At 39.8% G+C, this 72089-nt stretch overlaps 3 protein-coding genes and 1 long non-coding RNA gene across 4 annotated transcripts; 2 read left to right on the top strand and 2 right to left on the bottom strand.

Moving 5' to 3' along the window:
• Nucleotides 1–17667: 17667 nt before the first annotated feature.
• LOC135092605 (uncharacterized) lies at nt 17668–18069 on the top strand. Its single transcript, XM_063991211.1, has one exon. The coding sequence runs from the start codon at nt 17668–17670 to the stop codon at nt 18067–18069; it is 402 nt and encodes a 133-aa protein (XP_063847281.1).
• A 579-nt stretch (nt 18070–18648) lies between these two features.
• LOC135092604 (uncharacterized) lies at nt 18649–22291 on the bottom strand. Its single transcript, XM_063991210.1, has 6 exons — nt 22240–22291; nt 21279–21469; nt 20021–20329; nt 19585–19874; nt 19313–19474; nt 18649–19192 (listed from the first exon to the last, which is right to left on the bottom strand). The coding sequence occupies exons 1-6, from the start codon at nt 22289–22291 to the stop codon at nt 18649–18651; spliced, it is 1548 nt and encodes a 515-aa protein (XP_063847280.1).
• Nucleotides 22292–26837: 4546 nt separating this feature from the next.
• Nucleotides 26838–31453, top strand: LOC135092592 (uncharacterized). Its single transcript, XR_010262936.1, has 3 exons — nt 26838–26908; nt 28417–28649; nt 29000–31453. It is a non-coding gene; the product is annotated as an uncharacterized LOC135092592 (long non-coding RNA).
• Nucleotides 31454–34430: 2977 nt separating this feature from the next.
• LOC135092603 (uncharacterized) lies at nt 34431–39733 on the bottom strand. Its single transcript, XM_063991209.1, has 4 exons — nt 39580–39733; nt 36657–36891; nt 35525–35753; nt 34431–35288 (listed from the first exon to the last, which is right to left on the bottom strand). The coding sequence occupies exons 1-4, from the start codon at nt 39731–39733 to the stop codon at nt 34431–34433; spliced, it is 1476 nt and encodes a 491-aa protein (XP_063847279.1).
• Between the last annotated feature and the right edge of the window lie 32356 nt (nt 39734–72089).

Raw genomic sequence — 72089 nt, 5'->3', positions numbered from 1 at the left:
CATGTAGTCGTAGTTTAAGTAACAAAATTAACAGGTAACAGTGTGAACATTACACCTAAATGATAACATAATAGCATAAGAGAATGTTGGAAACTGCAAAATGCCTACATGACTGAGGAATTGAAATGGTTCAAGAGTATCAATAAGAGCAATATAAGCAGTTTTGATAATTGGTAGATAGTCAAGACAGAACTAGAATCAACGGTTTTAAGTTGGATAAATTTCGTTTTAGAAGAGATATTGGTTAAAACTGGTTTGGTAAATAGAGTAGTGGACACCTGGAATAGTCTTCTTAATAGTGTAGTTAGTACGAATACTTTAAATAAAAAAAAAAAAAAAGCTAAACAGACTCTTTTGTGTGATCTTATGTTAATTCCCCAAGGGAACAACTGACCATTGCATATGCCAATATAAAGAGCATTACTACTTTCATTCAGTCGCTTGAGGGTGCTCCGTGGTCTAGTGATTATGACGCTCGGCTCATAACTGAGAGAGCTCGGGTTCGAATCCCGGTGGAGTGGAATTATTTTAGGCAATTTTTCCGTAAGCCCTAACCCTCTGTCCACCCAAGAAGTGAAATGAGTACCTGGTGTAATTTGGGGGGCTGTGACCCGTTTCCCGTTTGCCCTGTCCTCCTCAACTGTAATTTCTTCCACTTCTGTTTCTCTCTGGCATATGATCTTCGATGTTACGCCGGTCTTAACTAAACTTTCCAAATTTCTTTTTCTGGTCCATGAAACAAGGCATCGAAGATAAGAAAATGTACTTAATTTAGATTAAAATATCTATGTCAGATAAATTGCTGTAAATTCTACATTTAACTGAAATCTACATCTTCTCCGTTCTAGAACCAAAAATAAAGACCTTCACTTGCCGATCTATCCAACTGTGGTCAAGATCAAACACATTCATAACCACATGATCAACAGTGCAGATACGCTTAAGCATAGAGATGTTAGTGAGGATACCATAGAGATCTTCAAAAACCTGTATGCCAAAGGCCATTCTCCTGCATCTGCACTGAACACACATAAGTTAGACATGCAACTGCAACATGAGAAAGACTATGTTTACGAAGCTGCAGATCGTGCCAATTGTCCAGATATACAGTTCTGTCACAGGTAAGATTAAGAAATTCAGTTAATCTAAATTAAGTTAAGTTGTTTTATATCAAGTTTTATATCAAGTTTTATATCGAGTTTTAATTTGACGTAAAGTTATTTCAATTTTGGGGTGAAAACGTGATGTGAACAAGTGTTACTTAAATTTATTTGCTAATAAATATTCTCACTATTCTAGGCTGTACAGGAAGATATTTGACAAAACCTATGGTGCTGCAAGTGGTGAGCAGATGCTGCATGATTTGGAAGCAGCCATAAAAAGCTACAATAGTAAGCAAGGAGAGGTGTGTGGTAAAATAAAATACATAAATGGCAAGATTGTGATTGCTCTTTGTACACCACTAATGAAACGTGTGCATCAAAACCATGACTATAGTGGGGAACTTGTGTTTATTGATGCATCAGGAGGTATGGACAGATACGATTGTCGAATCTTCATGATGTTGCCCCACAGTGCAGCAGGCGGTTTGCCTCTTGGATACCTCATTGTCACATCTGAGTCGCGTGACTGCATAACTCAGGCTTTAAGGCTCTACCTAGAGATCTTACCGAAAGATGGATTCTTTGGTCGAAGTTCGAGTGGACCCTTGGTGTTTCTGTCTGATGACAGTGAGGCAGAAAGGCAGAGTCTTCACGAGGTCTTTCCTGAGGCTACGTTGATTCTCTGTGTTTTTCACTTGCTCCAAGCAGTTTGGAGATTCTTGTGGGAAGGGAAGAGCAATATCAGAAAGCATCATCGTCCTCAGTTGCTTTCAGCTGTGAAGAAAATGACATTTGCCGGGAGTGTTATAGCTCTTGAGAAGGCTTATCCTGAGGTACAGGCTAATGATATAGCAAGCCTGTACCCAAACTATTTGGCCCACTGTAAGAAGTTGTATGATCGTCGTCAGGCATGGGCTGTGTGCTACCGGCATGACCTGCTTGTCCGTGGGAATAACACAAACAATTATGCAGAAGCAGCCATGAGGATTCTCAAGGATCAAATTTTTGAACGTGTCCGTGCATATAACATTGCACAATTACTGGACTTCTTGGTGACACGACTGCCGTCTTATTATGAACGCCGTTTGATAGACCTTGCCAATGGGCATATGGATGTCACTGTTTCCAAGAGATTTCTCCCTGGAGCATCATCAATCCCCAAATATGACATAATCAAGATCGATGCCCATAACTATGAAGTGAGGAGCCAGTCAAAAGAAGATATAGTCTACCATGTTGATACATCAATTTGGACATGCACATGTATGGCTGGGATGAATGGTGCCCCATGTAAACACCAATATGCTGTTGTGAAAAATTTTGGGGAGTCATCACTGAATTTTATTCCCTTGAGGGATCCACACCAGCGTGAGCACCTGCTTTTCATTGCCACTGAGAAAAGAATGTGCGTCCAGGTTTACACCACTGCCCATTGCTGGAATGGCAACAGATGTGAATCCCGAGTGCATGGCCAACGGTGGTGATGTTGAGCCGATGCAAAGTACCAGTAATGGTACTGCTGAGATGTTACAGCAAAATAAAGTCAATATGAGGAGGAGGCAGTAGACACCTGCCGAAACGATAATTACTCCCAGTGAGGTCTAAAGGACTGTTCAGGGGGTGCTGTGAACTTATCATTAAACCCAGCTGTGACCTCACTGAACATTTCCCTTTGTGTCTCACAACACAAGGGGGCAGTCACAACCTGCCCTCTAAAGACAACTCTCTTGCTCCACACAAAACTACAAGCACCTAATAACACACACACCCTTCACTCAAAAATTTTTAAATCGTCATGGCGACTCCTACACCAGCCTCAGAGTCCCCATCTGGGGAGGGGACCATAAATGTCCCCAGGTCGGACTGCCTTTCTGTCGACGACCCTAAGTGTCTTGACACCCCCCTCGGCGAACTGCTGAACGCCACCATGGCCCGGCAAGTAGCAGAATTACGGAAATTACAAAGACATCAGCTTAAACAAATAAATAAGGATGACTTGATAGACAGCATTTTGTCATACAACGAAGAAGAACAACTCCATACCATCACTGGACAGTTTGCTTCATTAATGCAAGAAATAAATGAGCTGAAAGCTATGCTGTCATCTCCTGACAGTGTTGTGAACAAGAGACTCACTGAAATGGAGGCCAGAATTGAGAAGCAAGGACGAATTATAGCCGCACAGCAACAGTTTTTGGAAGCTGTGGACAAGAAGGAAAGAGAGAACAACATAGTCATCCTTGGCGTACCAGAGCAGAATGAGTCACTAGAAGGCGCTACAAACGACGAAGACAAGTTAGAAGTTCTATGGAACAAAATTGGTGTCGAGGACGTCCGAGGAACGCACCGGAGGTTGGGACGTGAAGCCAACAACGGAGAAAGCCGCAGGTCTCGCCCTATACTGCTGACCCTGACGGATAAGGATGTAAGGAGTCGCGTCTTGGAGAACAGCAATCGTCTGAAGAATGCAGGAGATAATGTCAAATCCATCTATATTAAGAAGGATGTTCACCCTAGCGTCAGGAGGGAGTGGAAGAGGTTGCGAGACGTTGAGAGAGAGGAGAAGGAGAAGCCAGAAAATGTTGGGTGCGTTATCCGCCTTGATCCAAGAGAACGTAAAGTGTACAAGGATGGTGAGATAATTGATAGTTGGAATCCTTTGTTTTTTTAGATAATCCACAGCAAGTAAGTCAGATAAAGATAATGTCTTGGAATATAAACAGTGTGCGTACTAAGATGGAGAAAATGAGTGTTAGACAAATGCTGGCCAACTATGATGTGATTGGTCTAAATGAAGTAAAAACTAATGAGCATGTGCATTTCCCCGGTTATGTAACCTTTAGAAGTAAGGCCACACAATCGAGTAACAGGGGAGGCACAGTGGTGCTGGTGAGAAACTGTATCGCCCCGTTTGTTTACGAGGTTGATACCAGTGTTAATGATCAGGTGTGGTTACAGTTTCGAAACATGTATGGTGTTTTGTTTGGTTTCATCTATGTACCACCAAGTGATTCCCAATATTATAGTCATGAGTCTTTTGCTGCTATTCAAGGAAAAATCAAGGCCAAGTACATGTGTAATGGTTACATCATGATGGGAGATATGAACGCAAGATTTGGCAAAAGAGTGAGGGAAATTTTACCATATGTACAAGAGCAAGAGAGTCACCCATATTCATACCCACATATAAATGATGATGTCAATGTTGCTAATGACAATGCAGAAGTGTTGTCTTCTATTTGTATGAATAACAAGCTTTTGGTGTTAAACAACCTGAAAACATGTAAGAATAATTTCGTGAGTGACAAAACGTACCGCAAGCGTGATGTATGGATTTCCGAGTTAGATGTATGTATTGTATCACCACAGTTGTTAGACTCTATTAATGATTTTTCAGTGATGCAACGTATCGACCTTCCATCTGACCACGCCCCAATAACTGCCACAGTGAATGTCACAGGGGTAGACCTAGATAACCTTAGTGTACGGGCGTCCACACTTGGTGGACACGCAGCTCTGTTAGGAACGGCAGGAAGATCAAGGTTGGTAAGAAAACCTGTAAGATTCTGTGAGATTGATAAGGAGAATTTTGTGAGACATATAGCACAACAAATGCCATGTATACAAGATGATGATGTGAATTCTTATGTTAACAACCTTTCGGACACTTTGTATACATATGCCAAGAGTAGTGTTGTACTGAATGAGGAAGTGTCGCCTGTCAGTAGAATGGAGTTAGGGAGATGGGAGAGGCTGATGGAGGATGATGACGATGCGAGGGTATGGAAGGCAATTGATTGGAAGGGTAACTATAGTACATCTACGCATAGTGATAGTAATCTACCAAGTGATGCAGAATTTAGAGACCATTTTGAGAAAGTACTGAATCCTGCACGAGAAACTCAAAATGATTTATCAGATCTGTCTACAGATATTAATATTCCTGTGGTTGACGAACCCATCTCTCCCCTAGAAGTACGAAATCAAATAAAAAGGATGAAGGTTAACAAGGCATGTGGGCCTGATGGTATCCCTCCTGGAGTTTTTTCACTTATGTCACCCCAGTGGCTTGTTACTATTGCCACATTATTTAGTTGTATTTTTTCATCTGCTATGTTCCCTTATGCATGGATTAGAGCAAAAGTATTTGTAATATTTAAGAAAGGTGACAAGACTAACACTGATAACTATCGTGGAATAAGCGTCATTAACTCTATAGCTAAACTGTATGAGATGGTACTTTGTGAACGCCTGAATCAGTGGTTCAAACCAGACAGGGAACAAGCAGGGGCGCAGAAGAAGCGCGGATGTATAGAGCATATAGTAACGCTCAGGCTGCTTACCAACACAGCCAGGTTAAAGAAGATTAAGATGTTTGTGGTATTTATAGATTTCTCGAAAGCGTATGACATCGTTCCAAGGAAAACTCTGTTTACTGTGATGAAGGGTTTGGGGTGCGGGGCCGTGATGCTGGCCGCTATGGTGGCCATGTATCGCACCACGGAAAGTGTTATCGGTGCCGCAGTATTGAGCGCCTCACAGGGAGTCAGACAAGGATCCCCTACCTCTTGCTTTTTGTTTGTAATGTTTGTCAATATGTTAATCAGATCTGTTAAAGAAAAGTGTAGACCAGAAGTATTTATAGAATGGTTAAAAATTTTAATGTTCATGGATGATACAGTATTATTATCAACGAGTAGGGAGAATATGTACATTAAGCTAAGGATATTACAGGAATATTGTAAAGAGTATGGTATGAGGATAAACAGTGCAAAGACGAAATTTTTTGTCATCAATGGTGGGCTAGGAGACAAGGAGCCGTTTAGTGTAGGTGGTACGAGTATGAAAGTGGAACACTGTGATAGTTATATGTATTTGGGTTCACCATTTACGTGTGACGGTTCTGTGTCTTCTGCCGTTAAGGTACATGCAAAGAACAAATTATGTCATGTGTTAAAGTTTATATCGTTTTTAAAGAAGAATAATGATATCCCCTTTATAGTAAAGCGACGTGTGTTTGACGCTGCCCTCCTGTCGTCACTAGTGTATGGTTGTGAGTCCTGGATTGATGCTGACGTTAAACCTGTAGTTAAGCTTTATAACTGGGCACTGAAACAACTGTTAGGGGTGAGAAAAACTACTCCTAACGTGGTGTGTTATGTCGAGTCGGGTTATCCATCGCTTCCTGACCTTGTGAAATATAGACAACATAAGTTTTTAAAGAAAATGTGGGATGAGAGGTCCAGTATGAATGATGATCCGCTATCTTTTGCAATGAGAAAAGTAATAAACGAGAACACGAATATGGGCAAGTGCGTGAAAGAAATGATAAGAGGGGAAGTACCTGACATGTCTGTGTTATTGGAGAAAGCGAAGTGTTGCATCAGAGATTCAGGTACATCAAGATGTATAGTGTATAAAGACATAAATCCCACATTATCCACACACGAGATTTACACTAAGAGGCAAATCTTAAATGAGTTTCATAGACTGGATTTTACAAGGTTTCGATTATCTGGCCACACTCTAGCTATAGAAACAGGGCGATGGAATAGGCGAGGACGGGGCCGCTTACCGCTGGAGGAGCGGCTGTGCAGTTGTGGTGAGATACAGACGGAGAGACACGTACTGGAGAACTGTACTCTCACCCAACATCTAAGGAATAACTATAGATACGAAACAATGGAAGATGTATTTACAAAATGTACAACTAGCGAGATGTGTAATGTAATTTTCGATGTACTTAAAGTATATAAATAAGGAAATTTAAATGAATGCGAATAATTTGTATGATATCTGGTAATGTCTATTTTTGGGTAGAGAAAAAATTTTTTTATTTTGTATTTTGGGAGTTCTTTTGCTGCATTGCAAGAATATTTATTTAATGATTTAGAATATTGTGGACTACAATTATTAATGGACTACTGCTGTGGATATTTTTTTGTATTTTAGTTTTTGTTTTAGTTTAGTTTGCTGTAATATGATTGTGTAGTCAATAAATCTATCTATCTATCTATCTATCTATCTCAACTTTTTCTTCGTTAACTTCTGCAACATTCGCGGTCTAAGATCTAATTTTCAATCTGTAGAACACCACCCCTTCTCTTCTAAACCTCATCTTCTTTTCCTCACTGAAACTCAGGTGTCTGAGACAACTGACAGTAACCCCTTTTCTATTCCCTCCTACTTTCTTTATCCTCATTTTCGATCCAAAGCTGGATGCTGCGTTTATGTGCGCAATGACTTAACCTGCTCTCGTGCCCATGCTCTTGAATCTTCCGAGTCTTCCACCATCTGGCTACGACTACAGAGTCACTCTCATACTAAATTTATCTGTGCTGTATACCTCTCACCTAACTCCTCTGATTATAACAAATTCTTTGACTACTTAACTTCCAAAGTGGAGCACATTCTGACCATCTTCCCTTTTGCAGAGATCTCCATTCTTGGAGACTTCAATGTTCACCACCAGCTTTGGCTTTCCTCTCCCTTCACTGACCATCCTGGTGAACTAGCCTACAACTTTGCTATCCTCCATGACCTAGAGCAATTGGTGCAACACCCTACTCGTATTCCTGACCGTCTTGGAGATACGCCCAACATTCTTGACCTTTTCCTGACCTCTAATCCTTCTGCTTATGCTGTCACCCTTTCTTCTCCGTTGGGCTCCTCCGATCACAATCTCATATCTTTATCTTGTCCTATCACTCCAATCCCTCCTCAGGATCCCCCTAAGCGAAGGTGCCTCTGGCGTTTTGCCTCTGCTAGTTGGCGGAACCTGAGGAGGTATTTTGCTGATTTTCCTTGGAATGACTACTGCTTCCGTGTCAGAGACCCGTCTTTGTGTGCTGAGCGCATAACAGAGGTGATAGTGTCTGGCATTGAGGCGTACATTCCTCACTCTTTTTCTCGTCCTAAACCTTCTAAACCTTGGTTTAACACAGCTTATTCTCGTGCTATACATGATAGAGAGGTGGCCCACAAAAGGTACTTAAGCCTTCCATCACCAGAATCTCATGCACTTTATATTTCTGCCCGGAACCATGCCAAGTCTGTTCTCCAACTAGCCAATAACTCCTTCATTAACAGAAAATGTCAAAACTTTTCAAGATCTAACTCCCCTCATGATTTCTGGCATCTAGCCAAAAATATCTCCAATAACTTTGCTTCTTTCAACCAGATAGCACCACTGCTATCACATATATTTCTAAAGCTGAACTTTTCGCTCAAACCTTTGTTAAAATTCTATTTTGGATGATTCTGGGCTTGTTCCTCCCTCTCCTCCACCCTCTGACTACTTCATGCCACGTATTAAAATTCTTCGCAATGATGTTTTCCATGCCCTCGCTGGCCTAAACCCTTGGAAGGCTTATGGACCTGATGGGGTCCCTCCTATTGTTCTCCGAAACTGTGCCTCCGTGCTTGCACCTTGCCTAGTCAAACTCTTTCAGCTCTGTCTGTCAACATCTACCTTTCCTTCTTGCTGGAAGTTTGCCTTCATTCAACCTGTTCCTAAAAAGGGTGACCGCTCTAATCCCTCAAACTACCGTCCTATTGCTTTAATTTCCTGCCTATCTAAAGTTTTTGAATCTATCCTTAACAGGAAGATTATTAAACATCTATCACTTCACAACCTTCTATCTGATCGCCAGTATGGGTTCCGTCAAGGCCGCTCTACTGGTGATCTTCTGGCTTTCCTTACTGAGTCTTGGTCATCTTCTTTTAGAGATTTTGGTGAAACTTTTGCTGTTGCCTTGGACATATCAAAAGCTTTTGATAGAGTCTGGCACAAAGCTTTGATTTCCAAACTACCCTCCTACGGTTTCTATCCTTCTCTCTGTAACTTCATCTCAAGTTTCCTTTCTGACCGTTCTATTGCTGCTGTGGTAGACGGTCACTGTTCTTCTCCTAAATCTATTAACAGTGGTGTTCCTCAGGGTTCTGTCCTGTCACCCACTCTCTTCTTATTATTCATTAATGATCTTCTAAACCAAACTTCTTGTCCTATCCACTCCTACGCTGATGATACCAACCTGCACTTTTCCACGTCTTTTCATAGACGTCCAACCCTTCAGGAGGCAAATATATCACGCAGGAACGCCACAGAACGCTTGACTTCTGATCTTTCTAAAATTTCTGATTGGGGCAGAGCAAACTTGGTATTGTTCAATGCCTCAAAAACTCAATTTCTCCATCTATCAACTCGACACAACCTTCCAGACAACTATCCCCTCTTCTTCAATGACACTCAACTGTCCCCCTCTTCTACATTGAACATCCTCGGTCTGTCCTTTACTTATAATCTGAACTGGAAACTTCACATCTCATCTCTAGCTAAAACAGTTTCTATGAAGTTAGGTGTTGTGAGACGTCTCCGCCAGTTTTTCTCACCCCCCAGCTGCTAACTCTGTACAAGGGCCTTATCCGTCCATGTATGGAGTATGTTTCACATGTCTGGGGGGTTTCACTCATACTGCTGTTCTAGACAGGGTGGAATCAAAAGCGTTTCGTCTCATCAACTCCTCTCCTCTAACTGACTGTCTTCAGCCTCTCTCTCACCGCCGCAATGTTGCATATCTAGCTGTCTTCTACCGCTATTTTCATGTTAACTGCTCTTCTGATCTTGCTAACTCCATGCCTGCTTCTGTATTTACACCTTCCTATGACTTGAATTTCTTTAAGAGGGAGGTTTCAAGACACCTATTCACCAATTTTTGACCACTGCTTTGACCCTTTTATGGAACTGGCATTTCAGTGGGCATATTTTTTTTAATTGGATTTTTGTTGCTCTTTGCCAGTGTTCTTCCTACATAAAAAAAAAAAAAAGTAGTGACAGTAGCAGTAGCAGCAGTGGTAATGGCAGTGATGTGAAGCAGTGAAGGAACTAATCACTGAAAAACTGTGATAAACAATGAGCACACAAATGATATGGATACTCACTGTGCTGCACTAGGGGTGAGGCAGTGAGGCACACAGACACACAGACACACATCACAGAGGAGGTGACAGAGACAAGGAGTGTGCATCAGCTGAAGGAAAGGAATACACTATGTAACAAAATTTCACTTTTGTCTTTTTGTTAGCCCGAAACCATAATTTTTAAGTTATTTCCACCTAAGTAAAATAGAAAAAGTTATTTTGATCGTAAAACTTTGTTTTTTGTGGTTAGAACAATGGATTTACATTTTTGCCTTATTTCATTATAGTATGGGTTACTATTGGTTTTTATGTCAGGTAAAGACATTTGCAAAATTGCAATTGCTTATCTAATTGCTTTTGAAATGTTGCAAATAACAATGAAACTATAAAGTGTTCTAAAGATTTTCAATTTTAATAAGATCATTCCTGAACTGACCAGATTTATCAAGAAATTTTTCATATTTAGAAGAATTTGCTTACATTTCAAAGATTTCAAATCTTCCAGAATATTCTACCAGACACTTTTGTAAGTTTTTAGAACATTTTAGAACATCCTATTCAATGTAAACATTTCCATAATATTCTAGAACTTTCTAGAATACTGTAGAAATATGTTGAAGTATCAAGGATTTTCTAGAATCTACAAGAATTTTCTAGAATGATTCAAAATATTGTAAAGTAGGTTCAAGAATATTTTAGAAAGATTGAGAACATTCTGGAACACATTCTAGAAACACTAAGAATATTCTAGAGTACTGTTTGACAATATAAAAGTAGGGGCTTGCATACCACCAATCAGTTCTGCTTTGGCTGCCTGAGAAGACACATCACAAGAAGTGAAATGGCATCAAGAGGCTGCAATCATTTTCCAGATACATTCTGCTATGTATGTGGTCAATTCATCAAGAGAAGAACAAATAATTTATCTTTGACAGTAACAGGAAAATGGTGAAATTTAGCTATTATGAGGCAAAAAATCATAAAAAAAAAACACAAAAGCAAAGTTTGAAAGGAATAATGGACATATCCTATTGTTTTGCAATGAAAAGAGTTGGAAAATAACACTTGCTTGTCGAGACAAAAACTGTTACATAGTGTTATTGTACCTAATATTACAATAAATAAATAAATAAACAGAATAATAGTAATCATGAAATAGAATCAGGTGGCTGTGTTACCTTGAGATATTCTTTTTAAACACTTTCATCTCTCACCAGGACTGCTTTCAAAGGGGTACTTGTTCTTGATGATGATAGAGTTGTTCTCAAACTATCATTGGTCATGGAAATATCTGAAAACCCCAGTAAATTTCACTAGAGCCTGTTATGATACCAGTAGAATTATGAAAACACCTTTGAAAACACAAGCAACTTCCACTCCAGCCTGTTAAACTGTCACCAGAATCCTGAAAACACCCTTGAAAAGCCCGGTACTTCCACTACAGCTTGTTAAACTGTCACTAGAATCATGAAAACACCTTTAAAACACCAATAACTTCCACCAAAGGAACAAGAAGATGAAACACTTTGTTATAGACATTTTTCTCTTTCCAGGGTGTAGGAGTGGAGATGGAGGAGAGGGAGGTGTGGCCGTCTTGTGCAGTGGTGGAGAAGGTGGTGGAGATGAGTGGTTTGGTGCCTGTGGTGATGAAACCTGTGTGGAGGAGGATCCTGGAAGGCAGGTGTGTGTGTGTGTGTGTGTGTGTGTGTGTGTGTGTGTGTGTGTAGGATGGAGGGGTTGATGAGGTGTTGCTGTATTTACTAGTTGTGTTTGCCTAGTTGTGTTTAACTAGTTGCGTTTACCTAGTTGTGTTTGTCTAGTTGTGCTTACCTAGTTGTGTTTGTCTATTTGTGTTTACCTAGTTGCGTTTACCTAGTTGTGTTTACCTAGTTGTGTTTGTTTAGTTGTGTTTGCCTGGTTGTGTTTGTCTAGTTGTGTTTGCCTGGTTGTGTTTGTCTAATTGTGTTTGCCTGGTTGTGTTTACCTAGTTGTGTTTGCCTGGTTGTTTGTCTAGTTGTGTTTGCCTGGTTGTGTTTGCCTGGTTGTGTTTGCCTGGTTGTGTTTACCTAGTTGTGTTTGCCTGGTTGTGTTTGCCTGGTTGTGTTTGCCTGGTTGTGTTTACCTAGTTGTGTTTGCCTGGTTGTGTTTGCCTGGTTGTGTTTGCCTGGTTGTGTTTGCCTGGTTGTGTTTGCCTGGTTGTGTTTGCCTGGTTGTGTTTGCCTGGTTGTCTTTACCTAGTTCTGGAATATGTTTTGATGCTTTCATTTCACTATTTTGCACTTATAGAGTATTGTCATCTAAGAGCAAACTAGCACAACATCGTAACCACATCTTCACTTAAGTCATTCCAGATGTCTGTAGTTCAGTGTGGGCAGCTGTGTTTCTTGATGTCACCAGAACACGCCATCCCTTTCCAGTCACTACCTCCTGTACTTACCCTTCATCCCTTTCTTTATACACCAGCACCACCACCACCTCCTTCTGCAGTTATTCCTTGATCCCTTTCTGATCAGCACCACCGTCACCCCTTCCTGCAGGCACTGGGTGGGTCTGGCGCTGCTCCTCCCCCAGCTGGAGTGTTCCCTGCGGTGCCTCTTTGCGTGGATCAATGAGGTGTCTTCGCGGGTGCTCACTGCCCAACACACAGCTCTCTACACCACCCTCGACTACGCCTTTGATGCTCGTGTGGCTGGAGGAGGAGCAGGAGGCGCAGAAGGAGGAGGAGGTGGAGGAAGGGTACAAATAGAAGAACGATGAGAAGAAAATGAAATGATTGAAGGTATGTTTCAAGTTATGGCTTTTCTGGTATTGTGGTGGTAATGGTAGTAGCAACAATAGTAGTAGTAGTAGTAGTAGTAGTAGTAGTAGTAGTAGTAGTAGTAGTAGCAGTAGCAGGAAGAGGAGGAGGAGGAGGAGAAGGTTGTGAGATTAAAAATAAACAGGAGATAGAGATGAAAAAGAAGGGGAACAAATAGTAATCTATGTATCCATATAGCAGGTCGCCAAATAATGATTAAATAATAATAATTATTATTATTATCATCATCATCATCATCATCATCATCATCATCATCATCACCATCATCATCATCATCATCATCATTATTATATGTTAATTCCAAAAAGGAACAAGAAAAGACGATGCTGATGAAACAGAAGAGGCAGAAATAAAGGACCATAAACACAAAAGAAGAGGAAAGAGAGAAGATGAATTGAAGCCTGAACAGGAAACAAAAGACTGGTACCAACCATCACCCATCACCACCACCGCCGCCACCACCATCACCAAGGAGGAGGAGGAAAACAGGGATGGTGAGTATAACAAGGAGGAAGAGCACAAGGATGGTGAATATAACAAGGTACTTCCAATACTAGGCAGGGAGATAACAGAGGCTTTATTCGATCTCCTGAACTTCTCCCAGGGGCTGAGAGTGAGACAGAGTGAGTCACGGCGAGGCAGACCCGGGGAGTGTGTCACCATCCGCTGCCATCTTTGTCTCTTTACTAATCCTAATACGTAAAAATGAAAACCATGATAGTGTGATACATAGAGACAGTAGTGGTAAGTGTAGTGGTAGAAACTGTTGTACCAACCCCGAGATAGCGTTTGAGAGTTCCAATAAGGGTATGGAAACTATAAAACATCCTATTCTTCCTCATCCACCTCTCATCTCATCTACTCTCCAATCGCAGGAGACAGAAAATGCATTGCAGGTTCTTAGAAAGTGGATAAGTGGATACAGGAGTCACTACCACCCTATCTCTCTCCTCCACGCGGCCCTCCTCTCCTCCCCCTCCTGGATGGGTGGAAGGAGTGGAAGAGAGTGGAGAGAAGTGAGATGGATTATGTGGAGTGGGAGAAACAGGTGGAGGTGTTGGTGGAAGAGATGGATAGACTGTATGAAAGAGCGGAAGAGGACAAAGGCAAGAGTAATGAGGAGTTAGAAGCGGGAGATAGGAAGGGAAATAAAGGAAGAACTGATAAAGAGGTGGATAGTGAGAATGGAGTAGAAAAGAAAGGAAATGAAGGAAGTGAAAGGACAGAAAACAAAGAAGACAAACCCAAAATAAGAGAAAATCTAAGTTACCACCTCTTTCACGCACACCATCATCCCATTAACAAAAACCACGGAATTGATAGCAAAAATACATAATTTAACCTTCCAAGTCCTTCACAGACACAAATCTGAGCTGGAAGTGGTCTCAGTATCGCGAAGAATGACCACTAACATCAACGACAGCCTCAGGAACACATAGGATAGTCTCTCCTTCAAACACACACAGTTTAGAGAAAAGAAAAATGAGGGCTACACGAAGGGAGACTTACAAAACACAACTCAATGCGGTGCCTGTGGTGGTGTGGACTTGCTACCTCTCACTCCAGGCTGTCTCTCCACGATGTTCCGGAGATGAGGAGAGAGTTTTTCCAGTCTCATGCGAGTCCTGAAGGGGGTACTCAAAACTATGGAGAATTTAGCGTCACACACAGACCCATAGATAAATCATTGGGTTGAGGCTGTTTGTCTATCAAGAGAGAATGTTGCTTTTATCTTGAAGCATTTTGGTTATCTTGAGGCATTCTGTTATATGATTCTTTAAGCTTGTTTTACTTTCTGACTCGCCTTAGTTAAGTTTATCTTTACGTGTCTGAAAAGAGCAGGGCTTTTTTTATTATTTTTTTTTTTTTCTATCAATTAAGAATGTTGAATTTATTTTGTAGTATTTGGGGTGTAGTGTTTATGTTCCTCTCTTTTATTTGTTCAAGCTTGTTTTCTTTCTTGACTTAGTTAGTTTAGTTTAGAGTTGCGTGTTTGTGTGAAGAACAGTTTTTCTGTCTATCAGTGGAGAATGTTGCCTTTATCTTGAGGCATTTGGGGCGTGGTGCTTGTGTCCTCAGCTGTTTCATGATTTTAAGCTTGTTTTACTTCCTGGCTTAGTTTTGTTAACTTTGCCTGTCCGTGGCTGTATGAAAAGCAGTTTTCTTTCGTGAACCCTGATGTGTCTGTCTTTGCTTTGAGACATTTGGGGTGTGTTGCTTGTGTCCTAAGTTGTTTCGTGGTTTTAAGTTTGTTTTCCTTCCTGACTCGCTGTAGTTAAGATAAGCTGTGCGTGTCTGGCCCACATTCAGCTCTCTCACCACAACAATTTTTAAAAGCCACATAAATAATTAGCCGGGTTCTCAAAACAGTTTCTTTTAATGATAAAGTAAAAGTCTTGTTAATCTGTCACTAGAACCATAACTACATCTTTAAAAAACCATGTAACTTACTAAATATTCAGAAACACTCTACTCTCTCATCATGACTATTTTTAAAGGCCACAGAGATGATTAGCCGGTTTCTCAAGACTGTTTCTCTTAATAATAATGTAGAAATCTTGTTAATCTGTCACTAGCACTGTATAAACACTCAAAAACCAGTGTGCCTTCATCTGCCTCGAGTCTTTTGAAAGTAGTGGAGGTGCGGAGCGGAAGTGTTTCAGAATACAGTCCTTTGTGAAGAGCAGTTTTTCGTGAATGAGACTTTTATAGTTTGAAATGTGAAAGAAAATAAAAGAAAAAAACTTATGATCCTGGTTATCATATCTTAATGAAGTTTACCTTGCGTCTTGTTTTATCCCAGCGGTCTTCAACCTTTCCCCGCGCTGCACACAGAGCCAGGTGCTGATACGGGCGAGGTACACCACCACTATGTCAAGGTGGAACTAATGACTGCTGAATGCGCCGCAGGAGCGAGTCTTGCCAGCTCATATAGTCACCTAAAAAAAGTTGGTGACAGTCTCTTGGCAGCTGAATGCCCTTCCACCACTCGTTCTACACATGAGATTTAATTATCGGCAGGGTGAAAGCTTCTGACCGGGAGGAAGATGTGGCGGGGAAAGAGTTAAAGTGAAGGGAGTAGGGGGGCCAGGGGGGGCAGAGGGCGTGTGTATTTGATGAATTATTGTAGGCAAGATCCAACCAGACTCGCTGGATCTTGATTGTACTGCAGGTATAAAAAAGAACAATGCACTTTATGATAATGATTATTATTCTGCTTACATTTATTATTTTAGTAGTTATGATATTAATAAGAATAACAATAATACTTAGAATGGACACAAACTGAACGAAATTTCTCTCTCTCTCTCTCTCTCTCTCTCTCTCTCTCTCTCTCTCTCTCTCTCTCTCTCTCTCTCTCTCTCTCTCTCTTCAGATATGTACAGGAGGGAGAGATAGAATGAAAAGCGACAAAAGGAAGGAGAAAGAGGAGAACGGCAGGGATGAGTGAGGTTGTCACAGACTGCTGCTGTATTTATAATGATTTATATTATGAATGCCCGCTGTCCTACACACACACACACACACACACACACACACACACACACACATAGACTGTCGCTAGGATGGTGAATTTGTAAGGGGTGGTTTGCTGGGCGGTGACTTACAACGATATTTGTTTGACATGTGAAAAAAAAAAAAAAATGAAAGCACACACAAGTCCTCGGCCTCCCCTGGTCCCCCTACCCCCTCCTCTTTAACTCCTCCCCCGCCGCCCTCCCTCCCCGCCGGAAGCTTTCTTTCTGCTGGTAGGTAAATCCTGCGTGAATAACAAGCGAGTGCTTTAAGGGTGTAGTGGTGTGTTGTGGTGGTGGTGGTAGTGGTGAAGCACGTGTGCCAGTCACCACGCAACACAGGGGAGGGTTCCCACAGGCGGCTCCACACACAAGCTCCTTAATCTCATCTACTGCTGTTTGCACGCCATGATTGCTACTCCCACAACAGTCCACAATACTTAATTTTATCTTATTATCGTTGTGAATGTAAATGTTTACATTAAAATCGACAGTAGTTATTCTTATTGAACTTTTGGTACGGCATGAACACAGGGAGGGAAATACTGTGTTCAAATATATCTTCTTTACCCTGAGGTGTGTTGAGGTTCCCATGGCCCAGTGGACAGAGTGACGGTCTCGAGGACCTTGAGTGTTGGACGCAAGCGTTCAAATCCCTCTTAAGAACTTAAAACAAAAAATAATGATAAAAATAAATAAATAAAATTATCTGCTAAGAATATACTTAATATAATATTAATAAATATTATTGGACGCCATAAAAAAAATAATATATATTATATTATGATAAATGTTTAATATGAATTAACGTAACCAGAAGATGCGGAAGTAGACCAAGTTTACCAACAAATGTGTTGGGTGCTCGTGATGAACTTTAAGATTGCGTGAGGGAAGCGTGGGTACAAAACACACAGTATGGTGAAGGAGCTGCCCAGGGGGGAACTGCCATCCCCACCCGTTGTCCCACCCTGTAAACTACAAAGATCACCAAACGGACTCACTCAAGTAGGTTAGGAGTAGGAAAGGTTACCATAGAATAGGATAGGAGTGGCTGGGATTCGATGGGAGAGGAGAGGCTGGGATTGGAATGCAGAGGACTGTCTGGGATTGGCTAGGAGAGGAGAGGCTGGGAACGGCTGGGAGAGGAGTAATTGGGAATGGCTGGGAGAGAAGTGGCTGGGATTGGCTGGGAATGGGTGGGAGAGGAGTAGCTAGGAGAGAAGTGGCTGTGAGAAGAGTGGCTGGGAATAGCTGGGAGAGAAGTGTCTAGGAGAGGAGTAGCTGGGAATGGCTGGGATAGGAGCGGCTGAAAATGGCCGCGAGAGGAGTGGCTGGGAGGGGTGTAGCTTGGAATGGCTGGAAGAGATTGAGAGAGGAATGGTTGGGTTCGGCTGGGAGAAGCTGGAGTGCCTGGGAGAAACTGGGAGAGGAGTGGCAGGGATTGGCTGGGAGAGGCTGGAATGGCTGGGGGAGGAGTGGCTGGGAGAGACTGGGCGAGGAGTGTTTATCAATGGCTATGAGAGGAGAGGCTGAGAATGGCTGGGAGAGGAGTAACTGGGAATGGTTGAAAGAGGAGTGGCCGGGAATGGCTGGGAGAGGAGTGGCTAAGAGAAGGGTGGCTGGGAATGGCAGGGAGAGGAGTTGCTGCGAGTGGCTAAGAATGGCTGGGATAGAAGTGTCTGTGAATGGCTGGGAGAGGAGTGGCTGGGAATAGCTGAGAGAGGAGTGGCTGGGAATGACTGGAAGAGGAGTGGCTAGGAGAGGGTTAGCTAGTAATGGCTGGGAGAGGAATGGCTAGGAGAGGGGTAGCTGGGAGAGGAGTGGCTGGGAATAGCTGAGAGAGGAGTGGCTGGGAGAGAAGCGGCTGGGAATGGCTGGGAGAGGAGTGGCTGGGAATGGCTGGGAGGGGAGTAACTGGGAATTGCTGGGAATGGCTAGGAGAGGATTAGCTGGAAGGGGAGTGGCTGAGAATGGCTGGAAATGGCTGGGAGAGAAAAGCCTGGAAATGGCTGGGAGAGTATTGGTTGTCATTGGCTGGGAGAGGCTAGGAGGGGTCTAGCTGTGGGAGGAGTGGGTGGAAATGACTGGGAGAGGAATGGCTGTGAATGGCTCTGAGAGAAGTGGCTGGAAATGGATTTGAGACGAGTGGCTGTGAATGGCTGGGAACGACTGGGAGAGGAGTGGCTGGGAATGGCTGAGGGAGCAGAGTCTGGGAATGGCTGGAGGAGGAGCAGCTAGGAATGCTGGGAATAGCTGGGACAGGTGTAACAGCGAATAGCTGAAAGAGGAATGGCTAGTAGAGGGATGGCTGGCAATAGCTGGGAGAGGAATGGCTGGGAGAGGAGTGGCTGGGAATGGCTGGGATTGGCTCGAAGAGGCTGGGAGATGTGTTGCTGGGAATGACTGCATGGGAGAGGACTGCCGGGGAGATAAGTAACTGGGAATGGCTGGGAAAGTAGTGGCTGGGATTGGCTATGAATGGCTGGGAAAGGAGTGGCTGGGAATGGTTGGGAGAGGAGTGGCTAAGAGAGGCTGGGAATGGTTGGGGGAAGAATGGCTGGGAGGGGCAGGGAGGGGAGTGGCTGGGAATGGCTGGAGTAGAAGTGTCTGGGAGAGGAGTGGTTAGCAATGGCTGGGAGAGGAGTGGCTGGGAATGGCTGTGAGAGGAATGGCTGGCATTGGCTGGAAGAGGAGTAACAAGGAATGGCTGGGAGAGGAGCGACTGGGAGAGGCTGGGAATGGCTGTGGGAGGAGTGGCTGGGAATGGAGCGGCTGGGGATGGCTGGGGGAGGAGAGGCTGGGAGGGGACTGGCTGAGAATGACTGGGGGTGAAGGAGCTGGGATAGACCGGGAGAGGAGTGGCTGTGAATGGCTGGAAATAGCTGGGAGAAGAGTGGCTTGGAATGACTGGGAAAGGAGTGGCGGGGAATGGCTGGGAATAGCTGGGAGATTAGTACTTGGGAATAGCTGAAAGGGGTGTAGCTGGGAATGTCTGGGAGAGGAGTGACTGGGAATAGCTGAATCTTGAGTGGCTGGGAATGGCTGAGATGGGAATGGCTGGGAATAGCTGGGAGAGAAGCTGGGAGTGGCTAGGAGAGGCTGGGAATGGCTGGGAGAGCCTGGGAAAAGGTGGGGGGAGAAGAGGCTGGGAGAGAAGTGGCTGTGAATGGCTTTGTATGGCTGGGAGAGGCTGGGAGGGGTGTGGTTGAAAATTGATGGGGAGGATCACCTTTGTGTGTCCGGGGTAGGAGTGGCTTTGAGAGGCAGGGAGGGCAGTGGGTGGAAATGGCTGGGGGAGATGGGGATGGGAGAGACTGTGAGGGCATTGGTTAGGAATGGCTGGGAGAGGAGTGGCTGGGAATGGCTGTTAGGGGAGTGTCTGGAATTGGCTGCGAGAGGAGTATCTGGTAATGGTTGGGAGAGGAATGGCTGGTAACGGCTGGGAGGACAGTGTCTGGGAATGGCTGGCGGAGGAGTGGCTGGGAGAGAAGTGGCTGGGAAAGGAATGGCTGGGAATGACTGGGGGATGAGTAGCTGTAAATGACTGACAGATTAGTGGCTGGGAAAGGAATGGCTGTGAATGACTGGGGGATGAGTAGCTGGGAATGACTGACAGATTAGTGGCTGGGAGAGAAGTGGCTGGGAAAGGAATGGCTGGGAATGACTGGGGGATGAGTAGCTGGGAATAACTGGGGGATTAGTGGCTGGGAGAGAAGTGGCTGGGAAAGGAGTGGCTGGGAATGACTAGGGAAGGAGTTGCTGGGAATGGCTGAGGGAGAAGTAGCTGGGAGAGACTGGGAGAGGAGTGGCTGGGAATGGCTGTTAGGGGAGTGTCTGGAATTGACTGGGAGAGGAGTAACTGGTAATGGTTGAGAGAGGAATGGCTGGTAATTGCTGGGAGGGCTGTGTCTGGGAATGGCTGGGGGAGGAGTGGTTGGGAATGGAATGGCTGGGAATGACTGGGAGAGGAGTGGCTAGGAATGGGTGGGAGAGGAGTGGTTATAGGAATGGCTTGGAGAGGAATGGCTCCTCTCCCAGCCACTTCCAGTCACTCTTCTCGCAGCCATTTTTAGCCTCTCCTCTTCCAGCCATTCCCAGCCACTCCTTTCCCTGCCATTCACAGTCACTTTTCCCCCAACCATTCCTAGCCACTCCCATCCCAGCCTCTCCCTGCCATTGCCAGCCACTCCTCGCCCAGCAATTCCTAGCCACCCCTTTCCAAGCCACTCCTCTCCCAGCTATTCCCAGCTACTCCTTTCCCAGCCATTCACAGCCAATCCTTTTCCAGCCATTCACAGCCACTCCTCTCCCATCCATTCCCAGCCATTCACAGTCACTCACTTCATCAATTCTTCTTTGCACTGTACTGTTACTTAATGGCAAATCTTTAAGAACAGAGTGAGAATTTTTCTTCATAACACTTTCTATAACTTTAATAGCTGGGATTATGATACCCTCACCAATAGTGTGTGCCTTTCCTTTCTTTGCTTTCATGAGGGAGATGTTATATGAAGCTCTTAAACCTCCTTCAGTATCACCACTGACGGGTGCTTTGAAAAAAGTCTTGATATTTGATCGACTTTTGAGTTTTCTTTCAGTGTCTTGAAATAGTCAAGGTCTTTGTTTTTCTTATCACAGTGAACCGTTTCAAGGTGGTGCTTCATCTTTGCAGGCTTCATGGCATCATTACTGAAAGTCTTTTCACACAAGTGACACAATGGCATGGTGTCATTGGTTAATGAAGTAATGAATCCATATTTCAAATATTTCTGAGAATACTGACGCCATTTCTTCTCAGCAGCAACGACAGCCATTGTGTTTGTTACACACAGTTTTCAATGCGTCACAATAATCAGTTCGCGGACCACACTTACGGGAGCTGAGCGTGCGCTGAACTAATGTGTGCGAGACAGCGAGAGAGACATAGGCGGGGTGGGGTGGGGTGGGGTGGGGGGATACGTTCACTGGCTCAGTACGGGACAGAGACAAGAATGCATCCTGTACAGACCCTAGTACAGACAGTAGAGCTGGGAGACACAATGAGGGGGAGGGATTGGTTGAAGGTAGTGTTGCCAGCACTGCTGAAATTTCTGAAGATTCACTGACAATTTGACCTATAGTTTGAATTCAAGAAATTATTATAATTAAAAATAATAGTAATAATTATGTCTGGTATTCTTCAGATTTTTGCAAATTATTTTTGAGAATTTCTAATGAGAGGTTTCAACGGTCCCTTAGACCCCAGCAGTAAATATTCATCGATCCCTTGGTTATTCATTGACCTCCTTTTGACCCCCTAATTATTCATTGACCCCATTTTGACCCACTGATTATTCATTAACCCCCTTTAACCCCCTGGTTATTCATTGACCCACTTTTGATCTTCTTGGTTATTCATTGACCCCCTTTCAACACCCTAATTATTCATTGACCCCTTGGATGGTCCCATCAACCCCTGAGGATCGATATTGACCACTTTGAGAACCCCTGCTGTATGTGCTGGTGCTGGTGGTGGTGGTGGTGGTGGTTCCCTGTAAATCATTAAAAGGGGATGTTTTTTTTACTTATTTCTGTTGTTTTATTGTTTCTTTGTTGTTGTTATCCTATGTGTGATTATGGATTTTCTTTTTATATGTGTGTGTGTGTGTGTGTGTGTGTGTGTGTGTGTGTGTGTGTGTGTGTGTGTGTGTAGATGGCTCTCCTACAGTGCTGTCATCAAGAGGATGCTGGAACAATGGGGTGCTCTGCAGCTCTTTTTCACAGACTTACACAATCAGCAGAGTAAGAGCTATTCACACGCACTAAAGAATGCTTATGAACTATTGCATATTCCTTTTGTTAGACTATATTATTTGTTCCTTGAATCAGTGTTGCCCAGATTCACCCACTTTAACCTTCATTTTCAAAGTGAAAGAGTTGTGATAAATGCACGTCATAGTCAAGTTTGTAGTCTGTACAAGGATATACTGTTGACGTTCATGAAGAGAGACAGTGTGATGAAGCAACCGCTCGGTAATAATGAACCAAGAAATAAGCGTGAATGGACTTACTTACTTAGGAGCTTCTGTGCCTGAAAGAGTAACGAGTACTCCTGATCTGTATAAGGATAGAGACGAAATGACTGAATTCCAGAAGAGATGCAGATCTTTCCTTGTCACAGCTGCAGAACAGATCAAGAAGAGACTTGATTTTGAGGACCCAGTTCTCTCAATACTGTCAATCTTGGAGCCAGCCTACGTCCTGGGTAAGAAAGAAGTAAACGAATCTAGTCTGGTTACTCAGGCAGTTCATCTTCCACACATAATTGGTGGAGATGATGCCACACTGCAGCAACTGGATGACGAATGGAGGAAGCTTGAGTTTGAAGATCTCCCAGAAAACATCATGAGTGGGGGGAAGGAAATGGAAAAATAAAAGATAAAGCTCCTGATTTGTTTTGGGGTGAGATAAGGCTGATTCTGGATAGTGAGGGATGCTCTAAGTGCAAGTGAGTGTCTGCCTTTGCGCTAGCATGCCTTTCATTGCCCCATATAAATGCAGATTGCAAAAGATGTTTTTGGGACATAAACAGAATGAGAACTGAAGACAGAAACAAACTCAAAACAGAATCAGTAAGAGACATTTTTTTAGCAAAACAATCTGTAACAAGCAAAGGAAACCGTAAGTGCACCTCATCCCAGCCATCCAGAATCATGATAAGGAGCATCACTTCCCAAGGGCTATATCCAACTGGTGTAGAAAGTGACCCAAACTCTCCAAAAATCCACGGTGACTCAGCCATTGACCTACAAAATGGTGAGTATATGATAGCGTCTCGTAACATGCAATGCTTCTCAGAACTTATATCAAATGCCTAACAAAAAAATTATTGGTGTCTAGTGTTCCAATGGTATATTTTGTGATATTTTGCAGAACTGAGAAAAAATAGGTGAATCTTGGTGTATGATAATCTAGCACAAAATACGATAATTTTTATGGGTGTGTACGATAATTTCGGGACAAATCTGGGAACACTGGTCATTCACGGCCAAGTTGCGCTCAGACAAAGATGAGCAGGAAGGTAACCGAGGTAAATACTTTTAATTTTGTAGTAAAAATTGATTGTCATATTGCCAAGTTGATTGCATGTATTGTTAATGAATACTGTAATATGTTGAAAGTTTCATATCAGTACATAATGTTATTTTATAGGAAATTTAGACTAAGAACTTGTTCGCATTTGTTACAGTCATGCCTACCTCATCAATAAATGTTAGAAAATGTGTGTGTGAGAGAGAGAGAGAGAGAGAGAGAGAGAGAGAGAGAGAGAGAGAGAGAGAGAGAGAGAGAGAGAGAGAGAGAGAGAGAGAGAGAGAGAGAGAGAGAGAAAGAGAGAGCTGCCTTTCCTCGACCCTACGATGATGTGTGCAATCAGTAAAATGGATTACCTAAGAGCTAATGAAGACCTGCTGGTGCAGCTACAAAGATTAGACAAATAAAAGAAATTAGACAAATAAAAATATTAGACAAATAAACATTGAAACTTATGTAGAATCTAGAACTTCTAGTAATATTGATAGAATCGCCTACTTAAACAAGTATACAACTGGTGAAGCAAAGGATGCTATTAAAATGTTAATGTACCTTAACTGATGCTGACTATGGGCAGGCAAATAAAATTTTTAGGAAGAGATTTGGAAACAAAAGTATCATAGCTGATGCTTACACAAGAAAGTTAATGAATTGGCCACCAGTCTCTAAGCATAATGGTCTGGCCTTAACAGTATTCTTGGATTTTTTGAAGTGCTGTCTAGCTGCAATAAAACACTCTTCTCACTTGTAATTTCTGGACGACCCTAGGGAGCAGAGAAAGGTACTAATCAAACTCCCTGATCATATGGTTCATGACTGGAGAAAACAAGTGATGACATACGAGTATCTCGACACTAACAGTAACAGCAGCATTCCTAGTAGTGATGATGAGCACCAAACACCCTTTGAAATGTTATGTAAATTTACCCAGAAGGAAGCGAAAGGAGCAAGCAATCCCTTTGTTTCCTGGGATTCAGTAAATAGGGAAGTAAATAACTGGAACAAAACTGAAACAAGCAGCCAAATGGAAACCAAGGGAATCAAACACCATGACAAAGAATAGAGGGAGCAGAACTTTCATGGCTATATCAATTGAAGAAAAACCAATGTGTTCATTCCAAAGTAAATTGAATGTACTCGTACAAGCCAACAAGATTGCAAGGAATTTGCCAAACTTGATAGTAATACCAGGTACACATTTGCTAAAGAAAGATGGTTATGTACAGGGTGTTTAAAAGTGGGTCAGAAAGGGAAAAATTGTAGAAGAAGGAAATTATGTAAAGTATGTCAGAGATACCATCCCACAGCTCTTCACAATGGTGACATGACGAGAACTGAGAGCCAAAGGGTGCCAGAACAAGCAACTCAGCCTAAAAGTGATAACAAATCCACAGTAGTAGTAGCAAATAAGGTCAAATTGACAGAATCAGTGACACATGACATGCACACCATGACAGTTCCTGTATGGTTACATCATGTTAATAATGAATAGAATAAAATTTTAGTGCATGGATTGCTGGATGAGCAGTCTGATGCTTCATTCATCAAGGAAAGTACACTGGATAAATTGGAAGTCAGCAGCCCACCAATGTCACTTAATATTCACACAATAAGTGGAAAACAAATCACTGATTCTATAAAGTTCATGGACTTAAAGTGAGAGGTAATAATGAAGAAGTGGAAATATCAATCACTTCAGCACATTCAACAGAAAACATTTCAGCTAGATAAAGTCAGATGCCAAGGCCCAAGACTGCTTGTAACTGGACCCACTTGAAGGCGATCTCTGACAAACTAATGAAATATGACCCAAATGTTGACATATGACTCCTCATTGTTCTTGATTGTGCAGAAGCCATTATGGCAGAAGAGCAAATAGCAGGTGATAGTAAGAAGCATCCCTATGCATGTAGGACAGAGCTATGTTGGGGGATCATTGATAGAATCTCTCCTCATACAAGTCCAGTGGAGGATACAATGGTAGTCTGCAGAACAGTGACACAAGAAGTAGAAATTAATGAAGAAAAGAGCATTAATTTCTTAGTGGTTCCTACTAAAACCAGAGATGATTAATCCTTTTCATGTGAGGGATATGTTTGAATTTGACTTCGGTGATGGAAAGTCAGGTGACAATCCATTATCATATGAAGATAAAAGGTTTGTGAGTAAGATGGAAGAAGGAGTACATCTGCTGAAGGATGGGCATTATGAGTTAACCCTTCCTCTTAAAGATGATAATATCAAGCTTCCAAACAACAGAATTCAAGTCATGGGAAGGTGAAAATACAGAAGCAGGCAGGGAGTTCCAGAAATTACCAGAGAAAGGGATGAATAATTGAGAATGCTGGTTAACTCTTGCATTAGATGTGGACAGAACAGGGATGAGAGAAAGAAGAGTTTCGTGCAGCGAGGCCACGGGAGGAAGGGAGGCATGTAGTTAGCAAGATCAGAAGAGCAGTTAGCATGAAAATAGTGGTAGAAGACAGCTAAAGATGCAACATTACGGCAATGAGAGAGAGGTTGAACACAGTCAGTAAGAGGAGAGGAGTTGATGAGATGAAAAGCTTTTGATTTTACCCTGTCTAGAAGAGTGGTATGAGTGAAACCCTCCCAGATATGTGAAGCATACTCCATACATGGACGGATAAGGCCCTTGTACAGAGTTAGCAGCTGGGGGAGTGAGTAAAACGGAGGGAGACGTATCAGAATGAATAACTTCATAGAAGCTGTTTTAGCTAGAGATGAGATGTGAAGTTTCCAGTTCAGATTACAAGTAAAGGACAGACTGAGGATGTTCAGTGTACAAGAGGGCGACAGTTGAGTGTCGTTGATGAAGAGGGGATAGTTGTCTGGAAGGTTGTGTCAAGTTGATAGATGGAGGAATTAAATTTTTGAGGCATTGAACAATATCAGGTTTGCTCTGACCCATTCAGAAATTTTAGAAAGATCAGAAGTCAGGCGTTCTGTTGTTTCCCTAATCAATAAACAATTGGTAGTTATATATATATATATATATATATATATATATATATATATATATATATATATATATATATATATATATATATATATATATATATATATATATATATATATATATATATATATATATATATATATATATATATATATATATATATATATATATATATATATATATATATATATATATATATATATATATATATATATATATATGTAACGCATGGTGTTTGATGGTAGTCACTATACAAATTATTTCTGTATATTGCTCTTTTCATATTTGTTTGTTTCATAGTATTTGCTCGTTTCATATGATAACTACCTAGGAATAATGAGTGTTAATGAGTGTTTCATTTGTGTATGAATCCCTCGAGCGGTAAATCGAGGGAAGGTAGCTCAGGGAGGGAGGTCAAGCCGGCAGTCTATCTGTGGTATAGCAGCCGCACACACCTTGTTGGATTTAAACCTGTGGATTTATTTCCTGTGAGCGCCAGAGATTGGTGAGTGTTCCTCTATTATATTTGTGATAGGTTTAGGAATATATCAGGAAAGTGTAGTACTTTGTTGCTTGTTATTCTCTCCTGTTGTATTTACTTTACGTTACACCCAGAACTGTTACATATATGTTGTGTTTTTTGTGATATTTCAACGTAAATTGTCATAGTTAGGTAATCAAACATTCATGTGAGATTTATGTGACATAGAACTGTCTTTACACCGTAAGGATAGTCACCATAGCTTGTTAGCTAGTAGTTTATTTGTCATGTATTTGTTAATTTCTTTTTCTTTTTTTTTGACACGTGTGTATAGTGATTTCATTGTGTTGCCCTAATGCCTTCATGTGGACTTTGTGATGTTACTTATGTTAATTTTGTATTGCATAGATTAATCAAGGGTCCTTCTCCAGTTGGACCGTTCACCCTCACGTTCACCCTCACATTCACTCTTACGTTCACCATATGGGACAAGTAAACACACACAAGAATCAACGAGTTTCAATAACCTGGCGTAATAATATACCAAGAAGAAATACCCTTGTCTAACGCCCCTGAGTGGGTGTTACAATATATATATTATATGTATATGTATGTATGTATGTATATTAGGGTGATCCAAAAAGCCATTTATGTTCTGGTACTTAATTATTGTCATTATTTTTGTTTGATTTCTTAAGGGAATCGCAGTGAAATGACGGTAACGAAATTATTGAAACGACCATAACGGCATTTATTATTTTTTGTGGGAAAAACTGAAATGGTATTTGACAAAATCTATACTTATTTTCAAAGCTTAAACCTTCATCTACAACCTCCATTTAAAATATTTTGATTTTTTCTTATAATCTCACAAAGTTTTGCATGACTGCAACGTCCTCTTTAACAATTAATAGCAAGAACACCAATGAATACAGAATGTTCTGGATAGTCTCATTATCCTCTTTAGCCATTAGTACTATCTTGGTAAAAATCACATCACGTTAACTACTTCTAGAGATATAGGTAAGAGTACACCCGTAAGTTACCTCCGAGCGAAACGACCGTAATGGTAGAATGACCCTTGCTGTGTTTGCCTGGTTGTGTTTGCCTTGCTGTGTTTGCCTGTTTTGTGTTTACCTGGTTGTGTTTGCCTGGTTGTGTTTGCTTGGTTGTGTTTGCCTGTTTTGTGTTTGCCTGTTTTGTGTTTGCCTGGTTGTCTTCACCTAGTTCTGGAGTATGTTTTGATGCTTTCATTTCACTATTTTGCACTCACGGAGAATTGTCATCTGGCAGCAAATTAGCACAACATCATAACCACATCTTCACTTAAGTCATTCCAGATGTCTGTAGTTCAGTGTGGGCAGCTGTGTTTCTTGATGTCACCAGAACACACCATCCCTTTCCAGTCACTACCTCCTGCAGTTACCCTTCATCTCTTCCTTTATACACCACCACCACCACCTACACCACCTCCTTCTGCAGTTAGTCCTTGATCCCTTTCTGATCAGCACCACCTTCACCCCCTCCTGCAGGCACTGGGTGGGGCTGGCACTGCTCCTCCTCCAGCTGGAGTGTTCCCTGCGGAGCCTCTTTGCGTGGGCCAATAAGGTGCCTTAGCAGGTGATTACTGCCCAACACACGGCTCTTTACACTACCCTCGACCATGCCCTTGCTGCTCCTGTGACAGTAGGAAAAGCAGGAGGCGCAGGAGGAGGAGGAGAGGTGCAAATTGAAGAAAGAAGAGAAGAAAGTGGAATGACTGAAGGTATGTTTCAAGCTGTGGCTTTTCCGGCATTGTGGTGGCATTGGTATAACACTAGTAGTAGAAGTAGTAATAGTAGTAGTAAGCAGAAGAGGAGGAAGGGGAGGAGGTTGTGAGATTAAATATTAACAGGAGAGATGAAAAAAAAAAAAGTAATTTATGTATCCATATAGCAAGACGGCAAATAATGATGAAAAAATATTAATAATATTAATAATAATAATACTAATAGTAATAATAATAATAATTATTTATTATTATTATTATTATTATTATTATTATTTTTACTACTACTATTATTATTATTACTATTATTATTATCATCGTCATAATCATACGTCAATCCCAAATAGGAACAAGAAAAGACGATGCTGATGAAACAGAAGAGGCAGAAATAAAGGACGATAAACACAAAAAGAAGATAGCGTTTGAGAGTTCCAATAAGGGTATGGAAAGTATAAAACATCCTATTCTTCCTCATCCACCTCTCCTCTCATCCACTCGCCTATCGCAGGAGACAGAAAATGCATTACAGGTTCTTAGAAGGTGGATAAGTGGATACAGGAGTCACTACCACCCTACTTCTCTCCTCCACGAGGCCCTCCTCTCTTCCACCTCCCTCCTGGGCGGGTGGAAGGAGTGGAAGAGAGTGGAGAGAAGCGAGATGGATTATGTGGAGTAGGAGAAACAGGTGGAGGTGTTGGTGGAAGAGATGGATAGACTGTGTGAGAGAGCGGAAGAGGTGAAAGGCAAGAGTGATGTGGAAGTGGGAGATAGGAAGGGGAAAAAAGGAAGAACTGATAAATAGGTGAATAGTGACAATGGAGTAGAAAAGAAGGGAAATGAAGGAAGTGAAAGGACCGAAAACGATGAAGATAAACCCAAAATAAAAGGAAATCTAAGTTACCCACCTCTTTCACGCACGCACACCACCCTCCCATTAACAAAAACCACGGAATTCATAGGAAAAATCCATAATATAACCTTCCAAGTCCTTCACCGACCCAAATCTGAGCTGGAAGTGGTCTCAGTATTGAGAAGAATGACCACTAACATCAACGCCAGCCTCAGGAACACACAGGATAGTCTCTCCTTCAAACACACGCAGTTTAGAGAAAAGAAAAAAAATGAGGTCTAGACGAAGGGAGACTTAAAAAAGACAACTCAACGCGGTGCCTGTGGTGGTGTGGACTTGCTACCACTTACTCCAGGCTGTTTATATGGTTGTTCCGTCTCTCCAAGATGTTCCAGAGATGGAGAGGGATAGTTTTTCCAGTCTCATGCGGGTCCTGGAGGGGGTACTCAAAGCTATGGAGAATTTAGCGTCACAAACAGATCCTTAGATGAATCGTTGGGACGAGGCTGTTTGTATATCAAGGGAGAATGTTGCCTTTGTCTTGAAGCATTTTGGGTGAGGTGCTTCTGTCCCCGGCTCTGTTATATGATTCTTTAAGCTTGTTTTACTTTCTGACTCGCCTTAGTTAAGTTTACCTGTACGTGTCTATAAAGATCAGGGTTTTTTTATTATTATATTTTTTATTTATTTATTTATTTATTTATTTTTTCTGTCTCTCAGTTGAGAATGTTCAATTTATTTTGAAGTATTTAAGGTGTGGTGCTTATGTTCCTCACTGTCATTTTTTTTTTTTTCAAGCTTGTTTTCTTTCCTGAGTTAAGTTTGTTTAAATTTAGAGGTGCGTGTCTGCGTGAAGAGCGGTTTTTCTGCCTATCAATGGAGAATGTTGCCTTTACCATGAGGCATTTGGGGCGTGGTGCTTGTGTCCTCAGCTGTTTCATGATTTTAAGCTTGTTTTACTTCCTATCTCAGTTTTGTTAACTTTGCCTGTCCGTGGCTGTGTGAAATGCAGTTTCCTTTCGTGAATCGTGATGTGTCTGTCTTTACTTTGAGACATTTGGGGCGTGGTGCTTGTTTCCCCAGCTGTTTCGTGGTTTTAAGCTTGTTTTCCTTCCTGACTCGCTGTAGTTAAGCTGTGCGTGTCTGGTCTGCATTCAGCTCTCTCAACACAACTATTTTTAAAAGCCACATAAATAATTAGCCGGGTTCTCTTAATGATAATGTAGAAATCTTGTTAATCTATCACTAGAACCATAACTACATCTTTAAAAACCCGTGTAACTTACCAAATACGCCCATATTCAGAAACACTCTACTCTCTCATCATGACTATTTTTAAAGGCCACAGAGATGATTAGCCTGTTTCTCAAGACTGTTTCTCTTAATAATAATGTAGAAATCTTGTTAATCTGTCACTAGCACTGTATAAACACTCAAAAACCAGTGTGCCTTCATCTGCCTCGAGTCTTTTGAAAGTAGTGGAGGTGCGGAGCGGAAGTGTTTCAGAATACAGTCCTTTGTGAAGAGCAGTTTTTCGTGAATGAGACTTTTATAGTTTGAAATGTGAAAGAAAATAAAAGAAAAAAACTTATGATCCTGGTTATCATATCTTAATGAAGTTTACCTTGCGTCTTGTTTTATCCCAGCGGTCTTCAACCTTTCCCCGCGCTGCACACAGAGCCAGGTGCTGATACGGGCGAGGTACACCACCACTATGTCAAGGTGGAACTAATGACTGCTGAATGCGCCGCAGGAGCGAGTCTTGCCAGCTCGTACAGTCACCTAAAAAAAAAGTTGGTGACAGTCTCTTGGCAGCTGAATGCCCTTCCACCACTCACTTGTTCTACACATGAGATTTAATTATCGGCAGGGTGAAAGCTTCTGACCGGGAGGAAGATGTGGCGGGGAAAGAGTTAAAGAGAAGGGAGTATGGAGGCCAGGGGCGGCCGAGGGCGTGTGTGTGTTTGATGAATTACTCGTATTATAGGCAAGATCCAACCAGACTCGCTGGATCTTGATTGTACTGCAGGTATAAAAAAGAACAATGCACTTTATGATAATGATTATTATTCTTCTTACATTTATTATTTTAGTAGTTATGATATTAATAAGAATAACAATAATACTTAGAATGGACACAAACTGAACGAAATTTCTCTCTCTCTCTCTCTCTCTCTCTCTCTCTCTCTCTCTCTCTCTCTCTCTCTCTCTCTCTCTCTCTCTCTCTCTCTCTCTCTCTCTCTCTTCAGATATGTACAGGAGGGAGAGATAGAATGAAAAGCGACAAAAGGAAGGAGAAAGAGGAGAACGGCAGGGATGAGTGAGGTTGTCACAGACTGCTGCTGTATTTATAATGATTTATATTATGAATGCCCGCTGTCCTACACACACACACACACACACACACACACACACACACACATAGACTGTCGCTAGGATGGTGAATTTGTAAGGGGTGGTTTGCTGGGCGGTGACTTACAACGATATTTGTTTGACATGTGAAAAAAAAAAAAAAAATGAAAGCACACACAAGTCCTCGGCCTCCCCTGGTCCCCCTACCCCCTCCTCTTTAACTCCTCCCCCGCCGCCCTCCCTCCCCGCCGGAAGCTTTCTTTCTGCTGGTAGGTAAATCCTGCGTGAATAACAAGCGAGTGCTTTAAGGGTGTAGTGGTGTGTTGTGGTGGTGGTGGTAGTGGTGAAGCACGTGTGCCAGTCACCACGCAACACAGGGGAGGGTTCCCACAGGCGCCTCCACACACAAGCTCTTTAATCTCATCTACTGCTGTTTGCACGCCATGATTGCTACTCCCACAACAGTCCACAATACTTAATTTTATCTTATTATCGCTGTGAATGTAAATGTTTACACAGCGAATGTAAATGTTTACATTAAAATCGACAGTAGTTATTCTTATTGAACTTTTGGTACGGCATGAACACAGGGAGGGAAATACTGTGTTCAAATATATCTTCTTTACCCTGAGGTGTATTGAGGTTTCCATGGCCCAGTGGACAGAGTGACGGTCTGGAGGACCGTTGGAGTGTTGGAGGAGTGTTGGACGCAAGCGTTCAAATCCCTCTTAAGAACTTAAAAAAAAATAAAAATAAATAAATAAAATTATCTGCTAAGAATATACTTAATATAATATTAATAAATATTATTGGACGCCATAAAAAATAATATATATTATATTATGATAAATGTTTAATATGAATTAACGTAACCAGAAGATGCGGAAGTAGACCAAGTTTACCAACAAATGTGTTGGGTGCTCGTGATGAACTTTAAGATTGCGTGAGGGAAGCGTGGGTACAAAACACACAGTATGGTGAAGGAGCTGCCCAGGGGGGAACTGCCATCCCCACCCGTTGTCCCACCCTGTAAACTACAAAGATCACCAAACGGACTCACTTAAGTAGGTTAGGAGTAGGAAAGGTTACCATAGAATAGGATAGGAGTGGCTGGGATTCGATGGGAGAGGAGAGGCTGGGATTGGAATCCAGAGGACTGTCTGGGATTGGCTAGGAGAGGAGAGGCTGGGAACGGCTGGGAGAGGAGTAATTGGGAATTGCTGGGAGAAGATGGGCTAGGAATGGCTGGGGGAGAGGTGGCTGGGAGAGGCTGGGAGAGGAGTGGTTATGAATGGCTGAAAATGGTTGAGAGAAGAGTGGCTGGGAATGGCTGGGAGAGGAGTGACTGGAAACTGCTGGGAGAGAAGTGGCTGGGATTGGCTGGGAATGGGTGGGAGAGGAGTAGCTAGGAGAGAAGTGGCTGTGAGAAGAGTGGCTGGGAATAGCTGGGAGAGAAGTGTCTAGGAGAGGAGTAGCTGGGAATGGCTGGGATAGGAGCGGCTGAAAATGGCCGCGAGAGGAGTGGCTGGGAGGGGTGTAGCTTGGAATGGCTGGAAGAGATTGAGAGAGGAATGGTTGGGTTCGGCTGGGAGAAGCTGGAGTGTTTGGGAGAAACTGGGAGAGGAGTGGCAGGGATTGGCTGGGAGAGGCTGGAATGGCTGGGGGAGGAGTGGCTGGAAGAGACTGGGCGAGGAGTGTTTAACAATGGCTATGAGAGGAGAGGCTTAGAATGGCTGGGAGAGGAGTAACTGGGAATGGTTGAAAGAAGAGTGGCCGGGAATGGCTGGGAGAGGAGTGGCTAAGAGAAGGGTGGCTGGGAATAGCTAGTAATGGCTGGGAGAGGAGTGGCTAGGAGAGGGGTAGCTGGGAGAGGAGTGGCTGGGAATAGCTGAGAGAGGAGTGGCTGGGAGAGAAGCGGCTGGGAATGGCTGGGAGAGGAGTGGCTGGGAATGGCTGGGAGGGGAGTAACTGGGAATTACTGGGAATGGCTAGGAGAGGATTAGCTGGAAAGGGAGTGGCTGAGAATGGCTGGGAATGGCTGGGAGAGAAATGGCTGGAAATGGCTGGGAGAGTATTGGTTGGCATTGGCTGGGAGAGGCTAGGAGGGGTCTAGCTGTGGGAGGAGTGGGTGGAAATGACTGGGAGAGGAATGGCTGTGAATGGCTCTGAGAGAAGTGGCTGGAAATGGATTTGAGACGAGTGGCTGTGAATGGCTGGGAACGACTGGGAGAAGAATGGCTGGGAATGGCTGAGGGAGCAGAGTCTGGGAATGGCTGGAGGAGGAGCAGCTAGGAATGCTGGGAATAGCTGAGACAGGTGTAACAGCGAATAGCTGAAAGAGGAATGGCTAGTAGAGGGATGGCTGGCAATAGCTGGGAGAGGAATGGCTGGGAGAGGAGTGGCTGGGAATGGCTGGGATTGGCTCGAAGAGGCTGGGAGATGTGTTGCTGGGAATGACTGCATGGGAGAGGACTGCCGGGGAGATAAGTAACTGGGAATGGCTGGGAAAGTAGTGGCTGGGATTGGCTATGAATGGCTGGGAAAGGAGTGGCTGGGAATGGTTGGGAGAGGAGTGGCTAAGAGAGGCTGGGAATGGTTGGGGGAAGAATGGCTGGGAGGGGCAGGGAGGGGAGTGGCTGGGAATGGCTGGAGTAGAAGTGTCTGGGAGAGGAGTGGTTAGCAATGGCTGGGAGAGGAGTGGCTGGGAATGGCTGTGAGAGGAATGGCTGGCATTGGCTGGAAGAGGAGTAACAAGGAATGGCTGGGAGAGGAGCGACTGGGAGAGGCTGGGAATGGCTGTGGGAGGAGTGGCTGGGAATGGAGCGGCTGGGGATGGCTGGGGGAGGAGAGGCTGGGAGGGGACTGGCTGAGAATGACTGGGGGTGAAGGAGCTGGGATAGACCGGGAGAGGAGTGGCTGTGAATGGCTGGAAATAGCTGGGAGAAGAGTGGCTTGGAATGACTGGGAAAGGAGTGGCGGGGAATGGCTGGGAAAGGAGTGGCTGAAAATGGCTGGGAGATTAGTACTTGGGAATAGCTGAAAGGGGGTGTAGCTGGGAATGTCTGGGAGAGGAGTGACTGGGAATAGCTGAATCTTGAGTGGCTGGGAATGGCTGAGATGGGAATGGCTGGGAATAGCTGGGAGAGAAGCTGGGAGTGGCTAGGAGAGGCTGGGAATGGCTGGGAGAGCCTGGGAATGGGTGGGGGGAGAAGAGGCTGGGAGAGAAGTGGCTGTGAATGGCTTTGTATGGCTGGGAGAGGCTGGGAGGGGTGTGGTTGAAAATTGATGGGGAGGATCACCTTTGTGTGTCCGGGGTAGGAGTGGCTTTGAGAGGCAGGGAGGGCAGTGGGTGGAAATGGCTGGGGGAGATGGGGATGGGAGAGACTGTGAGGGCATTGGTTAGGAATGGCTGGGAGAGGAGTGGCTGGGAATGGCTGTTAGGGGAGTGTCTGGAATTGGCTGCGAGAGGAGTATCTGGTAATGGTTGGGAGAGGAATGGCTGGTAACGGCTGGGAGGACAGTGTCTGGGAATGGCTGGCGGAAGAGTGGCTGGGAGAGAAGTGGCTGGGAAAGGAATGGCTGGGAATGACTGGGGGATGAGTAGCTGGGAATAACTGGGGGATTAGTGGCTGGGAGAGAAGTGGCTGGGAAAGGAGTGGCTGGGAATGACTAGGGAAGGAGTTGCTGGGAATGGCTGAGGGAGAAGTAGCTGGGAGAGACTGGGAGAGGAGTGGCTGGGAATGGCTGTTAGGGGAGTGTCTGGAATTGGCTGGGAGAGGAGTAACTGGTAATGGTTGAGAGAGGAATGGCTGGTAATGGCTGGGAGGGCTGTGTCTGGGAATGGCTGGGGGAGGATTGGTTGGGAATGGAATGGCTGGGAATGACTGGGAGAGGAGTGGCTAGGAATGGGTGGGAGAGGAGTGGTTATACGAATGGCTTGGAGAGGAATGGCTCGTCTCCCAGCCACTTCCAGTCACTCTTCTCCCAGCCATTTTTAGCCTCTCCTCTTCCAGTTATTCCCAGCCACTCCTTTCCCTGCCATTCACAGTCACTTTTCCCCCAACCATTCCTAGCCACTCCCATCCCAGCCTCTCCCTGCCATTGCCAGCCACTCCTCGCCCAGCCATTCCTAGCCATCCCTTTGCAAGCCACTCCTCTCCCAGCTATTCCCAGCTTCTCCTTTCCCAGCCATTCACAGCCACTCCTTTTCCAGTCATTGACAGCCACTCCTCTCCCATCCATTCCCAGCTATTCACAGTCACTCACTTCATCAATTCTTCTTTGCACTGTACTGTTACTTAATGGCAAATCTTTAAGAACAGAGTGAGAATTTTTCTTCATAACACTTTTTATAACTTCTTTAATAGCTGGGATTATGATACCCTCACCAATAGTGTGTGCCTTTCCTTTCTTTGCTTTCATGAGGGAGATGTTATATGAAGCTCTTAAACCTCCTTCAGTATCACAACTGACGGGTGCTTTGAAAAAAGTCTTGATATTTGATCGACTTTTGAGTTTTCTTTCAGTGTCTTGAAATAGTCAAGGTCTTTGTTTTTCTTATCACAGTGAACCGTTTCAAGGTGGTGCTTCATCTTTGCAGGCTTCATGGCATCATTACTGAAAGTCTTTTCACACAAGTGACACAATGGCATGGTGTCATTGGTTAATGAAGTAATGAATCCATATTTCAAATATTTCTGAGAACACTGATGGCATTTCTTCTTAGCAGCAACGACAGCCATTGTGCTTGTTACGCACAGTTTTCAATGCGTCACAATAATCAGTTCGCGGACCACACTTACGGGAGCTGAGCGTGCCCTGAACTAATGTGTGCGAGACAGCGAGAGAGACATAGGCGGGGTGGGGTGAAGTGGGGGGATACGTTCACTGGCTCTGTACGGGACAGAGACAAGAATGCATCCTGTACAGACCCTAGTACAGACAGTAGAGCTGGGAGACACAATGAGATGGAGTGATTGGTTGAAGGTAGTGTTGCCAGCACTGCTGAAATTTCTGAAGATTCACTGACAATTTGACCTATTGTTTGAATTCAATAAATTATTATAATTAAAAATAATAGTAATAATTATGTCTGGTATTCTTCAGATTTTTGCAAATTATTTTTGAGAATTTCTAATGAGAGGTTTCAACGGTCCCTTAGTCCCCAGCAGTAAATATTCATCGATCCCTTGTTTATTCATTGACCTCCTTTTGTCCCCCCAATTATTCATTGACCCAATTTTGATCCACTGATTATTCATTGACCCCCTTCAAATCCCTGGTTATTCATTGACCCCCTTTTGACCCCCTCTGTTATTCATTGACCACCTTTCAACCCCCTAATTATTCATTGACCCCTTGGATGGTCCCATCAACCCCTGAGGATCGATATTGACCACTTTGAGAACCCCTGCTGTATGTGCTGGTGCTGGTGGTGGTGGTGGTGGTGGTTCCCTGCAAATCATTAAAAGGGGATGTTTTTTTTTACTTATTTCTGTTGTTTTATTGTTTCTTTGTTGTTGTTATCCTATGTGTGATTATGGATTTTCTTTTTATATGTGTGTGTGTGTGTGTGTTTACCTAGTTGTAATTTACAAGGCCTGAGCTACGTTCGTGTGGTCTGCCTCCATATCTACACTTGTCCAGCTTTTCCTCAAAGTTGTGCACACTCGTTGCCAATACTGCCTCCTCACTGAGCTTGTTCCAAACTTATATATTTCTCTGTGGGAAACTTTATTTCTTTATGTCACTCAAGCATCTTCCTTTTATTAGTCTTTGCTTTGGCCTTGTCTGTATCTGGTATTTCCCTCTTCTCTTAGCAGCAGTTTGTTATGTGTGTATTTATTTACCTAGTTGTGTTTACCTAGCTGTGGTTTACGGGAGGGAAGTAATCTCACAGTATCCTGTCTCTGTACTTATCCAGTTTGGTCTTAAATGCATGGACAGTTTCAGCATTCACAACGTCTTCACTAAGTTCATTCCATTTGTTCACACTTCTTGATGTCTCTTCTACAGTTAACTTTCTTCAACTTCTTACTGTGTCCCCTTGTACTCTGTGTCTAAATTTATAAAACATTCTTTGTTCACATTTTCCATACCATTTTATCATTCTATAGATGCTTATTAAATCTCCTTGCTCCTGTTTTCAAGGGTAGGAATTTCCATCATCGTTAATCTTTCTTCATAGGTTGACTTACTCAACTCCTGAACCATCTTACTGATGGCTCTTTGTACTCTCTAATTTTATAATATTCCTCTTTGTATGAGGAGACTACACCACTGCCGCATATTCTAATCTTATCATGAAAATCAACAACTTTTTTTTTTATCATTCCTTCATCCAAATATGAGAATGACATTCTTACTCGTTTTAACAAATTCATCATCTCTCCAGTAATTTTATCAATGTGTCTGTCCGTAGTCAAGTTTTTAGTAACTGTTACTCCTAAATCCACTTCCTCTTTTGATTTCATTAACTTCACACCATCCATCTCATAATGATATTTTATTCGTTTTTCACTCTTCCCAAACTACATTACTTTACATTTACTTAAACTGAATTCCATTTGCCAAGATTTAATCCATCTTTTTATCTTATTTAAATAATCTTGCAGTATCATAGTCATTTACATTTTCTATTCTTCTCATCAGCTTAGCATCATCTGCAAATAAGTTCATATAACTATCTATTTTTTCATTCATGTCATTCACATATATCACAAACATTATCAGTCCCAACACTGACCCCTGTGGGACACCACTAGTTACTTTCAGCCAAGATGAATTTTGGTCTTGTATTACAGTTCTCATCTCTCTATCATCCAGATAATCCTCCATCCACTCCAGTAGTCTTTCTCCAATTCTTCCATAATTTCTTATCTTTCATAGCAATCTTTGGTGTGGTGCTGTGTTGTCGAAAGCCTTCTTCAAGTCTAAGTAGACACCATCCACCCATCCATATCTGTCTCTCTTGCACAATATCGACTAACCTTGAATAAAAAGACAATAAGTTCATCGAGCGTGATCTTCCCCTTCTAAATCCAAATTGACAATTAACCAAAACTTCGTCTCTTTTCAAGTGTTCTATCTGTCTTTCCTTAATTGTTCTTTCACATAGTTTCCCTACAACACTAGTCAATGACACTGGTCTATAATTTAGTTGGTTTTCCTTATTTCCTCCTTTGAATATTGGTATAATATTTGCTCTCTTCCAATCTTTTGGTACTCTTCCCTGCAACAATGATGTCACCACCATACTGTGATTTTTATCAGGCATTTGTTCTCTGCATTCTTTCAGTATCCAGTTTGATACTTCGTCTGGACCAGATGCTTTATTTACATCAATTGTGTGTGTGTGTGTGTGTGTGTGTGTGTGTGTGTGTGTGTGTGTGTGTGTGTGTGTATGTGTGTGATTACCTAGTTGTTACCTAGCTGTGTCACGCAGGAGAGGAGCTATGCTTGTACTGTACCGCCTCTGTATCTGTTATTATCTATCTTGGCCTTGAAATTAAGAATAGTTTTTGCTTGCACCACACACTCATTTAGACAGTTCCATGTATCAACTACTCAGTGGAAAACTATTATTTTTTATATCTCTTCTACAAATTTTCTTTTTTTTTCTTTCAGCTTCTTTCCGTGTTCTCTAATGTCTCTCGTATCCCACGTCACAATGTCGTTGCTGTCAAGCTTTTCCAGTCCTTCCATTAGTCTATATATCGTGATTACGTCTCTTCTCTCCCTTCTTTGTCCCAGAATTGGAAGGTTTAGTTTTTCTAGTCTCATTTTGTATGTCTTTTCTCTTAAGTTTGGGATCATCTTTGTTGCTGCTCTTTGTATCCTCTCCAGTTTCCTGATGTATTCCTTGAGACTTGGTGACCATACTACAGCTGCATATTCCACTTTCGGACGAGTCATCGTTACAGTTAGTTTCCTCAGTGTGTGTGTGTGTGTGTGTGTGTGTGTGTGTGTGTGAAGATTTTGGTAAAGATGGTGGTAGTAGCAGTGGCAGTAGTTGTTGCAGTTGTAAATATTAAACAAAGATATAAAAGATAGTAGTAGTACTAGTAGTAGTAGCAGCAGCAGCAGCAGCAGCAGCAGCAGCAGCAGCAGTAGTAGTAGTAGAAGTAGTAGTAGTAGAAGTAGTAATAGTAGTAGTAGTAGTAATAGTAATAGTAGTAGTAGTACTAGTAGTAGTAGTAGTAGTACTAGTACAAGTAGTAATAGTAGTAGTAGTAGAAGTAGTAATAGTAGTAGTAGTAGTAGTAGCAGTAGTAGTAGTAGAAGTAGTAATAGTAGTAGTAGTAGTAGTAGCAGTAGTAACAGTAGTAGTAGTAGTAGTAGTAGCAGTTGTTGTTGTTGTTGTTGTTGTTGTTGTTGTTGTTGTTGTTGTTGTTGTTGTTGTTGTTGTTGTTGTTGTTGTTGTTGTTGTTGTTGTTGTTGTTGTTGTTGTTGTTGTTGTTGTTGTTGTTGTTGTTGTTGTTGTTGTTGTTGTTGTTGTTGTTGTTGTTGTTGTTGTTGTTGAGCAGTGAAGGAACTAATCAGTGAAAAACTGTGAAAAACAAAGAGCACACAAATGATATGGACACTCACTGTGTTGCACTAAGAGTGAGGCAGTGAGGCACACGGACACATAGACACACATCACAGAAAAGGTGACAGAGGTAAGGAGTGTGCATCAGCTGAAAGAAAGGATTATTGTCCCTAAGATTACAATAAATAAATAAACAAAATAATACAATAAATAATAATAAAATAATACAAAATATTACAATAAATAAATAAACAAAATAATAGTAATAATGAAATAGACTCAGGTGGCTGTGTTACCTTGAGATTTGTTGATTAAGTGAAAGGTGGAAGAGAAGAGAAGAGGAAGAGAAGAGAAGAGAAGAGAAGAGAAGAGAAGAGAAGAGAAGAGAAGAGAAGAGAAGAGAAGAGAAGAGAAGAGAAGAGAAGAGAAGAGAAGAGAAGAGAAGAGAAGAGAAGAGAAGAGAAGAGAAGAGAAGAGAAGAGAAGAGAAGAGAGAAACTATGCAGGAAAAATCAAACACACAAAGAGAAATAAGAATAAATAGTTAAGTACTTGTAATAATGATAATACTTATGTTCAAAATTATAATAATAATAATAATTTAATAATAACAATAATAATGGTAATAATATTGTAACAGGTGATGGCAGGAGCGTGTGGAGGAAGGAAAGGGAGAGGTTTGGAGGAAATTACAACACGGAAAACCTTTTTATCTCCACCAGTGAGGGAAATTCTCCTGAAAGTCACTCCTCCCTCTCCTCCTCCTTCTCCTCCTCCGCCTCCTCCTTCATCTGATCGGTGTGGGAGCAGCCAGGATGGGCAGATTAATCCATTAAAAAGATTGTCTCCACAGATCAAAAAACGCGCGGGCGCCAACAACAGGACCAGCGTCGTAAACACTAACGTAATTATTTCATCCACAGGTTCAGACAAGATCAGAGCTTGTTACTTCAATGCCTGTAGTTTACAAAATAAATTAAATGAGCTGCAAGCTCTTATTTATCTTGAAAACTACGACATCATAGGCGTCACGGAAACGTGGATAAATTCATCAAGTAGGGATTACTTAGCTGAGTACTCGCTCCCTGGCTACACCATTTTTAGCTGCGAGAGAACGTAAACAAAACACTGGGGCCAGACAAGATATCACCCAGGCTTCTTAAAGAAGCAAGAAATGAATTCGTGAAACCGCTTACAATTTTATTCAATAAAACATTACTAGCGGGTAAAGTTCCCCACAAATGGGAAGTAGCAAATGTCACGCCAATCTTTAAAAAAGGAAATAAATCTCTCCCAGCCAATTACAGGCCGATCAGTCTCACCTCAGTAGTGTGCAAGCTGATGGAAACAAAAAATCTGAGATAAAACTGTTAAATATTTAGAAGAAAATAAAATCATAAAGGATTCGCAACACGGTTTCAGAACCAAGCGCTCCTGCTTAACAAACTTATTAGACTTCTTTTATGAAGTATTTAACTCGTATGACGAGACAAAAGCTGTTGATATTATCTACCTTGATTTCCAGAAAGCTTTCGAGACTGTTCCCCATAAGAGACTCATCAGTAAAGTAAAGCTCACGGCATTGCCGGAAACACCCTGAAATGGCTGAGAGACTGGTTCTCTGACAGAAAACAGAGTGTTGTGATAAATGGAAAAGAGTCAGAGTGGCATAAGGTAAATAGCGGTGTTCCTCAAGGCTATGTATTAGGACTAGTACTCTTCATAATGTACATTACTGATATTGATGAAGGGATAAACTGCAAAATAAATAAATTTGCAGACGACAGCAAAATAACAAGTAGAGCAACGTCTGTGTCACAATGGCAGGAACTGCAGTGTGACCTCAATAAACTAACAAGCTGGGCAGAAAAATGGCAGATGAGATTCAATATAGAAAAGTGTAAAATTCTACATATCGGAAGAAACAATGTTCAGGCGAGATATGTAATGAATAACATGCCACTGTCAAGTGCTGATAAAGAAAAAGATCTTTGTGTCGTTGTGTCAAACGACCTAAAGCCGAGTCAACACTCCACAGAAACCGTAAAGACGGCAAATAAATTTGTAGGGTTCATTGGAAGAACCTTTGAATTTAAATCAGAAAAGGTTATACTTGCCTTATATAACTCACTGGTGCGCCCTCATCTAGAATACTGTGTACAGTTCTGGTCACCATACTACAAAAAAGACATTGAAAAACTAGAAAAGATACAGCGCAGAGTCACAAAGATGATTCCAAGATTGCGCAATAAGTCGTATGAGGAACGACTGGAAGAACTAAACCTATTTAGTTTAACAAAGCGCAGGATAAGAGGAGACCTAATTGAAGTGTTCAGAATTTTCAAAGGATATAGTAACATTGATGCACATAAATATTTTTCCATTGATCATTCTAACCTAACAAGAAATAATGGATTCAAGATTATACCCAAACGTTTTAAATCCCACGAATCCAAACATTTTTTCTTTAATCGTATAGTAAATATATGGAATAAACTCCTGCCGAAATTGTGAACAGCAATACTATTGAATCATTCAAAAATAAAATAGAGAAATGTTTAAAAGCAAATCTCCAACAAGCTCTCTTCTTGTCCGAATAATTACTAAATTCAATAATAAACTCTTATTTTACAGAAACCAGTTTTAATATAAATTGTATTAACTTTCAGATAGGCGTATAGAGTTCGCCGTAGGGTGAATAGTAGAACTTCCTTTCATCCTTTCCTATGAAAATTCCATGTCAGTTTTTCCATACTGCATGGTACTTTTCCCAACTATTTCCATGCCAGCGCAAGCTGGAGGGAGTGGTGGGTGGGGAGGAGTCTTCTGCTATGCTGTCCTGTCTCTCTTCCCTGTAGCTAATTAGAAGTATTTACCAAACAGCCTTGCAAGGACCAAAAGGTCTTTTGCTGTTTGGCTTTCCTTTGTATTCCTTTGTATCCCTCCTCCTCCCTCTTGGGTTACCCCAGATGGCAAGATTGATTGGGAGAAGATTGGAGAGTTGCTTGCAGGAGAGAGAGAGAGAGAGAGAGAGAGAGAGAGAGAGAGAGAGAGAGAGAGAGAGAGAGAGAGAGAGAGAGAGAGAGAGAGAGAGAGAGAGAGAGAGAGAGAGAGAGAGAGACGGGGGGAGGTGGGTGTTTGGCTGGAGGAGGGAGGGAGTGAGGGGAGGGACACTACACAGTCAGTTCATGTATTGAGTGGGAGTGGCTGGAGATGGAGTGAGGGGGAGGGGGGGAACACTACACGATCTGTTCCTGTATTTAATGTATGAGGGGGGAGGCGGGCGCCAGGTGACTGGGGGGATGCTTGATTAACCTTCATCAGGAGTCTCAGACAGGAGGCAGCTCAGTTGCGGGTGTTGTTCTACCTGGCTAGATTCTTATAACCTGGCACATTTCACAGCAAAGAGAATGGCAGATAAACGCAGTGCCGTGAATAGTGAAAACACAATAAAAACCAAGAAAAAAGCAAGGCGTGAACAAAAGTACAGAGAAGTCTGGGAAAAAGAATTTCCGTCGTTAAGACCATCCAGGAAGGACTCGTGTAAAGCAGTGTATAAAAAAATCTGGTGTTGAAATTACTGCACAGTGAACATCAATAAAGCTTCATGAGAAAAGTGGGAAGCATCACAATGTGTGCAACATCTAATTCAACAAAAACTATAGCAGAGGCGTTTGTCAGTGCACAAGGGCACTCTAGCAAGGGAGATTCACTTAAAGCTGCTGAAATCAAGCTAACAGCGATGATGGTTGAACATAACACAAGTTTTAGAATGGCTGATCATTCATGTGATGTTATCAAAGAATGTTTTTCCTGACTCAGCCATTCCTAAAGAGGTAAAAATGAAAAGAAAAAAGTGTCAAAACATACGTGGTAATGTTATGGCTAAGTGTCATAAGCAGGACCTGGCAGATAAACTGAAGAAAATGGATGAATCTACGGACATTTCAGTATCTCAGAACTTGTGTATAATGGTGCGATATGCAAAAGAAAATGGTGTTGCTAGTAAGTTTAGGGACCTGGTGCCAGTCTTCAGCAGTGATAACACAGAGACTGCAAGTGAAGGTGCTACTAGCAATAGAATTTTTTTCAGCCATAATAAAATTATTCAGTGATTTTACAGTGCCAGTTGATAATATGATTCGATTTGGTTCAGATGGCTGTAGCACCATGATGGGCGCAAAACAATTGTGATAATAGCAGACTTAAGGCTGCTTGCCCAGGTATATACATGATGAAATATATATGTCACTCAGCACACACGTGTGCCTCTGAGGCGTGTAAACAGTTGCCACAGTGCGTTGAGCAGTTAGCATATGACGTGCACAATACACTGAAACATTCTTCCAAACGAATGGCACAGTTATGCGAATTTCAAGAGTTCACTGGAGTAGAAAGGCAGAATTTTATCACCATCACGTACAAGATGGCTCTCCTACAGTGCTGCCATCAAGAGGATGCTGGAACAATGGGGTGCTCTGTAGCTCTTTTTCACAGACTTACACAATCAGCAGAGTAAGAGCTATTCACACGCACTAAAGAATGCTTATGAACTATTGCATAGTCCTTTCGTTAGACTATATTATTGCTTCCTTGAATCAGTGTTGCCCAGATTCACCCACTTTAACCTTCATTTTCAAAGTGAAAGAGTTGTGATAAATGCACGTCATAGTCAAGTTTGTAGTCTGTACAAGGATATACTGTTGACGTTCATGAAGAGAGACAGTGTGATGAAGCAACCGCTCGGTAATAATGAACCAAGAAATGAGCGTGAATGGAATATGCTGAAACAGGTGTACTTAGGAGCTTCTGTGCCTGAAAGAGTAACGAGTACTCCTGATCTGTATAAGGATAGAGACAAAATGACTGAATTCCAGAAGAGATGCAGATCTTTCCTTGTCACAGCTGCAGAACAGATCAAGAAGAGACTTGATTTTGAGGACCCAGTTCTCTCAATACTGTCTATCTTGGAGCCAGCCTACGTTCTGGGTAAGAAAAAAGTAAGTAAACCTAGTCTTGTTCCTCTGGTAGTTCATCTTCCACACATAATTGGTGGAGATGATGCCACATTGCAGCAACTGGATGAAGAATGGATGAAGCTTGAGTTCGAAGATCTCCCAGAAAACATCATGAGTGGAGGCAAGGAAATGAAAAATTAAAAGATAAAGCTCCTGATTTGTTTTGGGGGGAGATAAGGCTGATTCTGGATAGTGAGGGATGTTCAAAATACAAGCGCGTGTCTGACTTTGCACTAGCATGCCTTTCATTGCCCCATGCAAATGTGGATTGCGAAAGATGTTTCTCAGACATAAATAGAATGAAAACTAAAGACAGAAAAACTGAAAACAGAATCAGTAAGAGACATTCTTTTAGCAAAACAATCTGTAACAAGCAAACCGTAACTGCACCTCATCCCAGCCATCGAGGAGCATGATAAGGAGCATCACTTCCCAACCACTATATTCAACTGGTGTAGAAAGTGACCCAAACTATCCAGAAATCCACGGTGATTCAGCCATCGACCTATAAAATGGTGAGTATACGATAGCCTCTCGTAACAGGCAGTGCTTTTCAGAACCTATATCAAATACCTAACAAAAACTTATTGGTGTCTAGTGTTCCAGTGGTATATTTTGTGATATTGTGCAGAACTGACAAAAAGTAGACAGGTGAATGTTGGTGTACGATAATCTAGTTCAAAATACGATAATTTTTGACGGATGTGTACGATAATTTCGGCACAGAAATCTGGGAACGCTGGTCACTCACACCCAAGTTGCGCTCATACAAAGATGGGCAGGAAGGCGACCGAGGTAAATACTTTAATTTTGTAGTAAGAACTGATTGTAAAAGTGTGAAGTTGATTGCATGTGCTGTTAATGAATACTGTAATATGTTGAAAGTGTTTGATATCAGTATATAAAGTTATTGTATAAGAAATTGAGACCGAGAACTTGTTCGCAATTCTTACGGTCATGCCTACCTCATAAATAAATGTCAGAGAGAGAGAATGAGAGAGAATGAGAGAGAGAGAGAGAGAGAGAGAGAGAGAGAGAGAGAGAGAGAGAGAGAGAGAGAGAGAGAGAGAGAGAGAGAGAGAGAGAGAGAGAGAGAGAGAGAGAGAGTTGCCTTTTCTTGACCCTACGATGATGGGTATGATCAGTAAAACAGATCATCTGAGTGCTAATGAAGACCTGCCGTTGCAGCTACAAAGATTAGATAAATAAAAAAAAAAAAAAAAACTAGACAAATTAAAAAATTAGACAAACTTTGAAACTTGTGTAGAATCTAGAACTTCTAGTGTTTTTTTTTTTTTTGGTAACGTTGTTCGATTTCTCCATATAGAGTGCTATTCATGCATTTAAGCGTTTTGGTACCGAAGAAGCTCAAAACACTAATAATATACGTTTTTCGTAAACTCTTTTCGATTCCACATATAAAGCACTTTGCCTGCATCTTTGCGTTTTTCTACATAACAAGCTCAAAAACACTTAAAAACATTTTTTTTTTTGTAATGTTATTTTGTTTCTTCATAAAAAGTGTTTTACTGGCGTTTTAGCTTTTTTTGTACGTAATAAGTTCAAAATACTCAAAAGTTATGTTTTTCGTAATGTTGTTTTGTATTCCCATATAGGTTGATTTCCATGTTTTTTTTTTTTTTCTGTGTGTGTGTGTTTTGGTGCCTATTACGCTCAAAAACATTCAAAAGATATCTATCGTAATATCATTTCGTTACCCCATATATGGGGATTTCCAAGTATTTCAGCTTTTTCATACCTATTATTGTTAAAAACACTCAAAATACACGTTTTGGGTATTATTGATCTGTTTCTCGATATAGAGTGCTATTTCAACGTTTTATGATTTTGCTTTGTAAGAAGGTGAAAAACTCATAATACGCGTTTCTCGTAATATCTTTTTCTTTTCCATATAAAGAACTCTGCGTGGATTTTGGCGTTTTTCTATGTAACAAACTCAAAAACTCTCAAAATACTTGTTTTTTTTTTTGTAGTTATTCTTTTTTTTTTTTATATATAAATTGTGTTTATAATTCTTTTTTTTTTTCTTGGTAATGTTATATTGTTTTTTGCATGTGTTTTAGGGTTTTGGTATGTAAGCTGAAAAACACTCAAAACACAAGTTTTTGGTGATGGTTTGTATTCCCATATAGAATGCTTTCTATGTTTTTTTTCAGCGTTTTGCTGCCTAGCATATAAAAAAAAAAAATAAATAATATATATATATATATATATATATATATATATATATATATATATATATATATATATATATATATATATATATATATATATATATATATATATATATATATATATATATATATATATTATATATATATTATATATATATATATTTTTTTTTATGTAGGAAGGATACTGGCCAAGGGCAACAAAAATCTAATAAAGAAAAATGTCCACTGAAATGCCAGTCCCATAAAAGGGTCAAAACAGTGGTCAAAAATTGGTGGATAAGTGTCTTGAAACCTCCCTCTTGAAGGAATTCAAGTCGTAGGAAGGTGGAAATACAGAAGCAGGCAGGGAGTTCCAGAGTTTACCAGAGAAAGGGATGAATGATTGAGAATACTGGTTAACTCTTGCGTTAGAGAGGTGGACAGAATAGGGGTGAGAGAAAGAAGAAAGTCTTATGCAGCGAAGCCGCGGAAGGAGGGGAGGCATGCAGTTAGCAAGATCAGAAGAGCAGTTAGCATGAAAATACCGGTAGAAGACAGCAAGATATGCAACATTGCGGCGGTGAGAGAGAGGCTGAAGACAGTCAGTTAGAGGAGAGGAGTTGATGAGACGAAAAGCTTTTGATTCCACCCTGTCTAGAAGAGCAGTATGAGTGGAACCCCCCAGACATGTGAAGCATACTCCATACATGGACGGATAATGCCCTTGTACAGAGTTAGCAGCTGGGGGGGTGAGAAAAACTGGCGGAGACGTCTCAGAACACCTAACTTCATAGAAGCTGTTTTAGCTAGAGATGACATGTGAAGTTTCCAGTTCAGATTATAAGTAAAGGACAGACCGAGAATGTTCAGTGTAGAAGAGGAGGACAGTTGAGTGTCATTGAAGGAGAGGGGATAGTTGTCTGGAAGGTTGTGTCGAGTTGATAGATGGAGGAATTGAGTTTTTGAGGCATTGAACAATACCAAGTTTGCTCTGCCCCAATCAGAAATTTTAGAAAGATCAAAAGTCAGGCGTTCTGTGGCTTCCCTGCGTGATATGTTTACCTCCTGAAGGGTTGGACGTCTATGAAAAGACGTGGAAAAGTGCAGGGTGGTATCATCAGCGTAGGAGTGGATAGGACAAGAAGTTTGGTTTAGAAGATCATTAATGAATAATAAGAAGAGAGTGGGTGACAGGACAGAACCCTGAGGAACACCACTGTTAATAGATTTAGGAGAAGACCAGTGACCGTCTACCACAGCAGCAATAGAACAGTCAGAAAGGAAATTTGAGATGAATTTACAGAGAGAAGGATAGAAACCGTAGGAGGGTAGTTTGGAAATCAAAGCTTTGTGCCAGACTCTATCAAAGGCTTTTGATATGTCTAAGGCAACAGCAAAAGTTTCACCAAAATCTCTAAAAGAGGATGACCAAGACTCAGTAAGGAAAGCCAGATCACCAGTAGAGCGGCCTTGACGGAACACATAATGGCGATCTGATAGAAGGTTGTGAAGTGATAGATGTTTAAGAATCTTCCTGTTGAGGATAGATTCAAAAACTTTAGATAAGCAGGAAATTAAAGCAATAGGACGGTAGTTTGAGGGATTAGAGCGGTCACCCTTTTTAGGAACAGGTTGAATGTAGGCAAACTTCCAGCAAGAAGGAAAGGTAGATGTTGACAGACAGAGCTGAAAGAGTTTGACTAGGCAAGGTGCAAGCACGGACGCACAGTTTCGGAGAACAATAGGAGGGGCCGCATCAGGTCCATAAGCCTTCCGAGGGTTTAGGCCAGCGAGGGCATGGAAAACATCATTTCGAAGAATTTTAATACGTGGCATGAAGTAGTCAGAGGGTGGAGGAAAGGGAGGAACAAGTCCAGAATCGTCCAAGGTAGAGTTTTTAGCAATGGTTTGAGCAAAGAGTTCAGCTTTAGAAATAGATGTGATAGCAGTGGTGCCATCTGGTTGAAGTAGAGAGGGAAAGAAGAAGAAGCAAAGTTATTGGAGATATTTTTGGCTAGATGCCAGAAATCACGAGGGGAGTTAGATCTTCAAAGGTTTTGACATTTTCTGTTAATGAAGGAGTTTTTGGCTAGTTGGAGAACAGACTTGGCATGGTTCCGGGCAGAAATATAAAGTGCATGAGATTCTGGTGATGGAAGGCTTAAGTACATTTTGTGGGCCACCTCTCTATCATGTATAGCACGAGAACAAGCTGTGTTAAACCAAGGTTTAGAAGGTTTAGGACGAGAAAAAGAGTGAGGAATGTACGCCTCCATGCCAGACACTATCACCTCTGTTATGCGCTCAGCACACAAAGACGGGTCTCTGACACGGAAGCAGTAGTCATTCCGAGGAAAATCAGCAAAATACCTCCTCAGGTCCCCCCAACTAGCAGAGGCAAAACGCCAGAGGCACCTTCGCTTAGGGGGATCCTGAGGAGGGATTAGAGTGATAGGACAAGATAAAGATATGAGATTGTGATCGGAGCCCAACGGAGAAGAAAGGGTGACAGCATAAGGAGAAGGATTAGAGGTCAGGAAAAGGTAAAAAATGTTGGGCGTATCTCCAAGACGGTCAGGAATACGAGTAGGGTGTTGCACCAATTGCTCTAGGTCATGGAGGATAGCAAAGTTGTAGGCTAGTTCACCAGGATGGTCAGTGAAGGGAGAGGAAAGCCAAAGCTGGTGGTGAACATTGAAGTCTCCAAGAATGGAGATCTCTGCAAAAGGGAAGAGGGTCAGAATGTGCTCCACTTTGGAAGTTAAGTAGTCAAAGAATTTCTTATAGTCAGAGGAGTTAGGAGAGAGGTATACAGCACAGATAAATTTAGTATGAGAGTGACTCTGTAGTCGTAGCCAGATGGTGGAAAACTCGGAATATTCAAGAGCGTGGGCACGAGAGCAGGTTAAGTCATTGCGCACATAAACGCAGCATCCAGCTTTGGATCGAAAATGAGGATAGAGAAAGTATGAGGGAACAGAAAAGGGGCTACTGTGAGTTGCCTCAGACACATGAGTTTCAGTGAGGAAAAGATGAAATAAAATAAAATAAAATAAAAATAAAAATATGAATTTGCGTTTCTTGTAATGTCATTTCGTTTCCACACATAAGAGGCTTTGCAAGCATTTTGACGTTTTGATATCTAAAAATGTGAAAGACACTCAAAATGCACGTTTTTGGTAATGATCTGTTTCTCCAAATAGAATACTATTAACGTGTTGTTTGCATTTTGGTACCTAAGAAGCTCGAAAACATTAATAATACACGTATCTCGTAATGTCTTTTCGTTTCCCCATGTAGGCATGCATGCATTTATGTGTTTTTCTACGTTACAAGCTAGAAAACACTCAAAATATATATATTTGTTAATGTCATTTGGATTCTCCTTAAAGCAAGTTTTGCATGCGTTTTATGCGTTTTGCAAAGCCTTTTCGCGATTTGGTACCTAAGAAGATTAAAAACACTCTTAATACACAAGATTAAAAACATTAAAAACACTCTTAATACACAAGATTAAAAACACTCTTAATACACGTTTCTCGTAATTTTCTTTCGTTTTCCCATAAAGGATATTTTACATGCATGTTGGTGTTTTTGCACGTAACAAATTCAAAAACACTCAAAATACTTCTTTTTTGTAATGTTATTCTGCTTCTCCATTAAGGGTGTTTTGCATGCGCTTAAGCGTTTTGGTACGTAACTAGCTTAAAAATAATAGAAAGAGACGTTTTTGGTAATGTTGTTTTGTTTTCCCATACAGGTTACATTCAATGTTTTTCATAATTTTAGTGGCTAAGACGCCAATAAACACTCGAAGGACATGGTTATGGAAATATCGTTTCGTTTCACCATAGCGGGTGCTTTGCAGGCATTTTGCTGTATTGGTACTAACAGTGTGAAAAGCATTCAAAACACACATGTTGTTGTTTCTCCATATACAATGCCATTCATGCGTTTTATCGTTTTTATAGCTGAGAAACTCTAAAGCACTGAAAATTCGCCTGTCGTGATATTCTTATTTCCCCATATCGTATACTTTCCATACATTTTGGTGGTTATGAACGTAACAAGTTGAAAAACTCTCAAAATACACGTTTTAGGAAAACTTATTCTTGTTTCTCTATAAAAGATGTTTTGCATGCGTTTTAGAGTTTTGGTACGTAAATAACAAAAAAAAAAAATAAAAAACTCAAAAGACACGTTTTTGATAACTATTTTTTTCCCATATAGTGTCCTTTTCATGCTTTTTTTAACGTTTTAGTTCCTAACACGCCCATAGAGACTCAAAAGACATGTTTCTGGAAATGTCGTTTCGTTTCAAAATACACGCTTTAAAATATACTAAAAAGGCATGTTTCTGGATATGGGATAATGTTCTTTCGTTACCCCATATAGGGTATTTTCCATGCATTTTGCCATTTATTTGCGTAACAAGAATAAAATCTCTCAAAATACTTCTCTTTGATAATTTTATTCTTGCTCCATAAAAAGTGTTTTTGCATGCACTGTAGGGTTTGGTACGTAAGAAACTCAAAACACTCAAAGGACACGTTTTTCGTAATGTTTGATTTTTCCCATATTGTGTTTTGGTGCCTAAGATGCTCATAAACATTCAAAACACAAGCTTTTGGAAATGATCGTTTCAGAGTAAAAGTTCCCTTACATGCATTTAGGCATTTTGGTACCTAGCAATTAAAAAAAAAAAAAAAGAAAAGAAAAAAAATCAATATACACGTTTATGGTAACGTTGTTCCGTCTCTCCATACAGAGTGCTAGGTTTTTGCGTTTTGGTACCTAAGAAGCTCAAAAACATTTATGATAAATGTTTCTTATAATGTCTTTTCGTTATTCCATGCAGGGTACTTTGAATGGATTTTGGCGTTTTTGTAACTAACAGTGTGAACAACACTCAAAATACACATTTGTTCTTGTTCTCTCTGCGGTGTTGGTGTGAGAATAAAGTTGTTACAAGTTACAAGAGGGGGACAGACAGTGGGGGTGAAATTAGAGGGGGAAGTAGGGTTGAGAGTTGGAGGGAACAGTTTTGGTGAAAGTGAAATATAGTTAGAGAGTAATAGGTGGCGGGCTGTACGCCTTGCTTTTCCTGTTGTTTATTTACCTTTTACCGTTGAGTTGACCTAAATTTTGTTTTGGCAATGGGCAGTGCATATATGTGTGTGTGTGTTATAACATGTTATTGTTGTCATCTAGATTTTATGCTTTACCTTACGACTGAGAAGTTTAAGTGTAAAGTGGAGTTGGTACATCTTGCTCTAATGTTTTTGCTGTTTTCCTGAACCATGTGTGCTCCAAAATGTTGTTTTGGTTTTCTGTTATTGTGTGTATGTATTCAGTGTCGTGTAAAATGTTTTGTAGTGTGAATTTTGTTTTTTGAGCTCTTTCGTGTAATAGAATGTTTATTGGTTTCATGTTGCTTAGTTGGTGTACGAGTAACTCTGATGTGGTTTTTGTGTATGGATACTGTTCATTGTAAACAAACCTTAAGGCATGGTTCTGTACTCTTTGAAGTTTTCTTATAGCATGTTTAGATAATGTTGCTAGTGGATATTCTGGGTAGAGAAGTAGTGGAATTACGCAAGATTTTATGAGGTGTAACTTGATGTTCGTGGTGAGTTGGCTGAACCTTTTTATTGTATATAGAGCGTGCTTTGGTTTTACTACGTTATTTGTGATTTGGTTGTTGTACCCTTTGCTGTTCATTGACAGGCCAAGAATGTTTGCCTTTCTTGTGTATGTTATTCTTTGATGGTTGATAGTTATTGGTTTCGTTTTCGTTATTGAGACTGGAAGTATTGCGAATTTATTCATATTTGTTTTTATTTTCCACTGATGTTCGTATTGGTTTATTTTTGTGATTTCTCTCTCCACTTTTCGTGCTAAGAAATTTCTACTATTCCCTTGTGTTATTATTTGGGTGATGTCATCACCGTAAGTTACGTATGTGGAATGTGGGCTTGGTGGTGGAATATCTGAGGTGTATATAGTGAATAAGGTTGGTGAAATGTTGCTGCCTTGAGGTACTCCGCTTAGCAGTGGTATGGGTGGACCCGTGTGTGTTTTTATTGCTATACTTGCTGTTCTGTTATTCAAAAAGCTACTTAAGAGCTTTACATAGGTGTCTGGTAAATTTAATAAGGATAGTATATATTTTAAGTCTTGGTGCCAGACCTTATCAAATGCTTTTGATATATCCCGGGTGACAATTGTGGCTATTTTGTTTGTTGTTAGTGTATGACTTAGTTTTTCTGTGACGATTGCTATGGCAGTATGTGTTGATCGGTGTTGTCTAAAACCGTGTTGAGATGTTGGAAAGAGGCTGTTCGTTTCTAGGTAATTTCTTAGTCTGTGGTTGATTATTTTTTCGAACATTTTTCCTGGCACTTCAAGTAGAGAGATAGGTCTGTGGTTATGTGGGTTTGTTGTCTGTTTGTTGGCCTTTGGGATTAGTTTGAGTTTAGCATGTTTGTATTCGTCTGGGAAGTAGCCCATGGAAATTGATATGTTGAGTAGTTTTGTAAGAATTAATATAGAGTCTGGTGATAGGTGTTGTAGAATTATTTTATTGATCTTCGACACCCCTGGGGTGTTATTCTTAAGGCTTTTAATTATACGTTGTATTGTGTCTGGGGTTAATCTATGTAACAGTGGGTGGTTGTCATCAAGTCTGTTTGGGTCTCCATTTGGGTATGGCGTAAATTTATCTTCATTATTAATCATGTATTGGGTGACCAAGTTGTCTGTGTGTTGATCGAATTCTGCGTTTTCCTGTTGTGATATTTGAAAGTTATTGCTCCATATCTCTCTGAAAATTTCTTCTTGTTTTCTTACGTCATGGATTTTTTTCGTTGTTGTGTATTATGTAATTTTCCGAGGTCTTACTGTTGCCTTGTAATTTTTTTATCTGTGACCAGAATTTCTTAGAGTCTTTATGTGCATTAATAAGCTTAGTTATTTTACTTTCCCACTGTTTATTTTGTATGTTATTGCACTCTTTTATTATTGCATGTCTTATTTTTTTTAAGGTTGCGTATTTTAAGGGAGTCCAACCAGTATAATTGCTTTCGTCTGTGATGTTTTTTGCGTAGATTTTAAGATATTTTATGGTGTTATTTGTTAGTGGCTTTTGTTGTGTTCTTGTTCTTTTTAAGGGGATGTTGTTCTTCATTGAGTTTGTTACAGCACTTGTCCATTGTTGTAAAGATATATTTAGCTGTTGTGTGCTCATATAAGCGTTTGTGTTTATGTTTTTATGTGTTTCTTTAATGTCTTGGGTGAATGTTTCCCAGTTTGCTAGGTTGTAGTTTGGTATTGGGTCAATGGATGTTGTTATTGCTTTTGTAGTTATTTTGATTATTACTGGAATGTGGTCAGAAGATGTGGTGGGACCGGGTTTTATATCCATTGTCATGTTATTGGCCGAGTTTACCTTGAATGGGATCACGTTTTCTTAGTGTCCCCGTGTTCCGGTTACCTGCCATTCGAACATTATCCTTATTATTGTTATAAGTAGTGTAAGGCTTATTTACCCATTTTATATCATGTAGTATTATTCTCTTCATAATTTAAGTTCTCTATATCTTTATATGTATAAGGAAGGGAGTATAATTGAGGTGAAATACGTTGAAAACGAGGGGAGCTTGAGTGGGCAACAACACATTCCAAGGTGGGGAAAAATCAGAGCGCCTTAGGTCGTGAGGAAAGGTGGAGGGAAGGCGTCTCTCAGGGAAGGATCTTGGTGTGGATTGATGATGGAGTGAGTTTGTGGAGGTATTAGTGGTGTAGCGGTATAACCTTGATATCCAGGGTCAGGTTAGTGAGTCTTTTGTGATACCAAGAGCTCTTGTCCGCTGAAATTCGGTTGTTGAGTTGTGCCGGTGACGCTGTTGGAAGGGGTCATAGGTCAAACTGGCAGCCATTTTGTGAGTGGAGGTTGTGGTGTTAACCTTGGAAGTTGGTGTTGTGGTGTATTGGTGATTTTGGGGACGATGTTATGGTGATATGGGTAATCTTTGGTGATAATGGTAATCTCTTGTGAGGCTTGAGGAGATGAAATACGGGAATTATTGTCTGGGGACGCGGAAATGGCGTCCGGGTAAATTCCTGCGGTTGAGGGGAAATATTTCTGTGACTGGTGGAGGTGTAAACGGGTTCTGGTGACGTGGGAAGTGACGAGAACGTCATGTAGTAACGTGTGCTACCTCATGTTGTTTGTGAATTATTATTAGTATTAATATATGTGCTTGTAACATAGAATAATCGTGTTTTCTACTCCCCCAACAACAATCTGGTATTAGAGGTAATTCCAGGTGTGCTGAGTCAAGGTAAAGGTGGAGTAAGAGATAATTCTGGCGATTTCGGATAGGTCGGGTAGGCACTCGAAGCCTTTAAAAATCCAGACCTTTAAAACTTTCCGGGATCAGTGTAACGTCCACTTTCTTGGAGAGATAACCGGGATCGTACGATCGCAGGTAAGTAGGCGATCGTGACACCATGTTATGGTATGTTTTATGATTTGTAAGTATGATGTCGGGTGTAGATGTATGACTGCTGCCGAAAAATGTATGGAAGTTAGGGCCTTTGTAACAGAGATTCCCTTTGTCAATAAGTTTTTTTATTGCTTTCCCAACATTGTTGCTGTCATTGTTGTTTAGAATCGTATGTCTGGCGTTTAGATCTCCGATGATGTACGTTGGTGTGTTTTGTGTTATTAATCTGTGAAAGTCTGTGATAGGGAGATAAGGTCTTCGTGGTGGTAAGTAAGTTGTTGCAATATTTATTGGTCCAGTGGTAGTGGATATGGTAACTTGTAAAATATCTGTGTCAAAGTCATCTGTGATTTTATATTCAATACTGTTTTTAACTAGTATTGCAGATCCATCATGAAGGGTGTTGTCACTGTTGATTTTGTAAGTGTTATATCCGTATATTTTTATGGTTTCTGTGTCCTTGACCCCGGTGCTATTCAGAAGTATTACGTCAGGGTTGTTCTGTAAATATGTGTTAGTTAAAAAGAATTTGTTTGTTTTCCATGTATGTACGTTATGTTGTATTATGGTGATCGTGTCCATGTTTGTGTATGTGTCTGTATGTGAGAAGTTTGTGTTTGTTCCAGTGATTTGTGTGTAACGGTGTTTGATTCTGGGTACTTGCTTTAATTAGAGAAGTGTCTGTGTCTGCTGTGTTTGTGTTTGGGGGCTTTGGTGGGTGGCGGGGTGAGTTCTTGGTGTAAGCCGTTACGGATTTTACCGAACTGCGAGTCGTCAGTAGTACACCAGCAGTTTGTTAGCTCCATATCGTTATTTATCATATACAGTAGTATTTCTTGGTCAGTATATGTCGGGTTCGTGTACCTGTATTTATATAATCCAGAATCAATTCCCCGTTTTAAGTCAACTAGATTAAAGGTTTTTTCTTTGGGCCAGCCTTTGCTTTTCTTGGTGATGATCTGAAGTCCTATGGCTTGACCAGAGATTTTTTCCAGTGGGGGCATGCTTGGGTCATGTGAAGTGTTGTTTTCTTGTTGTGTATGCATTGTTTCGTGTCTGTCTGTTTTGCAGGAGTTAAGTGAGTGTGGTGTTTGTTGTGTGCTAGCCATGACTGTATGTTGTGTGTCTTGTTGATATTGTTGGTGTTGCTGTTCTTGTTGCTGTTGCTGTTGTTGTTGCTGTTGCTGTTGCTGCTGTTGTTGCTGCTGCTGCTGTTGCTGTTGGTTTTGAAAATTGAGGATAAGGCTAGAAGGTGGATTATTCGGGAGGTCGATTTTTGGGAGTTTGTTGAGTTCTAGGGCTCTATTGAACTCATCATTATATGAGCCTGGGTTAGCTGTATTGATCAGATGTGCATGAAGCATGCATGACATTATTTTTGTTGATGTTTCCGGATTGATTATGCTGCTGATGGGTGAGGGGCTTGTGTTGGTGACTGATTGTGCATATGTTGCATTGTTAGTAGTTTTTTGTTTATTTCTTTTTGCATCTACAGCTTTTTTCCTTTTAGGGCATTTATTTGCTAGTGTTCGATGTTTGTCAGAACAGTTGATGCATTTTTTATTTGTGCTTTTGCAGTCTCTCCATGTGTGTCCTTCATCTGCACATTTGGAGCATATTTTATATTCTTTTGCTTTTGGGCATTGACTGGTTGGGTGATCCTCGATATTATAACACCGCATGCAAGTCATAATAGGGATGAATTCATCTTGCTTTATATTATAAGCTGGAATTCTGAGATGGAAGGCGAGGATTCCTTTCTCTGTAGCTTTTTTGGCAATGGCTGTTTCTGAGAAGGTTATTTTCATTATCCTTGTTCTCAGGATTTTGAAGATGCTGTCGATAGTTGGGATCCATAGGTTGTTTGCTGTGATTTCTCCTATGATCTCATTTTCTTGATGGTTGTGTATTACTTCATCAACATTGAAAAGCAAAACCGTCCTTTTTGCTCTTAGCTCAGGTGGGATTATAGGTGTGTAATCCTCAGCAGCTAATTTTTCGATGATCTTCTTTGCGAATATGTTGTCTATTTCTTCGTCGTCTTTTGTTATGACTACGAAACCATCTGGCGTTATGACGATCTTAGTTGCGTATATCAGTTCTTCAGAGAGGATCTTCAATAGTTTCAGCTTGTTTCCGGTATCAGGTTTAGGGTGCTTGATCTTCACTCGTGGCATCTTGGCATATCGTGGTTGGATCAAGAAAAAAGGTAGAAAAGGAAAGAGAGAGAAGAGAACCTACAGGGGGTTACGGCCCGACACACGACACAGCTGTGATAGAATCAGGAAGGAGCCTGCCTAAGCGAGGCAGTTTAGTGTCCCAGCTACTAGTAGCCGTCGTAGACACCCTGCCTCGATCCTATCCTGTCCAAGTTTTGCCCTACCCTACTAATGTGCTTAAGGCAGCCCTTCTAAGGGCCCCCCTCGTGCAAGCCTCGGGGTTCACCTTCACACACCAGGGGACTCTATGGGCGAAAAGAGAAAAATATAGTAGGAGAAGAAGGTGCCTGGGCGGAACTCAGCAGAGGAGTTCCCGGTACACAGGACTTGGGAGATTCCCAAGGTGGGAGTCTCCCTGAAGTGCTAACTGGCACGATCGTCAGCCTCACAAAGGTGCTTGTAGGAGTCTCAGTGCAAGCTGGCCAGTCCCGAGAACATAGCCGCGAAAGTGCCGGTGTTCCGGGGATGGTTGATGCTTCAGGTGTCTCTAAGACACCAAAACAGTCACGACGCCTTGGCCACTAAGGTGCCAAGACGAAGAGAAAGCTTGGGGTCTGCTTGGAGAGACTTGTTGCGGCGAGGCAGAGCAGCTCAGCGGCGAGCGAATCGGCGAGCTGATGCCTACGCAGTCTGGGTGTCTCCAGGCTGCTCTCTAGAGAGCGGTGGGCGGGCTGGTTGTCCTGGCGTCTGGTGGTGTGTGTCAATGAAGTTGTCTGCCCTCTGCGCGCCTTATATGCTGCCCGCACTGGATCAGAACGAGCTACGCACTATGGGCGGAGCCGCTGATTGGCTGCTTTGTCGCGTGGCTCGGTGAGGTTGCCGCTTCGTTTTTCTTTCTTGATTTCTTAATGTTTTGGTAGGGCTTGAAGGTCTTCTGACTGAGTGTTTAACTTCAGATTATTTTCTTTTATGTGGAGGGCTTCTAATATGCTTAGGCGTCGTCCATCGTTGCATCCATCGATTATTTCTGTGAAATAATCGACGGATGCGTCTTAGCGTTTTGGTACGTAAGACGATCGAAAGCACTCATAATACCCATTTTTAGTAATGTTCTTTCGTTACCCTATATAGGGTACTTTCCATGCATTTTGTCGTTTTTTATACATAACAAACTCAAAAATACTCATAATACTTGTTTTTCGTAATGTTATTCTTTCTTCATAAAAAGTGTTTCCTATGCGTTTTAGCGTTTTAGTACGTAAGAAGCTAGAAACACTCAAAATATACGTTTTGTGTAATGTTGTTTGGTATTCCCATATAGGGTGATTTCCATGCATTTTACCGTTTTGGTGCATAACATGCTTATAAACACTCCAAAGACATGTTTCTTGAAATATCATTTCTTTTCTCAATATAGGGTGCTTTGCATGCATTTTGGCAGTTTGTACCTAACAATGAAAACAAAACACTCAAAATACACATTTTTAGTAATGTTGTCCTTTCTCCATATATAATGCTATTGAAGCGTTTTTGCGTTTTGGACACTAAGAAGCTCAAAAACACTCATAACACACTTTTCTCTTAATGTCTTTTCGTTATTAAATATCGGATAATTTACGTGAAAATCCGCATTTTCGTACATAATACTATGAATATCACTCATAACACACGTTTATGGTTGTGTTGCTCTTTTTCTATGTATAGAGAGCTATTGAGCGTTTTGTTACTTAAGAGGGTCAATAACATCCATAATACACGTTTCTGGTAATATTGTTATGTTCACCATATAGGGTACATTGCATGGATTTTGCTGTTTCTGTACCTAACGAGCTCAAAAACACTCGAAATACACTTTTTTGGTAATGTTATTCTGTTTCTTCTTAATGGTAATGTTATTCTGTTTCTTCTTAATGTTTCTTCTTAATTGTATGAATCTTAGCGTTTTGGTACGTAAGAAGCTCAAAACACAAAAGACACCTTTTTGGTAATGCTGTTTTGTATCGAAAATATGGAACTTATGCATTTTAACGTTTTGGTGCATAAATCGCTCAAAAACACTAAAAAGACACGTTTCTGGTAATGTCGCTTCATTTCCCTATGTAGAGTGCTTCGCATGCATTTTACCGTTTTGGTACCTAACAATATAAAAACACTCAAAATGCACGTTTTTTTTATAATGCTGTTCTTTTTTTTTCCATATAGAGAGCTATTCAACGCGTTTTCGTGTTTTGGTACCTAACAAGCTCAAAAGCACTCTTAATACACGTTTCTCGTAATGCTCTTTCATTAGGTACTATGGTAATATCATTTCGTTTCCCCTATTGGGTAATTTCCATGCATTTTGGCGTCATAGTCAAAAACACTCAAATTACACATTTTTGGTAATGTTATTATGTTTCTTTATATAGGGTATTTTCGATGCGTTTTAGCGCTTTAGTACGTAATAAGCCCAAAACCACACAAATGAGACGTGTTTAGTAATGTTATTCTATGTTTCATTATATGGTGTTTTCCATGGCTTTTTGTATCTTTGCGCATAAAACGCTTCAAAACCCACAAAAGACACGTTTTTCTTAATGTCGTTTCGTTTCCATATATAGAAAAAATTACATGCTTTTTGGTATTTTATTACCTAACAAGTTTAAAAACAGTTATAATACATGTTTTTGATCATGCCATACTGTATCTTCATATAAGGTGAAAATACAATAAACACATTTTTGGTAATGTTATTTTGTTTCTCCACATATAGTTCTATTAAAACGTTTTAGCATTTTTAGTAATTAAGAAGCTTTAAAATACTAATAATTCACGTTTCTGGTAATTTTGTTTCTTTTTACCCATATAGAGTACTTTACATGCATTTTGACGTTTTTGGTATTTCACTCGGTCAAAAATCCTCAAATTATATGGCTTTGATGATTTTAATATTTTCTTCATATACGGTGTTTTTTTTTTTTTTAAGCATTTTAGCGTTTTGGTACATAGGAATCTGAAAAACAGTCTGGTAATGTTATTTATTTTTTAATATAGGATGCTTTCTATGTTTTTTTTTTAGCGTCTTTGTATATAAATAAAAAAAAAAGACACTCCAAAGACACGCTTTTGGTAATGTTTAGTTATCATGCAATTTGGCGTTTTGGTAATTAAAAATCTTAAAAAGCAGTCATAATAAACATTTCTGGTGATCTTGTTCTATATCTTCATATAAGGTGCTTTGTCTGCATTTTGTCGTTTTGTTATTTAACAAAATAGAAACAGTAAAAAATAATTTTATGCTGCTATTACATATTGATTGGCTTTAGCGTTTTGGTAGCAACGAAGTTCAAAAACACTTATAAGAAACGTTTCCAGTGATATCGTTTTGTTTTTTAATAGGGATAATTTACATGAATTCTGGCATTTTGGTTCATCATGATTTTATGAATGCTCAAATTACACATTTTTGTTATAATTATTGCTTCTTTATATAGGGTGTTTTGCATGCATTTTTGTGTTTTTGTACGTAAGAATCTCAAAAACAATGAAATGGAAATCGTTTGGAAATATTATTTTGTTTTCCAAAATTGGGTGCTTTCTATACTTTTTAGCATCTCTGTGCATAAAACGCTCAAAAATACTGAAAACAAACGTTTATGGTATTGTTTCGTTTCCCTATATATGGTGGTTTCCATGCATTTTGGCATACTGGTAACTAACAATCTTTAAAAAGCCATAATACACGTTTCTGGTGATATTGTTCTTTTGTTGTCATAGGTAATGTGAAGCTTACAAAGCATATTTTGCTGTGCCAGTTGTGAACCAAGACAAGACCAGGGCACCTCATTTTACTTGTGAGCATTGTGAGAGAACATTAGAAGGCAAAATAGCTGTTATTTTTTCAAGATTAATATTCAATAAAAAATTAAGAAAAAATAAAAATAAGTTTAACAAACTTATACTGCTGTTCTTTTACAAGGTGGTATAGAGGGGAAAAGAGAACCATGAAATTTGCTATACCTAGAATATAGCGTGAACCTACTGATCACTCAAGTGACCGCTTTTTTCTGCATGGTGGATCCTTCCAAACGCCGATCTGGGAAAAATGCACCTGTCTGTTCATCCAGACATTCTATCCATTCCATTGCACCAGTACCACATAGTGCTGATCTGCTGATCCTCCAGAAATAAATCAACTATCAAAAGAAAGCAGCAAGTCAGAAGATGAGCCAAACAGAAAGGAAGACTGTGAATTCACAGATACAGTTGTAGTTGGAAGGAATCCTTACCACCCAAATCAAAGAGACCTCAGTGATCTCATCAGAGATTTTGGTTTGACAAAGTCACATGGTGAGCTTTTGATTTCAAGGCTGAAGGAATGGGACTTACTTGATGAAAGTGTGCAAGTGACCAGCCAAAGAAAACGTACTAGAAGGTCCATATCCTAGATTGTCATCTCGACAGCTTCAAGAGAATAAGGGAGCATATTCAGAGGAACAAGGGGAGTCCCTCCACCAAGATATAACGAACTTTGAACAGAGATATCAGGGATCCTTCAATGAAAAACATGATGAGAGACTACATTTAGGGGCTCATACATGAAAGTTATTTGTTGTATTCAAGCAAATCAAGAAGAAAAAAAAAGTTTTAAAATTAATTTTGGTGTCATTTGAATTTTTTTTCTTTCCAAAAAAAGGTAAAAATGGTGAAATTTAACTATTTTGGGGCAAAAATCATTCTAAAAACCACAAAAACTTGGTTTGACAGGAATAATTGACATTTTCTATTGTTTTGAAATGAAACGAGTTAGAAAATAGACAAAAATCGTGTTAGAGAGTGATAATACACATTTCTGGTAATACCTTTTCGTTTCCTCATATCGGGTACTTTCCATGTATTTTCATGTTTTGGTACTTCACACGCTTAAAATCAATGAAAAATTACTTTTCTAATAATGTCGTTTCATTTTAATATATAGGATGGTTTTCATGCATTTTTGCGTTTTGGTACCTAACAAGCTTAAAAAGAGTCAAATTACATTTGTCATGGTGTACTGTTTCTTCATGCCTTACAAGGTACCTAACAAGGTAAACAAAACAAAATGAAAATACACGTTTTTGGTAATGTTCTGTTTCTCCAGTTAGAGTGCTATTCACGCGTTTTAAAGTTTTAGCTCAAAACACACACCTTTCTGGTAATATCGTTTCTTTTCCCCCAAATAACGTACTTTACGTGGATTTTGGCGTTTTGGTACCTCACACGCTCAAAAACATTCAAATTACATTATTTTGGTAATGTTATTATGAATCTTTATATAGGGTGTTTTGCAAGTATTTCTGCGTGTTGGTACGTAAAAATCCAGGACATAACATGGCGAAAAAAAAAAACATTCAAAATAAATGTTTTTGGTAAGGTTGTTCGTTTTCTCCATATCAGGTGCTATTCACACATTTTAGTTTTTTTTATTTTTGTATCTAAGAAGCTCAAGAAAACTTTTAATACACGTTTCTGGTTATATCGTTTTGTTTCTCCATATATGGTAATTTGCATGAATCTCGACGTTTTAGTATCTCACACTGTAAAAGAAAAAAACAATGAAATTAAACGTTTTGGTATGGTTATTATGTTTCTTAATATAGGTCGTTTTGTATGCATTTTATTAGTTTTCGTATGTAAGAAGAACAAATGACATGTGTTTGGCACTGTTATTTTGTTTTCCAATATATGGTGTTTTCCATGTTTTTTAGCGTCTTTGTGCATAAAACACTCAAAAACACACACAAAAAAAAACACGATTCTATTAATGTCGTTTCATTTCTTTATATATGATAGTTTGCGTGCATTTGTTGCTTTTTGGTACCTAACAATCTTAATAACAGACAAAATTACACGTTTCTGGTCATGCTCTTCTGTTTCTTCATAAGGGTGCTTTGCATGCATTTTGGCGTTTTGGAATCTACCAAGGTGAAAAATACTTACCATACACATTCATCGTAATGTTCTGTTTCTCCATATAGAGTGCTATTAGAACATTTTAGCGTTTTGGTAGCTAAGAAGCTGGAAAACACTTACAAAGCACGTTTCTAGTAAAAATCTTTTCGTTTCTTCATATAGGGTATTTTGTATGAATTTTGGTGTTTGGGTTCCTCACACTCAAATTATATGTTTTTGGGAATATTATTCATTTTTTCATATACGGTGTTTTTCATGTATTTTTTTTTTTTTCCGTATTGGCACATAAGAGTCTGAATTCCCTCTATAGGGTGGCTTCCATGGAATTTGGCGTTTTAGCTTAAAAACAGTCATAATACAAGTTTTGGTGATGTTGAGTTATTTCATAATGGAGGATTTCATGAATTTTTGCGTTTGGTACCTAAAAAGATAAAAAAAAAAAAAAAAAAACACTCAAAATAACGTTTTCGTTATTTACACGTGCTATTTACACGTTTTAGCGGTTTGGTACCTAAAATCCTGGAAAACACTCCTAACACCAGTTTATGGTAATATCGTTTTGTTTCCCCATATAGGGTACTTTGCATGCATTTTTGCGTTTTGGTTCCTTATATCGTCATAAACACTCAAATTACACCTTATTGGTAATGTTATGTTTTTTTTTTATAGGGTGTTTTGCATACTCTTTAGCGTTTTTGTACGAATCTCAAAAACCCTCAAAAGAAATGTATTTGGTAATGTTATTTTGTCTTCGTTTCCAAATTTGCAAGCATTTTGACGTGTTGGTACCTAATAAACTTAAAAACAGTAAAATTACACTTTTTTTGGTCATGCTGTTCTATTTCTTTTTATAGGGTGCTTGACATACATTTTGGCATTTCGATATATGGTGAAAAACACAAAAAATACACGTTTTTGGTAAAGTTGTTCTGTTTCTTAATATAGAGTGCTACACGCACATTTTAGTGTCTTGGTACCTAACAATCTCAAAAACTTTCATAGGACACGTTTCTGGTAATATCATTTCGTTTATCCATATAGGGTACTTTACATGCATTTTGGAGTTTTGGTATCTCACACGGTATCTCAACACGGTTGGTAAAGTTATTTTCTTTCTTTATATAGTGTGTTTTCCATCGCTAAAAAGCATGGAAGTCATCCTAAATGGAATACAAAACATTACGAAAAACGTGTATTTTGAGTGTTTTAGAACTTCTTACGTACCAAAACGGTAAAACGCATGCAAAACACTTTATGGAGAAAATATTAAATTTAACAAAAAAACAAGTATTTTGAGTGTTTTTGAGCTTGATATGTAGAAAAACCTTACTTTATATTGTACAGTATATGGTGAAACGAAAAGACATTACAAAAAAACGTGTGTTATGAGTGTTTTTGAGTTTGAGGTACCAAAACTAGAAAAACGCGTCAGAAACACTTTATATGGAAAAACGAAAAAAAAAAAAAAAGCAATTTTGATTGTTTTCACACTGTTACATACCGACTCGCAAAAAATGACTGCAGTCTCTTATATGAGAAAACGAAATGTCATTATAAGGAACATATCTTTTGAATTTTTTATGCGTATTAGGAACTAAAACGCTTAAAAGCATGGAAATTACCCTATATAACAGTTTAAAAAAAAAGCGTGTCTTTTGAGTGTTTTCAGGTTCTTACGCACCAAACCGCTGAAACGCATGGAAAACTTGGAGAAAAGAATACTATTACTAAAAACAAGCATGTTAAGTGTTCTGAGCTTGTTAGGCAGAAAACGCCAATATGCATGGAAGACACCATATATGGGGAAAGGAAAAAACATTACGAAAAACTTGCATTATAAATGTTCTTGAGCTTCTTAGATATAATAACGTGAAAACACTTTAATAACACTCTATATGAAGAAACAGAATAACATTACCCAAGAAAACGCGTATTTTGTGTGTTTTTTGGAAAAGAAACGACATTTCCAAGACGGTGTCTTTTGAGTGTTTATGCAAACAAAGTACGTTATATGTAGAATAAAAAAAGACATTACCTGAAAAGTGAATTTTGAGTGTTTTTGAGATTCTTTGGTACCAAAACGCTAAAATGTATGAATAACACTCTATGTGGAGAAACAGAACAACATTATCAATCACGTGTGTTTTTGGTGTAAGTTATCATAACGCCAAAAGGCATGCAAAGCACCCTATCTGGGGAAAGAAAACGAGATTTCCAGAAACGTGCCTTTATAATGCTTATGAATGTACAAAACACAAAACAAAAGGAACTAAAACACTGGAAAGCATGGAAAGCAACCTGTATGGGAATTAAAAACATTACAAAAAATGTATCTTTTGAGTGTTTTTCAGCTTTTTATGTACCATAATGATAAAACACATGCAAAACACCTTTTATGTAGAAACAATGATATTATAAGAAAAAGGTACTTTGAATGTTTTTGAGTTTGTTACGTAGAAAAATGCCAAAAAAAGCATACAAAGTACTCTATATGTAGAAACAAAAAACATTACAAGAAACGTGTATTATGAGTTTTTGAGCTTCATAAGTAATAACACGCTAGAACGCATGAATAGCACTTTATATAGATAAACAGAACAACATTACCATATGTAGAAACGAAAAACATTACAAGAAACGTGTATTATGAGTTTTTGAGCTTCATAAGTAATAACACGCTAGAACGCATGAATAGCACTTTATATAGATAAACAGAACAACATTACCAAAAACAAGTATTTATGAGTGTTTCTAAGATTATGTAAAAAAAAAAAAAAACGCCAAAATGCATGCAAAGAACCCTATATGAGGTAATGAAAAGATTACGAGAAACGTGTATTATGAGTGTTTTTCTTTTTAGTTTCTTAGGTAACAACACGCTAGAACGCATGAACAGCACTCTATATAGAGAAACGGAATAACACTACCTAAAACGTGTATTTTGAGTGTATTTCACATTGTTAGGTGCCATAATGCCAACATGCATGCGGAACACATTATATTAAAAACCGAAACAATATTTCAAGAAACGGTTCTTTAAAGTGTTTATGAGCGTCTTCAACACCAAACCACTAAAAAGAATGGAAATGGCATTGGAAAAGCATTGGAAAAACGCTAAAAAGTATGCAAAACACCCTATATAAAGAAACATAACATTACCAATAAGGTGTAATTTGAGTGTTTATGACGATGTAAGGAACCAAAACGCAAAAATGCATGCAAAGTACCCTATATGGGGAAACAAAACGATATTACCATAAACTGGTGTTATGAGTGTTTTCCAGGATTTTAGGTACCAAATCGCTAAAACGTGTAAATAGCAGGTGTAAATAACGAAAACGTTATTTTGAGTGTTTTTTTTCTTTTTTTTTTTAAGGTACCAAACGCCAAAATTCATGCATATCCCCCCCTTATGAAATAACTCAACATCACCAAAACTTGTATTATGACTGTTTTTAAGCTAAAACGCCAAATTCCATGGAAGCCATAATGTCTTCATCTCTACATATTAAGTACTTTTATTGCATTTTGGCGATTTTCTACGTAAGAATCCCCAAAACATTCGAAACACACGTGTTTCGAAAACATAATGTTCTTTTTCTCTTTTTTTAAGGTGTTTTACATACGTTGAATGGTTTTCTTTCGCAAGTAGCTCAAAAACACTGAAAAAGACAATTTTTTGGTACTGTTGTTTGTTATACCCCATTGGGTGCTTTCCATGATTTTTAACGTTTTGGTGCCTAACACGCTCATAAGCACTAAAAAGTTACGTTTTAGGAAATGTTTCCTTTTCTTCAAATTGTGTTCCATGTATGATTTTTTTTGTTTTGTTTTGGTACCAGTCAATATGAAAAACACTTAAAATACACTTTTTAGTAATTTTGTTAAGTTTCTTTATGTAGAGTGTTATTAAGGTGTTTTTTCGTTTTCTTTCTTTAGGAGCTCAAAAACACTCATAATACACGTTTCTCGTTATGTCCTTTCGTTTCGCAATATAGGGTACTTTCAATTAATTTTCTGCTTTTATATGTAAGAAGCTCAAAAAAAAAAAAAAAAAGCCCTCAAAATACACGTATCTGTCAGTGTTACTCTGTTCCTACATAAAGGGAGTTTTGCATATGTTTTAGCGTTTTAGTACATAAAAAAATAAAATACACTCAAAAGACACATTTTGGTAGGTTTTTTTTTTTTTCTATTACCACATAGAGTTCCATGCTTTTTACTGTTTTGGTATCTAACATGCACAAAAAAACTGAAAAGACACGTTGCTTGCAATATCGTTTTGTTTGTTCATATGGAGTGACTTTTCAATACCTATCAAGGCAAAAACACTGAAAAATCCGTTTTTGGTAATGTGTGATATATTTCTCAAAAAAAAAAAAATGTTAATCACGCGTTTTAGCAATTTGGTAAGTAATAAAAAAACAAAAACACTCATAATACACGTTTCTCATAATATCCTTTCATTTCCTCATTTAGGGTGCTTTCCATGCATTTTGGCGTCCTTGTAAGTAATAAGCTAAAAAAAAAAACAAAAAAAACAGAAAATACACCTCTTTGGTAATGTTTCTTATCAAATACTTTTCACGCATTTTAGGATTTTGGTACCTAAAAACCTCAAAAAAATATCATAATAAACATTTTTCGAAATGTCCCTTCGCTTCCCCATATGGTTTTATTTTCCAGGCATCTTAACGTTTTTGTACGTAACAAGCTCAAAAACACTCAAAATTAAAGTTATTCTGTCTCTCAATAAAATGTGTTTTGTATGGATCTTAACGTCTCGGTAAGTAAGCTCAAAAACAATAAAAAGAAACATTTATGACAATGTTTTGTTTTCCCATAAAGGGTGCTTTCCATGTTTTTTAGCGATTTGGTGCCTTAAACATTCATAGACATTCAAGAGACACTTTATTTCTGGAAATGTCATTTTGTTTTCCTCATATAGGTTGTTTATCATTGATTTTGACATTTTCATACCGAACAATGTAAAATACACTAAAAATACACGTGTTCGATAATGATAATTTATTTCTTGATATAGAGAGCTATTCATGCCTTTAAGCTGTTTTGCTACCTAATAATCTGAAAAACTCTCATAATACACGTTTCTCGTAATGCTTATTAGTTTCCCCATATAGAGTACTTTTAATGCATTTTGGCATTTGTTAAATTACAAGCTCAAAATACATGTTTTTCCGTAAAGTTATACTGTTTCTCCTTTTTTTTTTTTTTTTTTTGTATGCGTTTCAGTGTTTTGGTATGTACCTAGCCTCGAAAAAGAAAAAAAACAAAACATGAACGAAGACGTATTTTGGTAAAGTTATCCCTCATAAACACTCAAAGAACACGTTTCTGGAAAACTCGTTTCCTTTCCTTATATATGGTACTTTGTATGTATTTTCTCGTTTTATTACCCAACAATATGAAATACACTCAAGATACACGTTTTTGTAATGTACTTTTTTTTTTTTTTTTCCAAATAGAATGCTATTCATGCGTTTTAGCGTTTGTAACCAAGAAGCTTAAAACACTCAATACACGTTTCTCGTATTTTTTATTTTTTTCATTTGTCCATATTGGGTGTTTTGTATGTATTTTAACGGTTTTTTTTTCTACGTAACATGCTCAAAACACTCAAAATACTTGTTTTTGGTAATGTTGTTATATTTCTCTATAATGGGTGTTTCGCATGCGTTTTAGCGTTTTGTTAGATAAGTAGCTCAAAACACTGAAATCCGACGTTTTTTTTTATATTGTTTTCTAGTACAATATATGGTGCTCTCCATTCTTTTTAGCGTTGTGGTGCCAAACTACTTAAGAAAAAAAAATGCATTTCTTGTAATATAATTTCGTTCCCTAATAGAAGGGGCTATGCATGCACTTCGCCTTTTTGATATTTAACAATGTAAAAAAAAAAATCAAAATACACGTTTTTGCTAATGTTGTTCTGTTTCTGCTTGTAGAGTGCTATTCATGCGTTTTGTCGTTTTGGTATCTAAAAACCTCAAAAACACTCAAAATATAGTTTCTTGTAAAGTCTTTTCGTTTCCTCATATAAGGTATTTTGCATGGATTTTGACGTTTTTCTACATGAAAAGCTTAAAAATTCACGTTTTTGGTAAACTTATACTGTTTCTCCATAAAGAGATTTTTATGTCCGTTTTAGCGTTTTGGCAAGTATCTTCAAGCACTAAAAAGAGACGTTTTTAGTCAATATCTTTCGTTTTTTCCCATAAAAGAAGGTGTTTTCCATGCTTTTTATCGTCTTGGTGCTTAGCACGTTCATAATTACTAAAAGGACACGTTTCTGGAAATCTCATACCCTTTCTCCATATAGGATGATTTTTGGCGTTTTGTTACCTAACCATGTGAAATACACTAAAAAAACACGTCTTTTATTATGTTGTTCTGTTTCTAAATATCAAGTGCTATTCTCGCGTTTAAGCGTTTTATTTCCTAAGAAGCTCAAAAACACTCTTAATACCCGTTTTACGCAATGTCTTCTTTCGCAATGTAGGGTACTTTTAATGTATTTTGGCGTTTATCTATGTAACACGCTTAAAAACGTAAAAAGAATAAATAAATTTTTGGGGTAAATTTGTAATGTTTTCTCCTTAAAGTGATTTTTGTAAGCGTTTTAGGATTTTGGTAGATAAGTAGCTGAAAACACTGAATAGAGACGCTTTTGGCAATGTTGTTTTGTTTTCCCATATATGGAGCTTTCCATGCTTCTTAGCGCTTTGGTGCCCGGCACGCTCATAAATACTAAAAAGACATGTTTCTGGAAATGTCATTTCGTTTTACTTTAGAGGGGACTCTGCATACATTTTGGGCTTTGGGTACCTAACAAGGTGAAAAACTCAAAATACGTTGTTCTGTTTCTCTATATAGAGTGTTATTTATATCTTTTATCATTTTGGTACCTAAGAAGCTCAAAAACAATCGTAATACACGTTTCTCTTAATGTTTTTCGTTTCTCCAAATAGGTTCTTTCCATGGATTTTTGTGTGTGTGTTTTTTTTTTTTTTTTGCTTAAGCTTAAAAAACTCAAAACACTTTTTTTTTCCTTTTAATATTATTGTTTTATTCATAAATAGCGTTTTGCATGCGTTTTTGCGTGTTTGTAAATAATTAGTGCAGAGACTAAAAAGACATTTTCCGTAACGTTATTTTATTTTTACATAGAGGGTGTCTTTCATGCTTTTTAACGTTTTGGCACCAATCACGATCATAAACACTCAAAAACATATTTCTGGAAATGTTTTCTTTCCCCATATCGGGTGCTTTGCATGCATTTTGGCCTTTTGGCACCTAACAATGTCAAATACACTTAAAATACGCTTTTTTTTTGGTAATGATCTTTTCTACATATACCGTGCTTTTTATGCGTTTTAGCATTTTGGTACGTAAGCTCAAAAACACTTATAATACAAGTTTGTAGCAATGTCCTTTTTTTTCCATATAAGGTACATGGCGTTCTTGTATGTAAGAAGCTGTAAACACTCAAAATATTTGTTTTAGTAGGTAATTTTTTTTCTTGTAAAATGTATTTTCCATGCGTTTTAGCGTTCTGGTTCGTAAGTAGCGCAAAAACAGTTGAAAGACACGATTTTGATGATGTTGTTTTGTTTTCACATATAGTGTGTTTTCCCTTATTTTTAGCATTTTGGTTCCTATCACGCTCATAAACACTGAAGACACGTTTCGGCAAATGTCGTTTCTTTTCCCAATATGGATTGTTTTGTATGCATTTTGGCATTTGGTTATCTAACAATATGATAAACACTCAAAACACATGTTTTTATAATGTTCTTTTTCTCCAAATAGAGTTATTAAATTGTTTTTGCGTTTTTGGTACATAAAGAGATAAAAAAAAAAACACGTTTATCTCATTATCTTTTCGTTTTCCCATAT

This window comes from Scylla paramamosain, chromosome 40 (genome assembly GCF_035594125.1).
Source record: "Scylla paramamosain isolate STU-SP2022 chromosome 40, ASM3559412v1, whole genome shotgun sequence".
NCBI classification, from domain to species: domain Eukaryota; kingdom Metazoa; phylum Arthropoda; class Malacostraca; order Decapoda; family Portunidae; genus Scylla; species Scylla paramamosain.
The sequence above is the reverse complement of the archived record's forward strand: the minus strand, read 5'-3'. Positions and strand labels throughout refer to the sequence as shown.

Coding starts and splice junctions, on each gene's coding strand:
- LOC135092605 (XM_063991211.1), top strand. CDS start 17,668: ATGGCCGCGAGAGGAGTGGCTGGGAGGGGTGTAGCTTGGAATGGCTGG.
- LOC135092603 (XM_063991209.1), bottom strand. CDS start 39,733: ATGGTCACCAAGTCTCAAGGAATACATCAGGAAACTGGAGAGGATACA. Junction 36,892..39,579: donor AAAGAAGGGAGAGAAGAGAC/GTAATCACGATA, acceptor TTCAAACAATAG/GTCAAATTGTCAGTGAATCT. Junction 35,289..35,524: donor TCCCAGCAACTCCTTCCCTA/GTCATTCCCAGC, acceptor CTCCCCTAACAG/CCATTCCCAGCCACTCCTCT.
- LOC135092604 (XM_063991210.1), bottom strand. CDS start 22,291: ATGACGTGCATTTATCACAACTCTTTCACTTTGAAAATGAAGGTTAAA. Junction 21,470..22,239: donor GAAAATGAAGGTTAAAGTGG/GTGAATCTGGGC, acceptor TTCAAACTATAG/GTCAAATTGTCAGTGAATCT. Junction 20,330..21,278: donor CCCCACCCCACCCCGCCTAT/GTCTCTCTCGCT, acceptor ACCCATTCCTAG/CCACTCCTCTCCCAGTCATT.